Here is a 72089-nt window from a genome sequence, read left to right as displayed (position 1 = left end):
CCAACATGAATTAAATTCAAGATAAGTTGATTAAATTAACCATTCCAACAACATAAATATTCATAGATATGTTCATCATAACAACAAAAAAAATTAAAGAGATAGGGAACAAGAATCAAATCCAGTGTTTCACCGTGGCTTGACTAGTTTCCTTCGTCTTCGTTCTCTGTTGTCCTCGCCAATCAAGGCTGCTATGAACACTTCAATGTTGCTCAAAAATGACTGACGAATGTCCCTTTCCCAAGAGGAGAAATCGGCAAGAGAGCAAGGGACTTGGAATAGGAAATGAGAAGAGAAAGTGTGATAGGAGAGAAGAGATATGAATGAATGAGGGATGCCTTGAATGATCAGCCAAGGGGGATTTTTATAGCTGAATGTGGCAGCTAAAATTTGCTAAAAATATCAGCCAAAAAGCCCCCCCTTGGCCGGCCATCTATGTGGCAAAGTTGATGGCTTCAACTTTGTTAAATATGGCTTGGGGCAAATCTTTAGAGCCACCAATTGTGGAGGGGCTGAGTTGCAATTTGAACAAGTCATCAAGGGCTTCTTTGAAGCTCAAATAATCAGCTAATGAGCTAAATTGGGTCAGCACTTGGATGGTTTTGGGCTGTCCTCTTCTTGGCCGGTTATGTTTACTCGGTTCGGTTCAATTGGACCATTTTTTCATAATTAATTAATAATAATTTATTAACCCAAATTAACTTGGATATAAATTAAAATTAATTATATTATGAATTAATACATATAATTTTGGAACGTCTTAGGCTGGAAATTAATTCGCCTCGATACTTCAAATTGCTTCTCGATTTTGTGCTTCTAGTAGTGTCTGCCGAGCCAATTTTTTGCCCTTTGTAAAAATCTGTCGAAAATAACCAAAATTCATCAAAAATAATTATAAAATTAACTAAAATCCAACATGTTCATATTTTAAGTGCACTTTAATTATTTTATGCAAATTAATTATTTTTTGACAAGAATTTAACTAAATTCGCATGAATTTAAGTTAAAAAGGGTATGAAAAGTATGTAAATTTTTGTGTTTCCACACCCCCAAACTTAATTCATTGCTCGTCCCGAGTAATGCACGAATTTTGAAAATAATTTCTCAAAAATACCTTTGAAATATTCCTTCAGAACAACATTTTTCTCAAAGTTATGAATTTAATGTACTTATGCTCAAAAACAAGAAATTTGATAGTTATGCTGCTTAAGTATACATATCGTTCAAATTAATCTCAATCATTCTTATTATAGAAAAAATTAGACTAAATGCTTCCTAATAAAGTCATGTTAACCTTTACCAATTTAATTTTATTCCCTTATTCAAGACTAAGCTGCAGTCATTAAATTTATCTTATGCCTTCATATGTTGAACGTAGCAATTTCTCTCCATTAATGTAGGCAGCACTGGAACTTTGAATCAATAGGTTTTTAACAAGGTTGTAATGTGGCTGGGCTTAGGGATAGGTAAAAGATAGATAAATTTATGCTTTTAAACCCTAGACTCAGCTTCAATTGAACCTTTGGAATAATTTCCCTCAATACACCAACTTACTTTGCTTTCATATGGTCCTCTGTACATCTTATTTTAAGAACTCATGCTCTTTTTTTTTTAAGTTCGAGCATTTTATTGAATGTACCACAATTTTAGAGCATTTGATATTTCTTTACAACTCCCCCAAACTTATTTTTAAAGAATACTTTGAATAGCACTGAGTCTAGTGTTTGGGACAATTTTAAAATAGTTAAGAGAGAAGTGATGGCTAAATTTGCAATGGCTCAAACAAAATTAGGCCATATAGTCTCAAAGTTGGGTTTCAAAGGACAAAAATTTCATCATGGTTGGCTTGAAAGGCTGAAACGGTCCAAACAAATGTTGCCTAAATCATTTTCAATGTTCCATGCTTCCTAGGATTTCGCCTCAAGAAACTACTAAGTCAATTCTAAAGACTTAAACTTTCATGCAAGCCTAACTTTTGTAAAGAACTAAAAATTTATGGTACGATTTGCATGCTTTAAAAATACATTCATATCATTATTAAACTAACATAATAATTTATTGAAATAATAGAACTTTGTTTATACTGAAGTTTAGCATACTTAATAAATTTCCAATTATTGAACCAAATATATCCTAATCATAATTAAAAGAAAAAATTTATTCTAAGTGGAAATAATTCAATTTTTCAGTCCCCCTACTTAAGATGAACAATGTCCTCATTGTTAAAAGTGAATAGATACTACACACCAGGTAGGATTCTAGAAAAAAAGAGGTGAGTCAAATTGACTGCTTAAGTACCAAGCTCTCTCTAGATCCAATCCTAGACATGTATATACCTATTGCCACACTTTATACTTTACGACTTGTTCATTATTCATGATTTCCATCTCTTGCTTTGTTATGCAAAAATAAAAATTCCTAATTAAACTTAATCCTAAAATGACCTAAGAACAAAAATAAAATAAATTCAACATCCACCCTTTTATTTATTTGCAGAACCTTCTGAATTCGACTCATCTTTTGCTACATCATTATTGACTTTGCATGAATCACTTCGCTCCTTCTTCGATAATAGACGCCATGTGTAACGCCCCAAATTTCGGCCTAAAAGTATTGGGCCTTGAGTATGGGTCCGTAAGGAGGTTGTATATAATAATTTAATTGTGCAAGGAAATGACACAATTAAATGTCTACTTTGGTGGTTAATGGCCCTGAGAAGTGTTAGAGAAATCTTGGGTTCAAACCTAGGCTTTAGCAAAAATTTTGGTTTTAAGTGAATAAAACCCTGGGTGCTTGGATGAAGGCCTTTTAAATTATTGTGGTAAATAAGTGACACAATGAAGCATGTGGTCTAGTAGTTGTGGCGTCATTAAGGTTGCAAGGGAGCCTAGGTTTAAGTCTTAGCTCTTGCAATTTATTTTGGTTTTTCTTTTAAAGGAACCTAGACTTTGGCCTAGAGACCTTATATTTAATTGAGGCTAAAATGGTGACACAAAGAGCCTTGTGGTGTAGTGGCAAGGTGGCATGTTGTGTAACTGTGAGGTCTAAGGTTCAAGTCTTGGGATGCGCAATAGGGTATTTATTTTTCTGTTTGAGCTGTGTAGGAGGTGGAGTTGGATTGAAACTCTGTGGTTGAAGTGGTCATATAAAAATAAGGAATTTTCCTAATGGTTGAAAGTAATCCCATATCGGGAAGCTAACATGAACATTGGTGAGAAGCTGGCTTTAAATAGAGTGAACCAAATGTGTTGGTGAGGGGGAAAGTGATTAAGACTCAATGCAGGATGTGCCAAAGTTGGTGATCGTGGACTTCAGCGCGTTCTCATAAACAGGTGTGTATTCACGCCCTTCGTTGTTGGAAGTCAGCAAAAGCCGGAAAGTCAAAACCTCGACATTCGGGGCCTCACGAGCGTGCGAACGCACGAAGGGCAAATGAAGCCCACAAATCATGGGTGATAGACTGTAGAGGCCGCCACGAGCGTTCTCGTGAGCTGGGGCTATTCTGGGCCTCAATGGGCCCGATGGGCCCATGGGGCCACTTGTGTAAACTTCACTATTAAGTGGGATGTAGATAGACTTGTCATGTCGCGCACACGACTTAGGTAGTTCTGGCCACATTTGGCCTAGATGGGTGTGTAGGCCCCACACAGATTAAATATGCAATTTGTGATAATTATTGGAATGGACTATGTAGGTCACATAGCTATATCTAAATTTGGGCTAAATGAGCCACACTAGGGTGTGGGCCCACTTGGGCCAAGTAATGGGTCTTAGGCCCATTTGCACCGTTATGTCTGTTTAGATTACTTAAGCTGCTCGAGGCGACGGTGGACCTTCTGTTGGGTCGTTAAGACCTCGATTTGTAAAATTACTGAAATACCCTTATAGTGCAAAATGACCATAATATCCATGTATGGTAGAATAACGATTATGCCCTTACGTTCCGTATGACTGATGTGCCTATGATTTACATATATGATTGTACTGAGTATGACTTTGCATGCACGTAACATTTATGACATGACATATTGCATAGGGTTGGGTTATTATGGACGGAGGAAGTGTACGGCCTATAGCCGTTCTATATAAGGCTTTAGCCTTTCTACGATATTTATGGCTTATAGCCGTTCTGTTAACTGGTAGCGTTGTTGTGATATTTATGGCATTGAGCCGTCCTCTCTACGGCGTTGAGCTGTCCTCTTGACTTAGTGCTGCAACCGGTGGTAAGTTTGGTGTGTTGGCTGGGTGGGTCGATTTTATCCCCACATGGTATGTTGGTTGGTACGGGTGGTGTGTTGGTTGGACTGGGCTAGGAATCTGTTTGTATATCTGCATCTGGTACTGATTCTGTATTGGGTTTAGGCCCACCTGATTCTGTTAATGGGCTAGGCCCAACTGTTACTGATTTTGAGAATGGGCTAGGCCCAATTGATTCTGAAGAGGGCTGAGACCTAAGTGAAATTGTACTGGGTTTGGCACACACAAATTGTTCTGTTACTGTAATGGGCTCCAGCCCAAACTAATTCTGAATTCTGTCTGTTTACTAACTGTTTTAGTTGAGGAGGGGATTACACACTGTGTTTTCACAAACTCACCCCGTTTATTAACTGTGCAGGTAATCCCCAACATTAAGAGGATTAGTGCTGCGAGGGACTCAGAGGTGGCCACACAACTGCTATTGTTTTCGATTTTCTTTTAAGTTATCTATTTACAAGTACTTATATTTGATCTGGGTTGTAACAAGGCCTCTTTTAATTTTTGGTTCTAAATTTGGAATTTTATATACTGTTTTATAACTGCTGGAGTAGAACACGGTTTTCTTTTCCAAAATAATAATTGTATTTCAAAATATCACATTTCGGTAAAACTTTAAACTAAGCTTACACAGCAAATAAAGTTTTAAAGGTAATAAGGTTTTACAAGAGAATGACTTTTAATAAACCAATGGAAACTGAGGTTTTCACAAGTTTTAGAATGGCTAAACGTTTTAAATAGCAAGAAGGGTTTTCAATGAGAACATGGTTTTTGAAAAACACTTTAATGTGACACGCCAGATTTTAGCCATAGCATCTAGGCCGGATATAGGGTGTTACACGATGGTTCAAATATAAAATCTAGAAATTCAGGCACAAAAATAAATTGGTCATTTTAAATTTTCTTAAGAGCAATTCTCATCATGTCATCCCTTATTTTTTAGTATCTCTAGTATGCTTGTTTGCTGCCATTGCATATGTTGCATTATGTCCATCAACTTTGATAGCTCATCTCAAAGATTTGGCGTAGGCGATTGAGCTCTGAATATTGAAGTTTTGTCATTAGGTTCAACTTCTGGTTCCATTAGTTCCACCTTATCAAGGACTTGAGCTGATTGCATTGGCTCGATCTCTGTGGGATCTTCTTCCTCTTCTTTTAGATCCTCACTTTCTTCAATTCACTGCTGTAAAACAGAATCTTCAGCTATTCGGTAGAGGTCATTATGCCCTGGCTATAGCCTATCTTCTTTACGTTTGCAAGTCAAGCACAGAATTGTTATCATAAAGGGAAAGTAGGCTGGGCCAGAACGTCTAATGGCACAATTCTGCATTTCTCTCAGGATGATGTTTCCCACATCAATGGTTTTTCCAATTAAAATCGAGTATAATAAGACCATTCGCTCTAATGCAATTGTAGTCCCATGTGAGCTAAGCATAAGTCTAAAACAGATGAAATAGAACCATACCTTTGCGAGTGGTGTCAAATATTCTCTTCGACAAGTACGGATTCCTTGCTTTGACATAGTCCATTTAGAACCTGGAACTATAAGTTCCTTGAGAATTTCTTGCAAAATTTCAGGCTCTATATTGCTCATCAAGGAAGAATATTTGTCGTTTTCGAAATCAAGCAATTCTAACAACTCATTAATAGCGTTTGAAGTTATTGGTACCTTGATTCCATGAACTAAAACTTCCGTTAACTGGCTTGTGGTTAAATTCACATAGAATTCACGCACTAACTTCTAATCCACACTAGGTCTCTTCTCACAAAACAATTCCCAATTGAGGGCTTCAGCAACTTGACGAATACATGCCATAAAATCTTTGTAGTTGCTCTTTTTCAATGTAAAGCCTTTTTCTAGATGCATCTATTGATTTTTGAAGATATTCTTGTATCTTGCTTTGGCTTCTTCACAATGGAACTTGTTTTGTGTTTCATCAATTTAGGCGCAGGCACGAGTTCTCTTGCAAGGCATGATTAACCTGAACAAAAGATGGGAAATTTTTTTCTCAAAAATTTAATTAATAAAAATTATTAATGATTCAATAAATTGAAAAATTAAATATTAGAATAAAATTAAAATTTAAGAAAAAATACGGTCTTACCACTATTTTCGTAAAAATTTAAAAGCTTTTAAGGAAAATAATTATGAAACAAAAGTTGGCAAATAAGAATAGTTTGGAGGGTTTTTGGTTGAGGATGGGTGAAAGTGTGGTGTGAGTAATTAGGTTGATGCCACACGGATGTTGGGCAGCAATGGGCACGCGGTTTGGGGTTGGATATAGCGTGGGATGCGCGGTTCCTTGCAAGCAGGCCTGTCGAGCGCTGGACCTGAAGCTTGTGTGGTACCAAGGAGCTAGCCAGGCAATCTGCTGGTGCTGGAGGGTCGCACACCGTGTGCGTGAGCTATTGCTGGTTGCATGAGGCTGTTGGCTAGGGGCTTGCGGCACTTAAAGGTTTGGGCGTTTTGGGATTTCGAGTGATAAATGATAGATAAGGTTTGTGGTATTTATAATAAGGTTAACAGGAGTCGAAATAGAATTCTTAGAAAAATTTAATAATTAAAAATTCTAAGTTCTAATTCTACTTAGAGTTAACAACAATTAATAATTAATAAATTACATATTAAATTGTTAGTTGCTATTAATTTATTAAGATAAAAACTTATCAAATAATATATGATTGGGACCTCTACCGGCAACTGTACACAATCTAATGAACTAATCGACTATTGTGTTTACTCCATGGGCGCCAAAAACTTGGAACGACAAAAATGTGCAAGTGTACATAATCGCAACAAGTAATAAAGTGACAAGTAAATGTCGAGTTATCGTACCTACAGGGACTCTGAAAAGAATTATCTATGAATGCAAATTAAAACACTTTGGTGAAGAAAAATATTTTGTTTTGAAAAAGGATGATTAAGAAAAATAAAATTTTAAACTAAATAAAAATAAAAGTTCTAATGCACGATTTCAAAATATGATTTAATCAAGATGACACAATTGTGTTGGATTAATTACATTTCTTTAAATTAGAATTATTAAACTCATGTTTATGTTGTTACGAATAAGTTCACGGCAACTCGGTAATTTGCTAACTTATGAACATATTCACGTACACAAATCCCTTTGTAACACCCCTAACCCGTATCCATCACTGGACTAGGGTTAAAGGCATTACAAAACAAATCAGAACATTAACATTTATTTCATAAGAAAAGAAGCATTAAAGATCAATCATCAATATAGAGTCCCTTATATAGGTCATTGAGACCTAAAACATGCATTAGAAAGGATTCGGGACTAAACCGAACTCATAGAAGATTTTTCCAAAACTTAAACATTTTCAAAAAAGTACAGGTCACACGTCCGTGTGAACAAGCCGTGTACCTTACACGGCTTTAGACACGCTCGTGTGTCTAGACCGTGTCAGAACAGGGCATACATACTGACTTGCTCACACGGCCACAAGACACGCTCGTGTGCTTTGGCCGTGGTCGAATCTAACTTAGGCCACATGTTTAGCCACACACCCATGTGCCTTGGCCGTGCCTTAGCCTGGCTTACAATTGTAGGGTACCCCAGGGAACACACGGTCATGCAACATTGCCATGTGTCGTACACGGCTGAGACACACGCCCGTGTCTCTGCCCATGTGGACAAAAATAGGCCATTTGAATAGCCAACTTGCCACCCAATTGGGTCAAACCTACAAGCACCAAACTAAGCATATATACACAACAACTTCAACCAATTTCTATACCAAACCATACATCATTCATGCCATAACAATAACAACCATTTACATGCTCATAAACTCAACTCAATTGTGCCAAAACATAAGACCAAATCATATCAAACATATGGTTTCATAATCTCTAAACTCATGACCAAATCTCATACCAAATCTTGCCAAACTTACCATTTCTCTTAGCCATTCATGAACACATCAAATAGATCATCTTCCATCACATTTCATATACCAAAATAAAAAACATGAACACAACCATATCAAGCCATATCACATGGCTAAATATAAACATTACAAAACCTATCCAAAGTACTTCTAGCCTATACATGTCATACTTTACTATATAAAATTTCAAAAGGTACCAAAATGAGATTCGATAGTATGGTGACGATCCTTGATGATCCTCGAGCTCACAGCAGCTTCAATATCTATAAAACAATGCAAAAAAATACAAAGTAAGCTTTCAAAAGCATAGTAAGCTTGTACTAAATATCATCAACAACTTATAAAATATAAAACATCAACACATAAACACTTATTAGTTCTCGATTCATCTATCAATTCTATGCCAACATAATTCATATGTTTATATCAATCCAAAAAATTTATATACATAATATCATCTACCACATAGGTATCATACATACCTGAACCTTCCTATATTTATTCATTTTCTTTCACATCTCTCGTCCAGATATTTTAAAACTTTCCGAAGATTATTCATGCTTTAAATATCCGCATACTTAGTGCTTTAAGGTTTAGCTAAAGCTAGAATGATTTCCACACACTTAGTGCCATCTCAATTAATCGAAGCTATCTCGATATCGCATACTTAGTGCCTCATACAGCCGAAGCTATACCATTTAGCACACTTAGTGCTATTTATAGCCAAAGCTATTTTGAATTGCACACCTAGTGTCAAATGCAGTTGATTTATCGTCGTATTCAATCCATAATCAAATACATATACAATTTATGTATAATTAAAGCATCAAAAATATACTTGTAACATCATTTATCACGAACGAACTTACCTCGTACTCGGAATTGTCGATTTGAATCGTCTACTCGATTATCATTAACTTTCCTCGGTCTAAATCTAAATTCCTCTTTCCTTGATCTATATGTATTCAAAATTAACCCTTTTATTCACCAAGTCATTCAATTCAATCCACAATCATAATTTTAGGGCATTTTACAATTTAGCCCTCATATTTTCACATTTTGACACTTTAGTCCCTAATTCACAAAATCACAAAATACACATAATTTGCATATACTCATGCTTGGCTGAATTCTCTTAGTACTCATAATAGACCACACATTTCATTTATTTCACATTTTAGTCCTTCAATTTACAATTTTCACAAGTTAGCCCATTTTACTCAAATTCATCAAAAATCCAAAGACAAAACATGTTAACCCAAAACATATCTTCCATTTATCAACAACTAACTTCTCAAAACTCATAGTTTCATTAATGGCACATTTCAAAATCATCAACAAAATCAGAAATTGAGACATGTGCTTGATAGTATACAAAGCAACGATAATAAAAACATAGAAATTATCGAAAACTGATCAAAATACATACCTAAATCAAAGGAAACCAAGGCCGAACCCTAGGTAAGCTTTTCTCTTTTCTTTTTCTTGTGATTTTTGGCAATAAAGATGAATGATTCATCCATTAACATGTTTTGTTTTATTTAATATATGTTTAATATGATAATGACCAAAATACCCCTTTAATAAACCATTTTAAATTCACATATAATAAGGCCATTTATGTCCATTATCAATGTGAATGACATAATATCCACATAAGGACCTCTCATTAACAAAGACAAATCAAATAGACACTTTTAACATATAACAGGCAACTTCTACATTTTACGCGATTAGGTCCTTTTTGCAAATTAAGCACACAAATGATCAAATTTTCATACGAGACTTTCACATATGCTCATTAGCATATCAAAAACACGAAAAATAATATTTAAACATTTCTCTAACGTGGATTTGTGGTCCCAAAACCACTATTCTGACTAGGGTCAAAACCAGACTATTACAATTCTCCCTATTTAGGGATTTTCGTCCTCGAAAATCTTACTGTTAAACAGATTCGGATATTATCGTCTCATAGCATCTTCAGGCTCCCACATAGCTTCTTCAATACCGTGTCGATGCCACATCACTTTTACTAACAGAATTTTCTTATTTCGCAGTTCTTTAACCTCTCAAGCTAATATATGGATCGGCTTTTCTTCATAAGTCATATCAGGTTGAATTTCAATCTCAGACAGAGATATCACATGCGAAGGATTGGATCTGTATCGTCGTAGCATCGGTACATGAAACACATCATGAATCTTTTCTAGCTCTGGTGGCAACAATAATCTATATTCTACCAGCCTGATACGCTCGGTAATCTCATACTGCCGAATAAAACTCGGACTCAATTTGCCTTTTCTACCAAACCGAAGCACTTTCTTCCACAAGGATAGTTTCAAAAACACTTTGTCACCAACCTCAAACTCAATATCTTTTCTTTTCAAGTCTGCATAAGATTTTTGACAATTGGAAGTTGTTTTCAAACTATCTCTGATTACTTTCACTTTCTATTCATTTTCTTTTATCAAATCAACCCCGTGTATCTTATTTCTACTGAGCTCAGTCCAATACAAAGGTGTACGAAATTTACGACTATATAAATCCTCGTAAGGTGCCATTTTAATGCTGGAATGAAAACTGTTATTATAAGCGAATTCAATCAAAGGCAAATACTATTACCACGTACCTTCAAACTCAAGAATGCAACATCTCAACATATCCTCGAGTATCTGAATAATTCGCTCGGATTGACCATCTGGTTGCGAATGAAAAGCAGTACTAAAGTGCAATTTAGTACCCAGAACATCTTGTAATTTCTTCCAGAACCGTGATGTGAATCTCGGATCTCTGTCTGACACTATAGACAATGGCACACCATGCAATCTCACGATATCAGAAATGTATAACTTAGCTAATTTATCAAGGAATAATCAGATCACACCAAAATAAAATAAGCTGATTTCGTTAATCGATCAACTACAACCCAGATTGCATTTTTCTTTCTCAGAGACAGGGGTAAACCTGAAACAAAATCCATTGTTACTCGCTCCCATTTCCACTCCAAAACCATGATCGGTTGTAACAAACTAGATGACACCCGATGTTCAACTTTAACTTGCTAAAAAATTAAACATTTCGAAACAAAGTCAGAAATATCTCTTTTCATTCTGGACCAATCAATGAAGTATCACTGTATATCAAAAATTCTTTACCCGATTCAGGTTGTACCAATACTAGAGCTTCAGTCAACAAAGTTTTCAACTGATCAAAACTATTCTGACACTTTTTAGACCACACAAATATCACATCTTTCTGAAGCAGTTTTGTCAATGGAGTTGCAATCATTGAAAAACCTTTTATGAATCTTCTATAATAACCAGCAAGTCCCAGAAAACTATAGATTTCAGAGACGTTCCTTGAAGGTTTCCAATCCAAAAGAGCTGAAATTTTGCTCGAATCAACTCAGATACCAGAGACTGATACAATATGACCCAAAAAACCAACTTCTCGCAACCAGGATTCACATTTACTGAACCTCGCATACAACTGTTTATCTCACAAAATCTATAGCACTAATTTCATAGATATTTTCATCATAACAAAAACAAAAATTAAAGAGATAGGAAACAAGAATGAAATCTGGTATTTCTCCGTGGCTTGACTAGTTTGCTTCGCCTTCGTTATCTGTTGTCCTCACCGATCAAGGCTACTATGAACACTTCAATGTTGCTCCAAAATGGCTGATGAATGCCCCTTTTCCAAGAGGAGAAATGGGTAAGAGAGCAAGGGATTTTGGAAGGGAAAATGAAAGGAGAAAGTGAAAGAAAAGAGAAGAGATGTGAATGAATGAGGGATGCCTTAAACGATCAGCCAATGGGGGTTTTTTATAGCTGAATGTGGTAGTTAAATTTTGATAAAAATAGCAGCCAAAGAGCCACCCCTTGGCCGGCCATCTATGTGGCAAAGTTGATGGCCTCAACTTTGCTAAATATGGCTTGGGGCAAATATTCAAAGCCACCAATTGTGGAGGGGCTGAATTTCAATTTGAACAAGTCTTCAAGAGCTTCTTTGCAGCTTAAATAATTAGCTAATAAGCTGAATTGGGTCAGCACTTGGATGGTTTCGGGCGGTCCTTTTCTTGGCCAGTTCGATTCACTCGGTTTAGTTCAATCGGACTATTTTTTTCATAATTAATTAATAATAATTTATTAACCGAAATTAACTTGGATATAAATTAAAATTAATTAAATTATGAATTAATACACATAACTTTGGACCGTCTTATGCTGGAAATTAGTTTCCCTCGGTACTTCAAATTGCTTCTCGGTTTTTTGCTTCTAGCAGTGTCTGCCGAGCAATTTTTTGCCCTTTGTGCAATTCTGTCGAAAATAACCAAAATTCATCAAAAATAATTAAAAAATTAACTAAAATTAAACATGTTCATATTTTAAGTGCACTTTAATTATTTTATGAAAATTAATTATTTTTCGACAAGAATTTAACCGAATTTGCATGAATTTAAGTTAAAAAGGGTATAAAAAGTGTGTAAATTTTTGTGTTTCCACACCCCCAAACTTAATTCATTGCTCGTCCTGAGTAATGCACGAATTTTGAAAATAATTTCTCGAAAATACCTTTGAAATATTCCTTCAGAACAACATTTTTCTCAAAGTTATGAATTTAATATACTTATGCTCAAAGACAAGAAATTTGATAGTTATGCTACTTAAGTATACATATCGTTCAAATTAATCTCAATCATTCTTATTATAGAAAAAATTAGACTAAATGCTTCCTAATAAAGTCATGTTAACCTTTACCAATTTAATTTTATTCCCTTATTCAAGACTAAGCTGCAGTCATTAAATTTATCTTATGCCTTCATATGTTGAACGTAGCAATTTCTCTCCATTAATGTAGGCAGCACTGGAACTTTGAATCAATAGGTTTTTAACAAGGTTGTAATGTGGCTGGGCTTAGGGATAGGTAAAAGACAGATAAATTTATGCTTTTAAACCCTAGACTCAGCTTCAATTGAACCTTTGGAATAATTTTCCTCAATACACCAACTTACTTTGCTTTCATATGCTCTTTTGTACATCTTATTTTAAGAACTCATGCTCTTTTTTATTTTAAATTCGAGCATTTTTCTAAATGTACTACAATTTTAGAGCATTCGATACTTCTTTTCAACTCTCCCAAATTTATTTTTTAAAGAATACTTTGAATAGTACTGAGTCTAGTGTTTGGGACAATTTTAAGATAGTTAAGAGAGAAGTGGTGGCTAAATTTGCAAGGATTCAAATAAAATTAGGCCATATAGTCTCAAAGTTGGGTTTCAAAGGATAAAAATTTCATCATGGTTGGCTTGAAAGGCTTAAACGGTCCAAAGAAAAGCTGCCTAAATCAGTTCCAATATTTGATGCCTCCTAGGATTTTTCCTCAAGAAACTACTAAGTCAATTCTAAAAATTTAAACTTTCATGCATGCCTAACTTTCGTAAGGAACTAAAAATTTATGGTATGATTTGCTTGCTTTATTAAAAATACATTCATATCATTATTAAGCTAACATATTAATTTATTGAAATAATAGAACTTTATTTATACCAAAGTTTAGCATACTTAACAAAATTTCCAATTATTGAACACAATATATCTTAATCAAAATTAAAAGAAAATTTTTATTCTGAGTAGAAATAATTCAATTTTTTGGTCCCCCTACTTAAGATGAACAATGTCATCATTGTTTATTGTGAATGGATACTATACACTAGGTAGGATTCTAAAAAGGAAGAGGTGAGTCAAATTGACTGCTGAAGTACCAAGCTCTCTCTAGATCCATTCCTAGACATGTATATACCTATTGCTACACTTTATACTTTGCGACTTGTTCATTATTCATGATTTCCATCTCTTGCTTTATTATACAAAAATAAAAATTCCTATTTAAACTTAATCCTAAAATGACCTAAGAATAGAAATAAAATAAAGTCAATATCATCCCTTTTATTTATTTGCAGATCCTTCCGAATTCCACTCATCTTTTGCTTCATCATTATTGCCTTTGAATGAATCACTTCGCTCCTTCTTAGATAATGCACTCCATGGTTCAAATATAAAATCCAGAAATTCAGGCACAAAAATAAATGGGTCATTGTAAATTTTCTTAAGAGCACTTCTCATTGAGTCATCCCTTATTCTTGAGTATCCAGTAAGCTTGTTGTTGCCATTGCATATGTTGCATTATGTCCATCAATTTTGACAGTTCATCTCGATGATCTGGGCTAGGTGGTTGAGCTCGAAATATTGAAGTTTCATCATCAGGTTCAACTTCCGGTTCCATTGGTTCCACCTTATCAAGGACTTCATCCGATTGCATTGGCTCGATCTCTGTGGGATCTTTTTCCTCTTCTTCGGGATCCTCACTTTCTTCAATTCACTGCTGTAGAACAAAATCTCCAGCTATTCGATAGAGGTCCCAATCTGTGATTGTGCCATGGCTATAGCCTGTGTTCTTTACGTTTGCAAGAATTTTAGCTTTCAAGCGCAGAACTGTTATCATAAAGGGAAAGTAGGCTGGGCCAGAATGTCTAACGGCACAAGTCTGCGTTTCTTTCAGGATGACTTTTCCTACATCAATGGTCTTTCCAGTTAAAATCGAGTATAATAAGACCATTCGCTCTAATGAAATTGTAGTCCCATATGAGCTAGGCATAATGCTGAAATGGATGAAATAGAACCATATCTTTGCGAGTGGTGTCAAATATTCTCTTTGACAAGTGTGGATTCCTTGCTTTGACACAGCCCACTTAGAACCTAGAACTGTAAGTTTCTTGAAAATTTCTTGCAAATTTTTAGGCTTGATATTGCTCATCAAAGAAGAATATTCATCATTTTTGAAATCAAGTAATTCAAAGAACTCATCAATAGCATTTGAATTTATTGGTACCTTGATTTCACGAACTGGAACTTCCGTCAACTCGCTTGTGGTTAAATTCGCATAGAACTCGCGAACTAGTTCCTCATCCACACTAGGTCTCTTCTCACAAAACAATTCCCAATCGAAGGCTTCAGCAACTTGACGAATACGTGCCATAAAGTCTTTGTAGTTGCTCTCTTTCAATGTAAAGCCTTTCTCTAGATGCATCTGTTGATTTTTGAAGATAATCTCATATCTTGCTTTGGCTTCTTCACAATAGAACTTGTTTTGTGTTTCATCAATTTGGGTGCAGGCACGAGTTCTCTTGCGAGGCATGATTAACCTTAACAAAAGATGGGAAAATTTATTTTCTCAGAAATTTAATTAACAAAAATTATTAATGATTCAATAATTTGAAAAATTAATTATTAGAATAAAATTAAATTTTAAGAGAAAATTTGGTCTTACCACCTTTTTCGTAAAAATTAAAAGCTCCTAAGGAAAATAATTCTGAAACAAAAGTTGGCAAATAAGAATATATTGGGGGGTTTTTGGCTGAGGATGGGTGAAAAGGTGGTGTGAGTAATTGGGTTGATGCCGCACGGATGTTGGGCAGTAAGTGGATGCGTCGAGTAAGGCTAATGAGCAACACAACCTAGTGTGAGTGGCTACAGGGCAACAAGCAGTAATAGAGCGTACGAGTTGGGGCTGGACATTGTATGGGATGTGCGTATCCTTGCAAGCAGGCCTGTTGAGCGCTAGAGCTAGAGCTAGTGTGGAGCCAAGGAGCAAGTCAGGCGATCTGCTGGTGCTGGACGGTCGCACACTGTGTGCGTGAGCTGCTTGCCAAATGAAGCTGTCGGCTAGTGGCTTGCGGCACTTAAGGGGTTTGATGTTTTGGGGTTTTGAGCGATGAATGATGGAGAAGGTTAGGGGTATTTATAATGAGGGAAATAAGAGTTGGAATAGAATACTTATAAAATTTTAAAAATTCTAAGTTCTAATTCTACTTAAAGTTAACAACAATTAATAATTAATAAAATACATATTAAATTATTAATTACTATTAATTTATTAAGATAAAAAATTATCAAATAAAGTTGATAATAATTAATATATATTATAATGGATATAATTATATATAATTATATATTAATAATTATCATCTTTTTTATTAAACTAAAAACATTTATTCTAGAAGCCTTTCGAAAATATTTACAAAAAGAGGCATATAATTTTTATTATTTACAAAAAGAGCAACCAAATTTTAAAAATAATTCAATTAAGTCCCTAGACTTAATGAAAATTTGAAACTGAGTTGCAATTTAAAACTCGGATCAAAATTGACCCTTTTATTTGAAAAACCAAAAAATTAATTTTCTATTTAGGGAATAATTTCTCGAAAATTTATGTTAAAATCAATTCCTAGGAAAGATTGAAGGGGTCACAAACGGTTCTGTTTAAGTTCCAATTTCCTAGACAGAATTTATTTAAATATACTAATCCCGAAAATATACACTAAATCATTTAATAAAAAGGAAAATAAGAAAATTTAAACATCTGATAAGATGAACGAAATTTGATTCCCTTCAATCTTATCTCCAGAGTAATGTTTCAGACGCTGAGCATTAACTTGAAAATTACCTCCCTTACCTTAGAGTTCAACAACTTTGTATGGATAGATGCGATGAATCGTAAATAGATAGGACCAACATGATTTTAGTTTACCTGGAAATAACCTTAATCTGGAATTAATTAACAAGACTTGCTGACCTGCTTCAAATTCTTGAACTCGAATGTGCTTGTCACCATTTTTTAAATCTCTCCTTAAGTAATTTGGCATTTTCGTATGAAAACATTCGGAATTACTCTAGCTCATTGAGTTGGAGCATCAATTTCTCTTTAACAAGCTTAAGATCCACGTTGAGTTGTCGAAGGGCCTAGTAAGCTTTGTGCTCTAAGTCCAAGGGCAAATGACAGGCTTTCCTAAAGACCAACTTGTAGGGTGACATCCCTAAAGGTGTCTTGGATTCTGTTCTGTAAGCCTATAAAGCATCATCCAATCTTTTGGACCAATCTCGTCGGTTCGGGCAAACTACCTTCTCAAGTATGCCTTTGATCTCCTTGTTTGCCAGTTCAGCTTGCCCATACGTTTATGAATGGTAAGCTGTAGCGACCTTGTGTTTCACTCCATGTTTATCTAATAACCATTTCAACCACTTGTTCACAAAATGGGACCCTTCATCACTGATGATGGCTCTTGGGGTTCCAAACCTTGTGAACATATATTTCTACAAAAACTTCATCACTACCCTAGCATCATTTGTCGGATAAGCTTTAGCTTCGACTCACTTAGACACATAGTCTACTGCTACCAATATATACTTTGTGACCAAATGACAGTGGGGAAGGACTAAGAAAGTAAATACCCCATACATCGAACAATTCTACCTCAATGAAATTTGTTCGAGGCATCTCATTTCTGTTGGTGACATTTCCAACCCTTTGACATTGATCACAACTCTTTACGTAAGCATATGTGTCCTTGAACAATGTTGGCCAAAAGAATCTGGCTTGCAACACTTTGGCTGTAGTACGAGTACCTCTGAAGTGTCCCTCACTTGGAGCTCAGTGACAATAATATAGAATCTTATGTACTTCATCTTCTGGCACACATCTCCTGATCATTTGATCTGCACACTTCTTAAACAAGTACGACTCTTCCCAGAAATAGTACTTCACATCGTGAAGAAACTTTTTCTTTTGATGATGTGTCTTATCAATCAACATCAAACCACAAGCTAAGTAGTTAGCAATATTAGAAAACCAAGGGGTATTATAGACATGATTTACCTTTAGTATGTGTTCATCTGAAACATCTCTTGGATTGGTATTAGAGGTGAGTTCCCTTCTTGCGGGTCCAATCTAGACAAGTGGTTTGCTAGTTGATTTTCTACTCCCTTTTGATCTTGAATTTCTAGATTGAATCTTGAAGTAGAAGTACCCATCAGATCAACCTCGACTTAGCGTCTTTTTTGGAAAGTAAGTACTTAATTGTCAAGTGGTCCATATAAACAGTCACTTTGGTACCTACAAGATAAGATCGAAACTTGTCAAAAGCAAACACAATAGCAAGTAACTCTTTTTCTGTTACCATGTAATTCAGTTGAGCTCCTGTCAGAGTTCAACTTGCGCAGTAGATGGGATGAAAAACTTTGTTCCTTCGCTGACCCATGACAGCTCCTATCGTGAAGTCACTTGCGTCACACATCAGTTCAAATGGCAAATCCCAATCTGGTGTGACGATTATGGGTTCCAAAACTAGTTGACTCTTCAAATTGTTGAAAGCTCTTAAGCACCCTTCATCAAATTTGAATGTCGTGTCCTTCTCCAATAATTTTCATAAGGGTTTAGCAATTTTGGAGAAGTCCTTGATGAATCTTCGATAGAAACCGGTGTGGTCCAAAAAGCTCCTAATACCCTTTTTAGATGTTGGAGGTGGGAGTTTCTCAATAACATCTACCTTTGCTTTATCAACTATTCCATGTCTTGTTATCCGATGCCCTAGAACAATCCCTTCTCGTACCATGAAATGGCACTTTTCCTGATTGAGTACTAGGTTTGTTTCTTCGCATCACCTTAGTACCTTGGCTAGATTGGCTAGGCAATCATCATATGTATCTTTGAATACTAAAAAATCATCCTTAAAAACTTCCAAAGACTTCTCAACCATGTCAGTAAAAATAGACATCACACATCTTTGAAATATAGCAGGTGCATTACATAAACCAAATGGCATGCGTCTAAATGCAAATGTATCGTACGGGTAGGTGAATGTTGTCTTGTATTGATCTTTTAGTGCTACTGTCATTTGATTATACCTCGATTATCTATCAAGAAAATAGTAATAGTCTCACCCTGCAAGTCTATCCAGCATCTAGTCCAAAAACGGCAAAGGAAAGTGATCTTTCTTAATCTCCTTGTTCAGCTTCCGGTAATTGGTGCAAATTCTGCATCCCGTAACCGTTCTAGTCGGTATCAACTCGTTATTCTCATTTTCAACAATAGTGATACCTCCTTTCTTTGGCATGCACTAGACCGGACTTACCCATGAACTGTCTAAGATGGGGTAAATTATACATGTATCTAACCACTTGATGATTTCTTTCTTGACTACGTCCTTCATGATAGGGTTCAGTCTTCGTTGTCCATCAATCGACCCTTTCTGGCCATCTTCTAGTATAATCTTGTGCATGTATACGGATGGACTAATACCGTAAATATTAGCTATGGTCCATCTGATAGCCTTCTTGAATTGTTCCAACACCAGGATCAGTTTCTCTTCTAGCTCACTAGTTAATTCTACTGAAACAATCATAGGCAAAGTAGAAGCGTTACCTAAATAAACATATTTTAAATGTGAAGGTAGTATCTTGAGTTCTAATTTAGGTGGCTCCTCGATTAACGCTTTTGGTTGGGCATAATCCATTTTCTCTAATTTCAAAGATTCAAAACAGAATTGTGGATTAAATCCCTTTCGATTAGCTTCTAACAACACTAAGTATTCATCATTCTCTTCATTATTCAGAGGATCTGATGTCAAAATTTATTCCAACGGATCCTCAACATAGTTGAGCTCCTTCTCCACCATTAAATCCTCTAAATCGAATACTGCAGAACAATTATCAATTGTATCAGGAAATCACATAGACTTAAAAACATTAAATGTTACCTGATCATCCTGAACATGCATAGTAAGCTCGCCCTTCTGCACATCAATAAAGGTTCTTCCAGTTGCTAAGAATGGTCTTCCTAAGATAATCGACACTTCTTTGTCTACTTCAAAGTCTAGAATAACAAAATCAATAGGGAAAATAAATTTATCTACACATACTAATACATCATCGATTTTTCCTTCTGGATGTGCTAAGGATCGATCTGCTAATTGAAGTGTAAACGTAGTAGGTCTAACTTCACCTATCCCCAACTTTCTAAATATTGACATAGGCTTCAAGTTAATACTCGCACCTAAGTCACATAATGCCTTACCACAATATGTTACCCTAATGTTGCAAGGTATGGTAAAACATTCAGGATCCTTTAACTTTGGGGGTAATTTGTCTTGAAGATATGCACACATTCCTTCGTTAAAGTTACCATCTCAAATTCTCCAAGTCTTCGTTTTTTTGGACAGGAAATCCTTCATGAATTTGACGTAGTTCGGTATTTTCTCAAGTGCTTCAACCAACGAGATGTTGATATGAAGTTGATTGAGTATGTCTAGGAACTTCTTGAATTAAATCTCCTACTTCTGCTTTTGAAGTTTTTGAGGGTAGGGTGGTGGTGGTTTCTTTACTGGAACTGGTTGATTCGTCTTCTGTGGCAATTCTGCATCTAATGGAGTTGTTAGTTTATCAGAATTAGCTAGTTCTAAAATTACCTTAACAGGTTTTGCAAATTCTGGTTCTTGTGAAACTGGAATTTCAACACTCAATTGAACTTCCTCTAAATCTTAACCGTCAGCTTACTCCTTTTTAGCTTCGATGGTGTTGGGGCTCTATTGTCTTTCCGCTCCTCAATGTCAATGCTTTACAATGCTCCTTCCCTGGATTCCTCAGATTCTCCGTAGCACTAGGTAAAACACCTTGTGGTCGATTTCTGAGTTCAATTGCAAGCTGGCCCATTTGGTTTTCCAGGTTTTTCAATGTAGCTACTTGGCTTTGGATTAAGGCATCATTCTTGGCCATGTATACCTTTAACAAATTTTTTAAGCCATTGGATGGTGCAGCTTGGGTTGGTTTCTGAACTTGTTAGGGAAAACTAGGTGGCTGGGTCGATCTAGATTGGGCGTAAGTATTACTAGCTCCAACCCCTTGGTTACTCTGGGAAAAATTCAGGTGGTTTCGCCATGATGGGTTATAAAAATTGGATTGCAGTCCTTGCCTTCCTCGATTTTGGTTCTGGTTACCTCTGTAGTACATGGATTCTGGGTTTGATGGACATTCTTCAAACAAATGTCCTTCCTTACAATAAACACAGGATATACTTTCAAATTGAGTTGGTGGCTGTGCTGCAAAACTGTTAGACCCATTAGTAGTAAGAGTTTTTTAACATTGAGGATATTGATGATACTTGAGATGTGAGTGAAGTAAGAGCATCTACTTCATGTATTCCAGCAACTCGTCTTCCTAGCGCTGCTCAATTGGTTGGCCATTGGTAATTGTTGTTGGCAATCCTCCCAATGATTTCATAAGCCTCATTATAAAACTTAGAAAGGAGAGCACCGTTAGCACAAGCATCCACTACCATCCTCGTGTGAGCATTGAGACCATTATAAAATGTCTCAAGCTAGATGAAATGTGGGATTCCGTGATGAGGGCACTTCTGTAATAATTCTTTGTACCTTTCCCATGCCTCATACAAGGAATTATCATCCATTTATTGGAAAGTAGTGATCTCGTTCCTCAACTTAGCATTCTTGCTAGGCGGGAAATACTTCATAAGGAATCTTTCTGCTAACTTTTTCCATGTGGAAATTTAATTTGGTGGCAACGAGTTCAACCAGGCTCGAGCTCTGTCCCTTAGTGAATATGGGAACAGCTTCAATCGTAATGTATCTTCGGGTACTCCAGCTAACTTGAAAGAATCGCTCACCTCCATAAATAGTCTTAAGTGTAGGTGAGGATCTTCGGTAGGCATTCCACTGAATTGTTCCATTGTCTAAAGCATTTGGAACATGACTGGCTTCAGCTCGAACTATTGTGCCTCAATTTCGGGTTTCCTAATACCCGGATTAAGATCATTAAATACTGGCACGACATACTGTCTTAAAGCTCTATCCCTATCATCAGTAGTAAGGATAGGATTTTGAGCAGGGTCTGCTCTGTTTCCTTGATTCGGATTTTCAAAGTTCATTTCTTCGATCCTTCTCTAATTTGCTTGTCTTCTTCTCTTTCGAAAAGATCGTTCAATCTCAGGGTCTATAGGGAGTAGGTCAATAATTCGGTCAATACTCATAAACACCTTAAATAATCATAGAAAAATTAATTAAGTTAAAATTTGAATAGAAAATAAACCAAAATGCAAAACTAACAAATTCACAAATAATTACTCTTAAAACAGTCCCCGGCAACGGCGCCAAAAACTTGGAACAACGGAAATGTGCAAGTGTACGCAATCGCAACAAGTAATAAAGTGACAAGTAAATGTCGAGTTATTGTACCCACAGGGACTGTGAAAAGAATTATTTATGAATGCTATTTAAAAAAATTTGGTGAAGAAAAATATTTTGTTTGAAGAGGGTGATTAAAAACTAAGATTTTAAACTAAGTAAACTAAAGAAATAAATCTCAAATGCACAATTACAAAATACGATTTAATCAAGATGACATAATTGTGTTGGATTAATTAAATTTCTTTAACTTAGAATTATTAAACTTATGTTTATGTTGTTACGAATAAATTCACGGCAACTCAAAAATTTGCTAACTTATGAACATACTCACCTACACAAATCCATTCATCTCTTAACATATCCCTATGTTAATTCAAATAATTAAACAAATTTTAATAAGCAAACATGTTATGGCACATACATACTCATTAAATTCAACTAATCTCTTGCATATCCCTATGTCAATTCAAACAATTAATTAAATCTAATAAGCACATAAAATAATATGTGAGGTAACAAGGTATCCTTACCTTGAAACAGTTTAATCACAATAATCTTGCAAGTTATGCAAGGCAAGTGTATCGCCAGATCCATTGCTAATTTAACCTTCAGCTACCTTAGAAGAATAAACATGCAGTGATTAAGAATTGTGTCAATTAATTATAATTTCAAACCGTTTAAATAATTAATTCATTAGCTACCTGATAACTTAGGCATGATTTTACTTAATCAAGCATTTTACCGAGGCCTATAACAGCATAAACACAATTTTAATAATTTAAGCAGATGAAATGCAATTAAACCAACAAGACTTAAATTCAACCTAAGCTGATTAAATTAACCATTCCAACAACATAAATATTCATAGATATGTTCATCATAACAACAACAAAAATTAAAGAGATAGGGAACAAGAATCAAATCCGGTGTTTCTCCGTGGCTTGACTAGTTTGCTCCATCTTTGTTCTCTGTTGTCCTCGTTGATCAAGTCTACTATGAACACTTCATTATTGCTCCAAAATTACTGATGAATGCCCCTTTCCCAAGAGGAGAAATCAACAAGAGAGCAAAGGACTTGGAATGGGAAAATGAGAGGAGAAAGTGAGAGATGAGAGAAGAGATGTGAATGAATGAGGGATGTCTTGAATGATCAGCCAAGGGGGGTTCTATAGCTGAATGTGGCAGCTAAAATTTGCTAAAAATAGCAGCCAAAGAGCCACCCCTTGGCCGGCCATCTATGTGGAAAAGTTTATGGCTTCAACTTTGCTAAATATGGCTTGGGGCAAATCTTCAGAGCCACTAATTGTGGAGGGGTTGAGTTGCAATTTGAACAAGTCTTCAAGGGCTTTTTTGCAGCTTAAATAATCAGCTAATGAGCTGAATTGGGTCAGTACTTGGACGATTTTGGGCTGTCCTCTTCTTGGTTGGTTCGATTCACTTGGTTCGGCTCAATTGGACCATTTTTTCATAATTAATTAATAATAATTTATTAACCCAAATTAACTTAGATATAAATTAAAATTAATTATATTATGAATTAATACATATAATTTTGGACCGTCTTAGGCTGGAAATTAATTCGCCTTGATACTTCAAATTGCTTCTCGGTTTTGTGCTTCTAGCAGTGTCTGCAGAGCTAATTTTTTGCCTTTTGTGCAAATCTGTCGAAAATAACCAAAATTCATCAAAAATAATTATAAAATTAACTAAAATTCAACATGTTAATATTTTAAGTGCACTTTAATTATTTTATAAAAATTAATTATTTTTCGACAAGAATTTAACTGAATTTGCATGAATTTAAGTTAAAAAGGGTATGAAAAAGTGTGTAAATTTTTGTGTTTCCAGCTCCCACATGTCGTCCGATTCTAATTTACCAATTACCTGAAACGTCAGAAATAAAATAAATGGGTGAGCTATTGAGCTCAGTGTCTAACTTAAACTCAAATTCAGATTACACACATTACGATATTGAAAACAGAAAATTTCATAACAATTAGTCAAACAGAATTGAGTATGCATGACTAAGCCAATACGGTACTTTTCATAAAATCATAATGCGGTTTTTTCTCAAGACGTCCTACCCAACTCCGCTACACACCAAAATAGAATTCTCCCAAGAACTCATCCATCCATAACACACCAATAAAGTCATCTCGGGTTGCCCGACAACTTTGACACGCCACCCTGAATTTCTTGAAAACGATGGCTTATCAATATGCAGTTAAATTGCCAAATCAAATATATGTGGTCAAGCCACTGTATTGCAGCCCAACTGTCAAAACAAGAAATATGTGGTCGGACCACTAAATACGCAGATCATTAAACTACGAGTACAGAATCTTCCTCCTTTAACATTATCCCAAACCCTATGCAATGTGCCATGGCATGCATGTACAAAATCAAAATGGTGAGCATGTAGGACATGCTGACATACAACAACAGAAACAGATGGCATGGAAGTCCATGCTATACAAAACAGATTTATTAAACCTTTAAGAAACACAACAATTTTGCCATAAAATCACATCCATGGTTACATAACAGATCCAGAAATACAAATTAACAAAATCATACATTATACAAACTTATACAGGCATAGCGAACTAGAACATACCATTAGAACTACCAGTATCATAACATGCAAATATATATATTACAAATACTCTCAACACATCAACACAGGATCATATTCATTGATACATTGTGTTCAAGTCTTAATTAAGCAATACGGACTCTACGAAGAGGCTAAATACAGTTCATGAAACATAACAAGCCAAATTGGGAATTTTCAGAAAATGGACCCACACGACCTCATACATGTCCGTGTGGCCTACATAGCCCAAATAGCCCTAACCATGTCACACACACACGGTTTAGCACACAGCCTATCACACGGTCCTGTGTCACACACGACCTAGTCGACAGTCCCACTTTCAACTTTCGTCGATCGCTAATTTCTTGGGTTTTCATTACACACCCTGATATTTTCTAACAGGGATTCCAAAAACAAGTATACTAGTACCTAAATCGACAGTACACACTAATTAATTAACCCGAAAACCCAATTTGAAACGTTAATTCAACAACCAATGTCAACAGTCAAACTTAAATTACGAAAAAAATTAACCTCCACACTGGCGAATAAACACTTACCGTTCCAAAAATATCAGCCAACAACAATCAATTTCTCGAAGGACACGGTAATCCACACTCCTCACCCAACTGAAATTGTGAAACATCCATTAACCGCAGCAATTTAACAATAGAAACATTCAAATAAGCTTACGAAAAACTCACCCATGAAAACTTTCAAACTTACACCGAAATACTTACCACACACAATCGATACGAATTAATTAGCAAAGAATTGACAAAACAAATAGAGAATACAAGAAAGATGAAACCAAAAAGAAATAAGGAGGAAAAAAAATTGACATAAGAAGAAAAGAGAATAAACCTTCTGTAACTAAAAATAAAAAATAAAATAAAAATTGAGAATAATGGAGAAAGAGAAGTATACGGTACTAGTGGGGAGAATTTTAAGGAATTACCTATTATTATTTTCATTTATTTAATAATATTATTTTTTATCATTATTTTTTAAAACAAAACTAACCACTAAACCCTCTATTTGATAACCTAATACATTTATAGAATTCAGTTTTAACACAACCACATCCACTTATTACATCCACTTATTCAGTACAAAATTAGTTCCCATTTGCACACACAGGGATTCAAACACATGATCAAAAGGTAAACTGAAGCCTTACCACTAAACTAACAGACTCATTTTATTATTAATGGCTCGAAAATTATATTTAACTCTTATATCCAAAGTCAGGGGTTGGAAAAATAATAACAAATAATTCAAGTGAAAATTTTTTAACACGACTTTAAACACACATACCTAACACTTAGCCACTACAACAAATTAATTTCTTAACACAATTTCACACTTTTTAACACAAAAACAAAGCGTAGCCACTCTCATGTTTTACTAGTTAAATTTCTGCTAACCTGATTTTTGGGATGTAACATGATATGTCATGTTATTATTGATGACCTAAAAAATGATTTTTTAATATCATCCTAATACAAGTTGAACTTAAAAAAATAAAAAATTACTTCCTCGTGAAGTTGGAATCTTAACATTTGTAATCGATTTTTTATCTAAAATTATATGACTTTTTTTTTATTCTTTACATTTATTTTACCATCCATATTCTGAATTCATTGTTGCCTATCCTAAAAATTTCATCTTCAGGATTCAAACTTGCATTCTTATATTAAGAGTGCAATGTGCCTTGTTATTGTATCCAAATTAAATTACTTTTTATCTATAAAAAATATTAATAATTCGAATAAAAATAAAGAAGTAATAGCTAGCTAGCTACTAGAAATTTTATACTAAAGGAAGCAGACACGTTAGCTACGGGTAAGTAATGAATAACATGAGGGGTAGAGTTGGTCAGTAGAGGCAATAAGTAAAGACGTGAAGTTGGGTGAGCAGCCATTAAAGATGGGATCCATTTCTATTGCATAGCAGCATTTGCATGGTCCCAGTTTTGTCAGTGGCGATGTAATCATTTCACTGCCTTCATACTCGTGCCAATTTGTATGCCCATTTCGTGTTTCTTTTCTTAAAAAAAATATTAAATTAATGAATTAGTTGAATAATAATTAAAATATTATTGTTCTATATTATTTGAAAGTTATTTTTATATTATTTATATTGAAAATAAAAATGCACACACATGATTTTAAACTTAAAGCCTTATGATTTTCAACACTATACTTTTAATATTTCAATCGAAATCTTATTTTTTATTAATTTTTTAAAATATATTTTTTACATATTTTTACTCAAAATGTGCGATAATATAATAATAATGATTAGTATTATATATATTATAATAGAAATAAATCTCAAAATTACATATGAACTTTAATCCAGCGTGTAATTTGACATAAAATTTTTATTTTTGATGTAATTATACATATGGAACTCTAATTGTTATTCAAATATATACGTGAAAATTTGATTGTAATTCAACTATACACATTTAAAGAAATAAATATATCATTTTCTTTTCATATTAAATAAAATATATTTGTTACATATGAAAACGTAAAATGATATGTTATATTAATAATTGTGAACATTGAGTTAACTCAAATTTTCAATATAAAATTGTATAAAATCATAATTCATATATAACCTTACATATTTAACTAAAGTTTATGTAAAATTTTAGTATTTATTCCTTAATAATATTATTTATTTGTATTATATTATGTTTGGTGTCATATTATATTTTATAAAATTATATTGTATCTAATATTAGAATATCTGCAAACTGAGTACAGTGGTTCCATTCGTTTAAGTGCTTTCTAGTCTGCCCCTTGTTGAATGCATATGTAGGTAAAATCACACGGTGCGAAGAGGCACAAATTATGTAGAATGAAAAATAATAATAAAAGAGATGAAATAGCTCACGAGAAATAACTTTTCAAGACTAAAAAATCAATGGAAGATACATGAATGATATAAATAATGTAGGCCAGTATCAATACCAAATTGTAAGTTAAATCAAATGAAAGGAATATAAAAATTAGATAAGTTTTATTTGTCTTCCTACGAAGGAGATTAATTATACTTGCTGACACACACACATATACTAGGGTGAAAAAATAAAAATGATATAAAAAAAAGTGAGTGAAAGAATAAAGATAATGCAAAGCAGAAGTTAACTAATGATTGTCTTTTAAAAAAAAGGGTGATTATTAATAATAAAATAAATATGCAAATGATTTTTAATAAGAAAAAAACTGCTTGAGAAACCGAGAAAAAAATGTATAAGGAATTAATAAAGAGCGGAAAAATTAATTAGTTGTTATTATTATTTTAAAAAAGAAGTTAATTAAAACATAAAAAAGGAAATATGATGAAAAAAATAAGTCATTCCAAAGTTAATATATGTAAATAATTTAAATTTAAATATTAGCATGTATTTCTGTAAAAATATTTAAAGAAACAAAAAAAAATTAGACAATAATTTTATAAAAGTATACTTACAACATTGAAGATTTAGCTTAATAATAAAACCAAGACCCTACGAATTTTAAGATCCCAGATTTCAGATTTACTTTATGTACATCATGGATGAATTCCTAATCTATATTTATTTTAGTTAATGTCTTTCCTTTTGTATGCTTTGTATAGACTTATTTTGACGTATTCTTTTGAATTAGTACTTCAAAAAATACTTATATATATTAATTAAAAATTACATTACATTTAGGATATGATTATATTTTACAATTTTATTTATTTTAATAATAATTAACATATTTTAGAAGTAATTGAATTTTTATTATTTTTAATTAAAAATATTGAATATAAAAATGAAATAATAAAAATAAATAAAGCAATAAAAGATGAAGTTATATTTTTATTTAAAATAAATAAATATCAGGATTTAATATACAGGAAGAGTGAAAGTTTTATTAAACATTTCTAAGATTTGTCCAAAAATAAGTTCATTAAAAGGTCTTAAATTAAGGTTTCTAAAAGGTCATAGATTAAGGTTTCTAAAGGACATGATGGTTTTAATGCGGGCGGTGGGAATGATATCGATTAGCATTAAATTCATTTAAAGCCAACAACTGCCATGCAAAGTTATGTACTTAAAGATTGTCTTTAAAAGGACGGATCTAATGGCAACACAGAACAGCCTATCCCTGTGAGAGAGGTAACTGAAAAGAAAAAGAGAGAGATGGCCAAGTGTTTTATGATTCTTGCACTTACTTTTGCAGTCATTCACTGCAGTACGGCAGCAAGGAATGTGCCTGCTGGCACTGGTCTTGATGACCAAAAGAACTTCGTTGCATTTGGTGGTGTTGGTGGCTTTGCAGGAACCGGTCTTGGAGGTGGAGGTGGAGGTGGAGTTGGTGGTGGCCTTGGCGGCCTTGGGGGCGGAATTGGTGGACTTGGCGGACTTGGTGATTCCCCTGGTTTAGGCGGCCTGGGCGGTGCCACTGGAGGTCTCGGAGGTTTAGGAGGTGGAATTGGTGGTCTTGGCAGTGGCATTGGTGGAAGTGGTGATTGCCCCGATGGTGGTGCGGGTTCCTTGCTTCATCCTTGAGTTATCTAAGGATCTTATATCAGTCACTACATTTGCGACTTTATATATTTTATATTTATGTGTCTAGCAAGCAATCGTCGTGTAATATTTAATTTAGAGATCGTAGTAATCGTTTTCGTTTTGCTATATAATTTAGAGATGGATAAATTAATTAATTAATTAATATATTCTAAATATGAAATAAAATAATTAAACTTTGTAACATTTCTTTCATTTCTATAAGTTTATCTGGTTAATTTGTTTTAAAGAGGAACTCACTGAAAATTGTTGTCATGCATGAGCCGTGCAGGAGGACATCATGATGAAATTCGCCTCTAATCTAATTAATTAACCGTCAGCAACGTTGGTAGGGTTTTATACACTGTGTTAATTAATCTGCCAAGGCTTAATAATTAATATGTATATTTTCTCTTTTACAAAGAACTAGAAGGGAACAGATAAGACAAAGGCACTAAGACATCAATGGTTATATATATATATAAAACAGCCGCAACAACAATAGTAAAATATATTTTTTTAACCTGATATCATTAAAAAAAACGAAAAAATTAATTTTTATTTACAATAAAACGGATCTTTGAAGACTTTTTCGATATATTTTTATAATTTCAGGCTTATGAAGTTGAGTTTCAGTAGCGGAAATATGGCAATTTCAAGCCGGGCCTTAGAAATTAAGATGAAACATCGATCTTTTCCACACCAAAGACCGGAAACAGAGATACAATTTGTTCCCTACACGAGTCGGTCTGAATTTATTATTTATTTAATATTTAAAAATACTTTTATTAATTTTATATATTTTATTACTAGAACGATCTGATTGTCCAGCCTTTGGTCGGCTTTGGACACGTATGGTAAGTATCTCTTCGTAAGTGGCATTTCCCAATTAATCTATCTGAAATGAAATGCTTATGAATCAATCAATTAAAAGTTAATGCTCCAAATAGGTATGATTAAACCGATAGGCAAAGTTAAAAATTTTGTATAAAAAATGTTGAAATTAAATTATTAATTTTTTAAAATGATTAAAATTATACTTTTTTATTTAATTAAACTTTAAAAATGATTAAATTGAATTTTTTAATTTTGGAGATGAACTATAAAGTAATTTTCTCATTGAGCAAGCGGGCAAGGCTGTTACTTGTCTCTCTTTGGCTATGCCCTTGGTTAATACATTAATGGAATAATTTTTTTTTGTGACACCCCAACTTAACGTACCTATCAAGTTCAAATGCGTGACGTCACATTAAGCTGTCGAAGTAACTCACACTATCTCAACTTATTTATTAAGTAATTAATGAATAATTACACCATAACTCATTAATTCAAGAATTTTATATTCAAACACACGCAATAGATGTACATTAACCTTATTTAAGATGTTTGGGGTTATACTGGGCCAAACTCAGAGTTAGGATTTGAATCCAAACTTGATTATTAAAATTCAACTCGTTGTCCCAAGACTTGGCACCAAGTCTCGAGACATGGCCCCTTGATTCAGACCTCTAGCTTCAATGTTTTCTTGTCTCAAGACAACTAACCTCATGTCTCCAGACCAAGCAAACCATGTCTCAAGACATGTTTGTCATGTCTCGAGACCATTATCCAGAAATGCACAAGTTAATCATTTTTGTTCTCTATGTCTCGAGACGAAATCATAAATTTACCAACTATGCAAACTTTCAAAATGAATTTCATCGCTAAATGTCACCTAACTTATACCAATACCATACTACATCAACGCACACTCAATTAACATTCAAAAGCTTATTTATATAACTTAAAATCATAGCATTCAATACTTTATATCCTAATACAAATGATGCAACATATAAAACAAGCTAAAACATGTCGTTAACCATTATAAGTCTAACCATCAAATTCAATATTAGAACCATTATAAGTCTAAGGTGTGCCAACACCTACCAAAAGATCCAAAATGACATTTAATCACCAAACTCAACCTATGTACATGTCATTAATCATTTACAAACAAAAGAAGACAAACTTGATCAGAGTTTAGCTGCTGAGACTTGGATGCTTCACAAATCCTAACTATCAAAATACCTATCCGTCACCTGCATATAAAAACAAACACATTTGTACGTTGAATATAAAGAATTCAATGGTGCTAACATAAATTGAATAAAAAAGAAAAATATAATAAATAATTAAATTTACTATTAAACCATAATAGTATATCATTCAGTTGAGTTTATAATAGAACCAATATCTCATGACATCATTTCCTTGAGCTTTCATGTAAGTATCATCTATTGAGATACGTTCACGGACACCCAATGCTCTAAAGCTACTAATATGTTCTCATGGACACCCAGAGCTTTAGAGAAATTATTGTATGCTCACGGATGCCCAGTGCTCATGGGCAAGTGACATGTTCCCACAGACCTTCGGTGCTCTAAGGAAACTATTGATACATTCTCATGGACACTCAATGCTTTAGAGAACTATAACACCCCTTACTCGACTCGATCATTGGGTCCGAACTACATGATGCTACATCTGTTGTCGGATCAACTTTCATCAAAATACAGTAAATATATCGAACAAACAAACATTTATGACTTAAACAAATTCATAATATGGTTCACAACTAAATTCAAGCCTTAATTGAGTTTACAAAAGCTCTTTTGTTGACCTAAGCATGAAATAGAACCAAATTGCAAAGTTTTGAAAATCCAGGGCCGACGTTGTAACACCACCTTCTCCACATCATGAAGTCGCCAAAACAACATCTTTGGCAAAAGGAAACACCACGTAGCATAAACTTGAATTGACTGCAAGAATCGCATTGATAAGAATCACATATTCAAACTCTCCAATTTCTTCCAAAATCTGTCCACATAAAGCAAAAGTCTCGTTTTTTATTCTTTCCCACAATCAGAGGCAATCCCAGATATTTTTCTGGGTTCATGTGATTGTTTCGCATCAAATATTTCTCACCATCATCGACATTTTCCCCAAAATATATAAGCGATTTATCAAAATTCACTTTCTGTAGAAGCGTTCTCATACTCAATAATTACTTGGTGGACACTCTCAGCTTTTTCCCTCAATGCATCACCAAAAAGGATATAATCATTAGCAAAAAATAAATGATTAATAGTCAGTCTTCCTCTATCAATTCGGACCCTCTTATTAAATATGATTCCCTTGCTTTATCCAAAATAGTGGAAAAACCTTCAACACACAACAAAAAATAGATAGGGACTTAGTGGATCGCCTTGATGTAATCCTTTTGACAAAACGAATCTCGCACTATTCCCCTATTAATGCCAACCGTGTAAGAAACCGATACAACATACCTCATGATTAATGTCACCCAGTCAACATGAAATCCCAATCGTATCAGTATCCCAGCCAAAAAATCTAATTCCCCCCTGTCGTACACTTTGCTCATATCAAGTTTGAGAGTAAAATTCCCTCTCTTACCCCATCATTTTATTTTTATTGAATAAAATATCTCATATGCAACTAATACATTGTTAGATATGTGTCTTTTTGTTATGGAAGCCTCTTGAGCCTCATTGACACAACAATTCAGAAAATCACTCATTCTGTTCACTCACACCTTGGCAATAATTTTATATAAAACATTACATAAGCTAATAGGTCTAAATTGTGTAAGAATCTTCGGCTTACTAACTTTTGGAATCAAAACGATGTATGTCTTATTAATATCTTCCATTGCTATCTCACCTCTAACCACAGTAAGGAAATATGATGTGACATCCTTTCCTAAAATATGCTAGAAATTCTAGTAAAACAAAGTCGAAAAACTGGAGCTCTAAGAGGAGCCATATCTGTGACAACAGCCCAGATTTTTTCCTCTCTAAATGGTTGCATCAAATTTTCATTCATCTCATTTAAAATCCTCTTTTGAACATTCCTATATATTCTCAACGCATTTTCGGCTTTTGAAGTCGTAAATAAATTACAGAAATAGCATGTGGCCATTCTCTTGATCTCGTCTTCTTAAAAAACCCAACACTATTCATTATCCTTAAAGCCTCTAATACTATTACATTGTTTTCTCCCTGTAGCCACCTTATGGAAACAAGTAGTATTTTGATCACCATTAGTAAGCCAATTGATGTGTGATCTTTGTTTCCAAAAAAATTCCTGTTTGTCTACCTCTAGATTCAATCCAAGTTGGATTCCTGTCATTTCAGCAAGAACATTATCATTCGAAACTTACACATATAACTCTTTCATTTTTTCCTCGAGTTTTCTTTTACGGGCCTCTCACTCTCTCTTTATCGTACAACTCCAAAGTTGTAACTTCTTTCCCAATCCCTCAAGTTTTACTGGAAAATTTTCTGTTACTGATGCCCAATAATCTCATATTTCATTCTCACATGACCCTTCTAGAGACCAGTCTGCATCAAATCTAAAATTGATTTTTCCTTTCCCATGCCTTAAATTACTACGTCCTTTCATATCCACCAAAATAGCGCAATGATCAAAAAAGGAATTTTTCAAATAGGCAACAGAAAATTCTGGAAACTTACTCCACCATATCGAATTTACAACACCCTATCAAATCTTTCCCAAATATTGTTGGATACTAATCTTGTGACAGCCCAAAATTGACCCTAGTCGGGAAGTGGTTTCGGGACCGCTAAACCGAGTCATAAAAATAATTAACCGTCATAATTGATGCTCATTATATGTACATGTGCATGTGTGAAAATTTTGTGTTTGAATTTTGTTTAATTGTAGGTGAATTTTTGTAAATAGGACTTATGTGAGAAAATTTTGAAATGTGATAGGTCAAAGCATAAGGACCTATTAGTGCATGAGATAAAAAGGGGGGACTTGCATGTCAAATTCCCCCCCTAAATAGTAGTGGCCGGCCATGACAAGGTGGATAGACAAATTGTGATGGGTAAAACATATTATGAAAAGTTTATGACAACATGTTGTGTTAAGAACAATAAAATATGAGGGGAGTGGGAGGAGAAACCAAAGTTGTTTCATCCTTGCTCCCCCATTTTGCCGAAACTAGAAGAAAAAAAAAAGGCTTCATCCTCTTTGTTTTCTTGACCAAAAAATCAAAGGAAGAAGAAAGAGCTCTCTTGCTTTATGTTCGGTTTGGATGAGGATTAAGAAGAGGTAAGTATCTTGAAATTCTTGGAAAAATTTTGTATAAAGAAGGTGGTTAGTTCAAGTTCTAATCATTCCATGGCTTAAGTTTGATTGTTAGGAGGTTTGATAGTTGGCCAAGTAGTTTGAAGCTCTTAGCACATATATTTTTTCTTCTTCTTTCTTGAAGGTTGAAATTTGGGTTGTTATTATGGAGGTGCCGAATGTGGTCCTTGAAGGGCCTTGAGGAACAATATATGTGGCTTGGGTTATAACATTCGGCCATGGTAGTTTGAGGATTAAGGATTTTATTTCTTGTTAAAATTGGATGAGTCTTAGTGTGCGAAGTGTTTGAACTAACTAAGGATCAAATAGATGCATGGGTACAAAGTAGGAAGAATCGGCTACTATGGTTGACACTAATGCCGAATGTAAAAATGTTATAGTAAATAATGTATGTGATTTGAGTTAATAATATGAAAAAGAATATTTAGATGTATTATAATTGATTAAGTATTAAATCAAAAGTTGCTAAAATTTCCATTTCTTTAGCTGAATATGTGTTTGATCAATGAAGAATTTGTTGAAGAATATAGGTGAACTTGGTAAGAGTATTCGGCTTAGTGTATAAATGATATAAAGATTTTAGAAATTATTTTGGTTAGGTGTGTGTATGATTAAGTATATTCGGCAATATACTTAAAGTGAGTACATGATATTATTGAGCTTAAGTATATGGATATGTGTATATGTGGTCATATAATGACATTTTGGGTTGAAAATTTAATGATATGTGATTGCCGAATGTGATAAATAAATTCATATTATTGGTTTAAATATTGAATACTCCTATTTGTATTCTTTAAGCTCAAGATCAAAGGGGAACTAAATCCGACAAAGGGAAGGAAAAAGTAATTGAATAGCCATTAAAGTTGTTCGACAACATCCGAGGTAAGTCTTCGAGTAATGACCCTACTTGAATTATATTGAAATGATTAGTCATACTATGACGGATAGCCGAATGTGCATAGAGCCTATGTTATAAAGCCAATTGAAATCATGCTCCTTGTGTGTGGCTATAGAGCCGACATTGGAAAGATTAAATAAATGCTTTGTGTTTGAGACTTAGTAACGAAAATGAAATATGGATGTGTCATGATTGTTGATATATGTGTGCATGAGCATTTGAATGATATCCGGGCTAAGTCCCGAAGGCAATTGTGTGACAGCCCAAAATTGACCCTAGTCGGGAAGTGGTTTCGGGACCGCTAAACCGAGTCGTAAAAATAATTAACCGTCATAATTGATGCTCATTATATGTACATGTGCATGTGTGAAAATTTCGTGTTGAATTTTGTTAATTGTAAGTGAATTTCATCAAATAGGACTTATGTGAGAAAATTTTAAAATGTGATAGGTCAATGCGTAAGGACCTATTAGTGCATGTGGAAAAAGGGGGAACTTGCATGTCAAATTCCCCCCTAATGAGTAGTGGCCGGCCATGACAAGCATGGTAGACCAAGTGTGATGGGCAAGACATGTCATAGACATGTTGTGTTAGTGCATCATGAGTGGAAACATGTCACAAACATGTTATGTTAGTGAGGTATGTTAGGAGAAATAAAATAAGGGGCATGGGCATAAAATAATGAAAAGGAGTATGATGAATACAAAAAAAAATGTGTGTAGTTGTTTCCCCCCCCATTGCCGTGAGTTAAAGAAAAGAAAGGAGAAAATTTTGTTCATCCTTTTTCATCTTCATTTGGCTGAAAATTTTAAGGAGGAAGGAAGAAGAAAGGTTGAAGAGGTTCGGCCATGCATGTGACTAGGCTAAGGTATGTTTGGTGATGTTCCATGAGATGCATGCATATTTTAGTTGTTAGCTTGAGTTCTACCTAGCCCATGGTCTAAATCTTGCTATGTGATGGAAATAACACTCGGCCATGGATGCATCATTCTTGGTTGATGTTTGATGTTGTGGTTATGAGGCATGAAGATGAGTTAAGTTTCGGCTAAGGTGGATTTGTGTTGATGTCATTTGCATGCTAAGTGTAAAGCTTTGTAATGATGCATGTGATGGTGGATTGATGATTCTTGAATCTTCTTTTTAGCATTTTTGAGTGAGCACATATGTGCATTGGTTGCTAAATGGAGAAGAATCGGCTAGCAAGTTGTGTGCTAAGGCCGAATATAATTTTTGTATATTAATGAGTAATGCATGTGTTAAATTGATGGAAAGGGAGAGGATGCTTTACTAGTGTATATATGTGTGTATTAGCCAAGTTTTGAACTTGAAACAAAAGGGTGTTTAGTCAATACAAGTGACCATACTTGTAGAATGTATTAAGTGTTGAAATCGGCCCCAAAATAGACATGCATATTCGGCCAAGGGGGAAAAATTAGCTAAAATGTTGAGTTTGATTCATGATTCCGTACATATGTGACTTTAATGTCTAATGTATAAATATGGGCTAAGTGCCTTGTGTTCCTCTTTTCGATGCTCAAATGATTAAATCAATTTATTTGTTTAATTAAGCTCAAGAGAAAAGGGGAACTAAATCCAATAAAGGGAAGGAAAAAGTGGTTGAATAGCTATCGGAATCGTTCGACAACACCCGAGGTAAGTTCTTGAGTAAGAGAGCTTAAATTAAGATTTGATTAGATCATGTTTTAAGCAAATCAAAATCATGCTCTTTGTGTGTGGCTATTGAGCAGAAATCACAAGAATGATAAGTGTCTTGTGTTTGAGTTTTGCTAACGAAAATGAAATACGAATGTGCCATGATTTATTGTTAAATGTGCATGGTTATTTGAATGATGTCCGGGCTAAGTCCCGAAGGCTTTGTGCTAAGTGACCATATCCGGACTAAGATCCGAAGGCATTTGTGCGAGATACTAATTCCGGGCTAAGCCCGAAGGCATTGGTGCGAGTTACTAAATCCGGGTTAAGTCCCGAAGGCATTTGTGCGAGTTACAAAATCCGAGTTAAGTCCCGAAGGCATTTGTGCGAGTTACTATAACCGGGATATGTCCCGAAGGCATTTGAACGACGAGCTATATCCGGTTAAATTCCGAAGGTACGTGATTTGGGAATGAATGATCTTGCTGTAAAAATTTCAGTTAATGCTCTAGAAACATCCCAACATTGAGGTATGTTTCGTATGTGCTTGAATTTAGTTGAGCCCTTACAAATAAGTATTCGCTCAGTTGATAAACGAGCTACCGGCCTTTGGCTAAGTTGATCTTTTGTGTATGTACATAAGGGTTGGTAATGTGAAGCAAGTATGATATCGAAAATTTGTGCATATGAAATCATCCGTTTAGCTATATGAATGCTATACTTTTGTTGTGCTGGAATTCCTTGCTCAAAACTTACTAAGCATAAATTGCTTACTCCGTTTCATTGCTCCTCTGTTTTATAGATTTGGTTCTCCAGCTATCGGAATCGGGATTTTGAAGTCAAAGTCGCCCACACTATCAAAGCCCCCTTTTGGTACAATTTTGGTTGAACTTCGAAATGGCATGTATAGGACTACCTGTTTGTTGTGGGTCATGGACCCTTTGGACTTGTATAATTTTGGATAGCCATGCGAAAATGGCTTCTATGTGTTTGAGTATAATGTTATAATCATTTGGTGTGGATATGCTTGACAAGGATTGGCCATGGGAATGGTTAATCACTATCATAAATTGTGCTATTTATGCAAAAAGGGCTAGTTTAATCATGGAAACCATGAAATAGGTACAGTCTACCTTAAAGGCAGATGCTGACAGCAGCAGTGATGTAGATTTGGAAAATCACTAAAAATAGTAGGAATGGAATTAAATAGTGAATAAATTATGTAAACGAACCTTGATGAATCTATTTTCATAGGAAAGTAACGAAACAATTATACGGACAGTATGTTAAGAGATATTCAGGTTCTCGTGAGACAGGGCCAGAACAGTTTCTGGATTTCCTGTTCCGACTTTGGAAATTCATTACAAATTAACCAGAGACAATTAGGAGTCAAGCCATATATTTATAGATTCCTCTCTGAGTCTAGTTTCTATAGAAACAAACGGCATCAGTATTGAAGCCCTGTACAGGGAGATATCCAAGTCGTAATGCGCAAAGGTCAGTGTAGTCGATCCCTGTAACATGGGAGACTTTGACTAATAAACTGTACTAATTGGCCCAACCAAAAATTCTAGACAAAATATGTAGATGGGTATATGAGTCTAGTTTCAAGGAAAATTTACAGAACTGGATTCCGAGTTCCTGAACTCAAGATATGATTTTTAAAGCGACTAGTATGCAGATTGGCAATGTCTGGGAAATTATTTTTAAAGTCTGTTAACACCTCGTGTTCGACTCCGGTGACGGTCTCGGGTTCGGGGTGTTACATTTGATTGGTATCAGAGCTACGGTTTAGTCGATTCTAGGACTACCGTAATGCGTTGGGTCTAGCTATACATGCCATTTTATGTGATTATTTGATAGTGTGGTGATTTCTGACATTTGCAAATGTGTTTATTTATAGTAATGGATCCCGATCCTGACCGAGCGGTAGCTGATGATATTGAGAGTGTAGCGCCTGCTCCCGCGCAAAGGACAGCACCGGTAAACTCTCAACCTAATGCTAGTAACCCGAATGATGAAGCTAGACAAGCTTTCTATAGCGTGATGAATGATTGGTTCAACCAATACATTCGAACTAATACGACTGTTCCACAACCTCCATTCCCGACAAATACCACCCCCGCACCTACAATACCTCCGGTAACTGACCAAAGAACGTCAAATAAGCCCCCAGTTGACAGAATCCGAAAACATTGGGCTACTGAATTTAAGGCTACGGATAGCGACGATGCCGAGCAAGCTGAATTTTGGTTGGACAACACTATCCGGGTACTCGATGAGCTATCTTGTACACCCGATGAATGCCTAAAGTGTACTATCTCCTTGCTACGCGATTCTGCCTACTATTGGTGGAGTACTCTGACTTCTGTTGTGCCCCGAGAGCAAGTAACTTGGGAGTTTTTCCAAACTGAGTTTCGAAAAAAGTATATCAGTCAGAGATTTGTTGATCAAAAACGGAAGGAATTTCTTGAGCTTAAGCAAGGTTCTATGTCAGTTACTGATTACGAGCGAAAATTTGTTAGACTTAGTAGATACGCTCGGGAATGTGTTTCGTCCGAGGCTATTATGTGTAAACGCTTCGAGGATGGGCTGAATGAAGATATAAAAATGTTCGTTGGCGTTCTTGAAATACGAGAGTTCGTAGTACTTGTCGAGCGAGCTTGTAAAGCCGAAGAGCTTAGAAAAGAAAAACAAAAAGTTGATGTGGGAACTGGAGAGTTTCGTAAAAGATCTTCGGGAAAGTCTCTTCAACAGGCATCGAAGAAATTTCGAGATGATGTGGGCTGGTCGAGAGGCACTTCGGGCCTTTTTAGACGAGATCGTGATCGACCCCCTGTGGGTACACGAGGCACTTCGGTCGCCAGTGTTGGGAATGAACGTCGAGACAGAACGAAATGTCGATATTGCGGTAAATGGCATTCGGGGAGTTGTAGGTTCCCTGACCGCTCTTGTTACAACTGCGGATCAGTTGACCACTTCATTAAAGATTGCCCGAGGTTGTCTGAACAGAATGTAAATCAGAGTGGGAAACCGGGTGCTACCACTGCTCGAGGTAGACTATCTGGAAATACGGGCAATGCTAGTGGTGGTCAGAGAGGATCTAGAGATGCTACGACCAGATCCGAGGCTCGTGCGCCTGCTAGAGCTTATGCTATACGTGCCCGCGAGGATGCTTCTTCGCCTGATGTTATTACCGATACTTTTACTCTATTTGATACTAATCTAATTTCTTTGATTGACCCCGGTTCTACTCATTCTTACATATGTGAAACCTTAGCATCCAGTAAGACTTTACCTATTGAGTCTACTGAGTTCGTAATTCGGGTGTCAAATCCCTTGGGTCGTTACGTGCTTGTCGACAAAGTGTGTAAGAAATGTCCCCTAGTAATTCGAGGTTCCTGTTTTCCGGCGGACTTGATGCTTTTGCCGTTTAATGAATTTGATGTTATTCTTGGTTTGGATTGGTTGACCGCGCATTATGCAGTTGTGAATTGCAAAAGCAAGACTATTGATTTGAGGTGCGCAAATAACAAAGTAATCTGAGTTGAGTCTACGGACTTGGAGGGGATGCCAGCTGTAATATCAGCAATGTTGGCCCAGAAATATGTAAGAAAAGGGTGCGACGCATACCTTGCGTATGTACTTGATGACAAAGAATTAGAAAAGAAACCCGAATCTGTGCCGGTGGTTTGTGAATACCCGGATGTTTTTCCTGAAGAATTACTGGGTTTACCACCTGTTCGGGAGATAGAGTTTGGTATTGAGCTTGTACCTGGGACTACGCCGATTTCGATGGCTCCATATCGTATGGCACCAACCGAGTTAAAAGAGTTAAAAGCTCAGTTGCAAGAATTGACGGATAGAGGTTTTGCTCGACCAAGTTTCTCACCTTGGGGTGCACCAGTATTGTTCGTGAAAAAGAAGGACGGAACCATGAGGTTGTGCATTGACTATCGTCAACTGAATAAAGTGACGATAAAGAACAAATATCCGTTACCGCGTATCGATGATTTGTTCGACCAACTGAAGGGAGCCTCAATGTTCTCAAAAATAGATTTGAGATCGGGCTATTATCAGTTGCGAATTCGAGAATCGGACATACCCAAAACTGCCTTCAGAACGAGATATGGTCACTACGAATTCTTAGTGATGCCGTTTGGGCTCACTAATGCCCCTGCGGTATTTATGGATTTGATGAATCGGATCTTCAGACCATATTTGGATCGGTTCGTAGTTGTGTTCATTGATGACATCTTGGTCTATTCAAGAGATGAGACCGAACATGCTGAGCATCTGAGGCTAGTGTTGCAAATTTTGCGGGATAAGCAGTTATATGCTAAGTTCAGTAAGTGTGAGTTCTGGTTAAGAGAGGTTAGCTTCTTGGGTCATGTAGTATCCGCATCGGGTATTCGAGTTGACCCGAACAAAATTTCAGCCATACTTAACTGGAAACCTCCGAGAAATATTACTAAGGTTCGGAGCTTTTTGGGGCTCGCCGGTTATTACCGACGATTTGTCAAAAGTTTCTCGATGATAGCCACACCAATGACGAAGCTACTTCAAAAGGATGTTAAGTTCGAATGGACAGAGAAATGTCAGAAAAGTTTCGATCAACTGAAAACTCATTTGACCGAAGCTCCAATTTTAGTGCAACCCGAATCAGGCAAAGAGTTTGTCATTTATAGTGACGCATCCATACTTGGGTTGGGTTGCGTATTGATGCAAGAAGGTCGAGTTGTGGCCTATGCGTCGAGACAATTGAAGCCACACGAGAGAAATTATCCGACCCATGATCTCGAACTATCTGCCATCGTATTTGCTCTGAAAATATGGCGACATTATTTGTTTAATGCGAAGTGCCATGTATTTTCGGATCACAAAAGTCTCAAATATTTGATGACTCAGCGAGACTTGAATCTGCGACAAAGGCGTTGGCTTGAGTTGTTGAAAGATTACGAGCTTGTCATTGATTACCACCCGGGAAAGGCTAATGTGGTTGCGGACTCCTTAAGCCAGAAATCATTGTTTGCTTTATGAGCGATGAATGTGCACTTGTCTGTTCTACCCGACAATGTGTTAGTAGCTGAATTAAAAGCCAGACCATTATTGATTCATCAAATTCGTGAAGCTCAGAAAGTTGATGATGAATTGGTTGCAAAACGGGCTGAGTGTGTTCCGAACAAGGAATCGGAGTTTCAAATTGATGATGATGATTGTTTGAGGTTCAGAAGTCGTTTGTGTGTTCCAAGGAATTCGGAACTCATTTCGATGATTCTGAACGAAGCCCATTGTAGCCGAATGTCAATTCACCCGGGGAGTACGAAAATGTACAACGATTTGAAACGTTGGTTTTGGTGGCATGGTATGAAACGAGACATCTCCGACTTTGTTTCGAGATGTTTAATATGTCAACAAGTGAAAGCGGAACATCAAGTGCCTTCAGGATTACTTCAGCCGATCATGATACCCGAGTGGAAATGGGATCGAGTCACAATGGACTTTATGTCCGGACTGCCATTGTCAGCAAGTAAGAAGGATGCGATTTGGGTTGTTGTTGTTAGACTGACTAAGTCGGCTCACTTTATCCCCGTGCGTACAGATTTTTCATTGGATAAACTAGCCGAATTGTATGTTTCTCAGATTGTGAGATTACACGGGGTACCTATTTCTATCGTGTCGGATAGAGATCCGAGATTCACCTCGCGATTTTGGAGGAAATTGCAAGAAGCTTTGGGTACCAAGCTGCATTTTAGCACTGCTTTTCATCCCCAAACCGATGGTCAATCTGAGCGGATAATTTAGATACTTGAGGATATGTTGAGATGTTGCATCCTCGAGTTCAGTAGTTCATGGGAACGGTATTTACCTTTGATTGAATTCGCTTACAACAATAGTTTTCAATCAAGTATTAAGATGGCACCTTACGAGGCTTTGTACGGTCGTAAATGCCGTACACCATTGTTTTGGACCGAGCTCGGTGAAAGTAAAATTTTCGGAGTTGATTTGATTAAAGATGCCGAACAGAAAGTAAAGGTAATCCGTGAAAGTCTGAAGGTAGCCACAGATCGTCAGAAATCGTATGCGGATTTGAAACGAAAGGACATTGAATATCAGGTGGGAGATAAAGTGTTCCTTAAAGTTTCGCCTTGGAAAAAGGTACTCAGGTTTGGCCGTAAGGGCAAGTTGAGCCCGAGATTCATTGGGCCGTACGAAATCTCCGAACAAAGTTGGTCCGGTTGCGTATAGATTGATTTTGCCCCCTAAGCTTGAAAAGATTTACGACGTCTTTCATGTTTCGAAGCTTCGACGCTATCGATCTGATCCATCGCACATAATTAGCCCATCAGAGGTTGAAATTCAAGTCGATATGAGTTATGAAGAAGAACCGATGCGTATCCTAGCTCGTGAAGTGAAGGAGTTGCGAAACAAAAGGGTTCCGTTAGTGAAGGTGTTATGGCTCAAACACGGGATCGAGGAAGCTACTTGGGAAACCGAGAGCTCGATGAAAGAACGATACCCAAACCTATTTACCGGTAAGCTTTTCGGGGACGAAAATTTCTTAAGTGGGGGAGAGTTGTGACAGCCCAAAATTGACCCTAGTCGGGAAGTGATTTCGGGACCGCTAAACCGAGTCGTAAAAATAATTAACCGTCATAATTGATGCTCATTATATGTACATGTGCATGTGTGAAAATTTCGTGTTGAATTTTGTTAATTGTAAGTGAATTTCATCAAATAGGACTTATGTGAGAAAATTTTAAAATGTGATAGGTCAATGCGTAAGGACCTATTAGTGCATGTGGAAAAAGGGGGACTTGCATGTCAAATTCCCCCCCTAATGAGTAGTGGCCGGCCATGACAAGCATGGTAGACCAAGTGTGATGGGCAAGACATGTCATAGACATGTTGTGTTAGTGCATCATGAGTGGAAACATGTCACAAACATGTTGTGTTAGTGAGGTATTTTAGGAGAAATAAAATAAGGGGCATGGGCATAAAATAATGAAAAGCAGTATGATGAATACAAAAAAAAAAATGTGTGTAGTTGTTTCCCTCCCCCCTATTGCCGTGAGTTAAAGAAAAGAAAGGAGAAAATTTTGTTCATCCTTTTTCATCTTCATTTGGCTGAAAATTTTAAGGAGGAAGGAAGAAGAAAGGTTGAAGAGGTTCGGCCATGCATGTGACTAGGCTAAGGTATGTTTGGTGATGTTCCATGAGATGCATGCATATTTTAGTTGTTAGCTTGACTTCGACCTAGCCCATGGTCTAAATCTTGCTATGTGATGGAAATGACACTCGGCCATGGATGCATCATTCTTGGTTGATGTTTGATGTTGTGGTGATGAGGCATGAAGATGAGTTAAGTTTCGGCTAAGGTGGATTTGTGTTGATGTCATTTGCATGCTAAGTGTAAAGCTTTGTAATGATGCATGTGATGGTGGATTGATGATTCTTGAATCTTCTTTTTAGCATTTTTGAGTGAGCACATATGTGCATTGGTTGCTAAATGAAGAAGAATCGGCTAGCAAGTTGTGTGCTAAGGCCGAATATAATTTTTGTATATTAATGAGTAATGCATGTGTTAAATTGATGGAAAGGGAGAGGATGCTTTACTAGTGTATATATGTGTGTATTAGCCAAGTTTTGAACTTGAAACAAAAGGGTGTTTAGTCAATACAAGTGACCATACTTGTAGAATGTACTAAGTGTTGAAATCGGCCCCAAAATAGACATGCATATTCGGCCAAGGGGGAAAAATTAGCTAAAATGTTGAGTTTGATTCATGATTCCATACATATGTGACTTTAATGTCTAATGTATAAATATGGGCTAAGTGCCTTGTGTTCCTCTTTTCGATGCTCAAATGATTAAATCAATTTATTTGTTTAATTAAGCTCAAGAGCAAAGGGGAACTAAATCCGATAAAGGGAAGGAAAAAGTGGTCGAATAGCTATCGGAATCGTTCGACAACACCCGAGGTAAGTTCTTGAGTAAGAGAGCTTAAATTAAGATTTGATTAGATCATGTTTTAAGCAAATCAAAATCATGCTCTTTGTGTGTGGCTATTGAGCCGAAATCACAAGAATTTTAAGTGTCTTGTGTTTGAGTTTTGCTAACGAAAATGAAATACGAATGTGCCATGATTTATTGTTAAATGTGCATGGTTATTTGAATGGTGTCCGGGCTAAGTCCCGAAGGCTTTGTGCTAAGTGACCATATCCGGACTAAGACCCGAAGGCATTTGTGCGAGATACTAATTCCGGGCTAAGCCCGAAGGCATTGGTGCGAGTTACTAAATCCGGGTTAAGTCCCGAAGGCATTTGTGCGAGTTACAAAATCCGGGTTAAGTCCCGAAGGCATTTGTGCGAGTTACTATAACCGGGCTATGTCCCGAAGGCATTTGAACGAGGAGCTATATCCGGTTAAATTCCGAAGGTACGTGATTTGGGAATGAATGATCTTGCTGTAAAAATTTCAGTTAATGCTCTAGAAACATCCCAACATTGAGGTATGTTTCGTATGTGCTTGAATTTAGTTGAGCCCTTACAAATAAGTATTCGCTCAGTTGATAAACGAGCTACCGGCCTTTGGCTAAGTTGATCTTTTGTGTATGTACATAAGGGTTGGTAATGTGAAGCAAGTATGATATCGAAAATTTGTGCATATGAAATCATCCGTTTAGCTATATGAATGCTATACTTTTGTTGTGCTGGAATTCCTTGCTCAAAACTTACTAAGCATAAATTGCTTACTCCGTTTCATTGCTCCTCTGTTTTATAGATTTGGTTCTCCAGCTATCGGACTCGGGATTTTGAAGTCGAAGTCGCCCACACTATCAAAGCCCCCTTTTGGTACAATTTTGGTTGAACTTCGAAATGGCATGTATAGGACTACCTGTTTGTTGTGGGTCATGGACCCTTCGGACTTGTATAATTTTGGATAGTCATGCGAAAATGGCTTATATGTGTTTGAGTATAATGTTATAATCATTTGGTGTGGATATGCTTGACAAGGATTGGCCATGGGAATGGTTAATCACTATCATTAATTGTGCTATTTATGCAAAAAGGGCTAGTTGAATCATGGAAACCATGAAATAGGTAAAGTCTACCTTAAAGGCAGATGCTGACAGCAGCAGTGATGTAGATTTGGAAAATCACTAAAAATAGTAGGAATGGAATTAAATAGTTAATAAATTATGTAAACGAACCTTGATGAATCTATTTTCATAGGAAAGTAACAAAACAATCATACGGACAGTATGTTAAGAGATATTCAGGTTCTCGTGAGACAGGGCCAGAACGGTTTCTGGATTTCCTGTTCGGACTTTGGAAATTCATTACAAATTAACCAGAGACAATTAGGAGTCAAGCCATATATTTATAGATTCCTCTCTGAGTCTAGTTTCTATAGAAACAAACGGCATCAGTATTGAAGCCCTGTACAGGGAGATATCCAAGTCGTAATGCGCAAAGGTCAGTGTAGTCGATCCCTGTAACATGGGAGACTTTGACTAATAAACTGTACTAATTGGCCCAACCAAAAATTCTAGAAGAAAATATGTAGATGGGAATATGAGTATAGTTTCAGGGAAAATTTACGGAACTGGATTCCGAGTTCCTGAACTCAAGATATGATTTTTAAAGCGACTAGTATGCAGATTAGCAGTGTCTGGGAAATTATTTTTAAAGTCTGTTAACACCTCGTGTTCGACTCCGGTGACGGTCTCGGGTTCGGGGTGTTACAAATTGTGCTAGTGATTTTATCCGGGCTAAGACCCGAAGGCATTTGTGTGAGTTGCTATACCCGGGTTAAGACCCGAAGGCAATTGTGCTAGTGATTTTATCCGGACTAAGATCCGAAGGCTTTTGTGCGAGTTACTAAATCCAGGCTAAGACCCGAAGGCATTTGTGCTTGTGGTTATATCCGGCTAAATTCCGAAGAAACTTGGGTTCGAAGGTGAGCGTGTTGTGCTGTAATAAATTCAATTAAAACGCTCGAAAAACCCAAATGATAAGGTATGTGTTTGTATGCATCGGAAAAGTCGATTCGTTTTTAATAGTATTCGTTCAATCGACTAACGAACTTTCGACTTTTAGATAGGTTAATACCTTGTGTGTATATGTTGATGAAGTGTGAAGTAAGTATGTGTATGAGAATGTGTATTAATAAAGTGATCCATTTAGCTATGTGAATGGAATACTTTAGTCACAGCCAATTTCATTACTTGAAACTTACTAAACTTTAAAATGCTTACCTCGTTGCTTTGGCTCTCTGTTTTATAGATTTGGTTCTCCAGCTATCGGACTCGGGATTTTGAAGTCGAAGTCGCCCACACAATCAAAGCCCCCCCCCCTTTTTGGTACAATTTTGGTTGAACTTCGAAATGGCATGTATAGGACTACCCGTTCGTTGTGGATCATGGACCCTTTGGACTTGTATAATTTTGGATAGCCATGCGAAAATGGCTTATATATGTTTGAGTATAATGTTATAATCATTTGGTATGGGTATGGTTATTGAGAGGTGTGGATATGCTTGACAAGGATTGGCCATGGGAATGGTTAATCACTATCATAAATTGTGCTATTTATGCTAAAAGGGCTAGTTGAATCATGGAAACTATGAAATAGGTAAAGTCTACCTTAAAGGCAGATGCTGACAGCAGCAGTGATGTAGATTTGGAAATTCACTAAAAATATTAGGAATGGAATTAAATAGTGAATAAATTATGTAAACAATCATACGGACAGTATGTTATGAGATATTCAGGTTCTTGTGAGACAGGTCCAGAACGGTTTCTGGATTTCCTATTCTGACTTTGGAAATTCATTATAAATTAACCAGAGACAATTAGGAGTCAAGCCATATATTTATAGATTCCTCTCTGAGTCTAGTTTCTATAGAAACAAACGGCATCAGTATTGAAGCCCTGTACAGGGAGATATCCAAGTCGTAATGCGCAAAGGTCAGTGTAGTCGATCCCTGTAACATGGGAGAATTTGACTAATAAACTGTACTAATTGGTCCAACCAAAAATTCTAGAAAAAAATATGTAGATGGGAATATGAGTCTATTTTCATGGAAAATTTACGGAACTGGATTCCGAGCTTCTGAACTCAAGATATGATTTTTAGAGCGACTAGTACGCAGATTGGCAGTGTCTGGGAAATTTTTTTTAAAAGTCTGTTAACACCTCGTGTTCGACTCCGGTGACGGTCTCGGGTTCGGGGTGTTACAAATCTGCCTCTCTCCCATGTGAACCATCTTCCCATAAAGCCCAAATCATTGAGGTCACAATTAAGTAGGACAGTACCAAAAGCTTCCATATTTTTCTCTGCACAGATACAACCACCTTTCTTCTTAAACGAGAAAGCAATCTCATTAGAGTCCCCGACAACTAACCACAGGAGAGTTTGATCTTGACCCATTTGCCATAATAGCTCTCAAGTGTTACTCTTGAATCTTTCATCCAAATACTCATAAGACCCGTAAAACACCACATCAACCCATCTTATTCTTCATGAATCACCACATCTATATGGTGTTACGAGTAAGTCCTTAAACTGACCACATTATGTTGCCTCCATCCTAATGATAAACCACCTTTAGAGCCCCCAACTCCCGAATCGATACCATTATGAAAACCATATTTCCTCCTAACACCTTCTATCCTTCTTGCACTAATTTTTGTTTCCATCAGAAAAAAAAGCTGGGATGAACTACTTTCAGTTTATTTATGAGGCGATTAACTGCTTGTGACTTCCTTCACCCACAGACTTTCCAGCTAATGGCATCCATTGTGGTCGACTGCCCTGCCTAGCGGAGCCAACCGATGTCTCTTCATTGCCATTTGACACTCTGATTTCTCCTACAAGCGAAGCAATGGATGTGCTTCCTGTTAAACCAAGCTTTATTTCATAAAATATTTTGATATAATAAATTGAAGTGTTTTTGAATATAAGTTAAAATTGACAAAATGATTTTTAAATTTGAAGTCTAAGAAATAAACTTTGAATAATTACATTAAACTTTTAGAAAATTTTGAAACAATTTTAAAATCAAGTGAAAATTATTTTAACGAAGTCAAAATGATTTCAATCAAGTTAAAATCATTTTAACACATCAAACAAGTCAGAATTGCTCCAAGCCAAAAAGTACCAAAACCATTTGGCCAAGTATCAATATTTTTGGAATTATCGATACCCTTTAAATAATCGAGACCAAACATACATTTTGTTTTTAGAAACCTTAAAAATTATTGATACCATTTTTTTGGTATCGATACTTTTTGAGAATAACCGATACCTTTCTTAAAAATGATACCAAAATAACATTCTATTTCTTATAAAACCTACAAAGTATCGATTCAGTATTGATACAGTATTGATACCTATTTCAAAAAGTATCGATAAAACATTTTTTGGTATCGATTAATAAATCCCCACTGCCATTGAATCAGTATTTATTACAAAAATTACAAATACCCTTTTATTTGGTATCAATACTCGCAGTTGCAAGTAAAATAAATGCTCTAGTTTTACATCCCCAACAATCATGTTCACTACATCGACAACTTCAGCAGTGGGAAATCTATTAGGGAGTATAACTACCATATTCCAAAGACCTACAACAATAGGAAAATCACTTTCAAACAAAAATCATCAATCAAACAACCTTAGAGCTTAATACTTTCACATTCTTCTTACGTACACTTGTGAGCTTTATCTTTATTCTCTTTCTCAAGTGTATTTTATTGTATTTGAGCTTCATTTTGCAAACAAATTAATCTTGTAAGGATTATTTCTTTGTCTGATTAATTGTATCTCTTTGAAAGGGTTTGTAACTTAAGATTTGGGGTGGAAATCTTAAGGAGTTGTAAGGTTAAACCTTATCCTCAGTGGTTGAACAAATTAGTGAATTTGGTAAAATCCTTAATGGTGGAAAGCTAAGGTAAAGGAGTAGACAATTGGGGTCGAACCACTCTAAATTATTTGTGTTCATTGTTTATTTTTTTTTTGTCTTTTCTTTCACCATAATTTTTAAAGGCCAGTTCACCCTCTCTTGGCATTTTCGGTTTGTTCCATCGAGCTAACTATTGGTATCTATACTAGAACTCTAAAGACAATTTTACCACCAAGAGAGAATATCCTCAAGATATCCAAGATGGAAGTCACAAGTCAAGAAATTTACTTCATGGCATTGGAGCAAAATTCCACCATATTAGGCAAAAGGCATTCCACCATAAGGCCTCATTTATTCAATAGCACCAACAACTCATATTGGAGAATAAGAATGAAGCTATTCATACAAGCTAACAACTATGAAGTTTGGAAGATAATTACTAATGGGTCATTCCAATAAAGACAGTTGAAGGTGTTATTGTCCCAAAGGAAAAGAGTGAATGGTATGATAATGATATCAAAAAGGTGCAATTAAATACAAAAGCTATGTGCACTCTATTTTGTGTTCTCTATTCAAGTGAGTACAATAGAGTCTCTTTGTGTGACAATGCAAAAGAAATATAGAACAAGCTTGAAGTCACCCATGAAGGGACAAGTAGAGTTAAGGAGTCTAAGATAAGTCTTCTCACCCTTGATTATGAGTTGTTTAAGGAAAAATTGGAAGAAGGAATCAATGATATGTCCGATCGCTTCACCCTTATCATCAATGGTCTCAAAGCCCTTGGGAAGACCTATTCTAACAAAGAGATAGTAAATAAAAATGTTGAATAGTCTCCCAACATCTTGGGAAGCTAAAGTGACAGTAATAGAAGAATCAAAGGATCTCAACTCACTCTCTCTTAATGAACTCATCAATTCTTTATTAGCATATGAAATGAAGATCAACCACAATGCACAAAAAATCAAAGAAGCTCAAAAGAAAGTGGGAATTTACTTCAAATCAACAACTTGTGAGAAGGATGAAGACTCTGGTAATTATAATGATGAAGAAGAGATGGCAACATTTGCAAGAAGATTCAAGAAGTTCATGAGGTCCAACAAAGGAAGACAATTCCAAAAGAAAGAAAGACAATTCCAAAATTAAGACAATTCCAAAATTGAATCAACAAAGGGGAAAGATCCCATCATTTATTATGAGTACAAGAAATTGGGGCACATCAAGTTTGATTATCCTCAATGGAAGAAAAATGAGTGTAGCAAACAAAAACACAAGGCCAATATTGCTACTTGGAGTGATGAGGACTCATTCGATGAAGAAACTCAAGAAGTATCCAACTTGTGTCTCATGGTTATCGATGATTCTAAGGTAACTTCTAACTTATCTATTTCAAACTCTTATTCTTTTGATAAGTTGTAAGATGCCTATGATGAATTGAGTTTGAAATTTGAAGTCATGAATTCAAAACATAAGAAAAATATTTCAAATTTGAAAAATGAAATGACTTGCTTTCCAAAACCAATCATGAACTTGAGGAGAAGGTAAACAAGAAGCAAGAAATAATTAATGAGCTTGAGAAGAAGAATTTAGTCTTGCATAATTTACTTTTTAAAGTTCATGATAATCATGAAAAGCAACTTGAGTTTGCTTAAGAGTGAAAAAGCTCACTCTAACAAAAATCTAGGAAAAAAGAGAAAATTCAAAACAAAACTTTGTTAAAAATAACTTTAATTTCTATAAACATAGAGGTCCCGAAAACTTTTATAAGAGAAAAATCATTAAAATTATATTGGTCCCTGAAGGACTCATAACTTCACAAGATAAAAACTTGATTTCAAAATAGATACCTAAAGGGACTAAAATTATAGGAACTAATGCTTATGGACCTAAAAGAATTTGGGTACCAAATATCAAAATTTAATTCTATGTTTGTAGGAAAATGATCATTGATTTGGGGTGGATTATTCAAGGAAAAATTTATGGTACCTCGATAGTGGATGCTTAAGACACATGACCAGTGGAAAAAGTCACTTTATCAAGTTAATGCCAAATTTTGGAAGAGAAGTTACATTTGGTGACAACTCTACAAAACAAATTGAAGGAATAGGCTCTATTGGTAAAAGCTCTTCAATTATTATTGAAAAAGTCTTATATGTCAACGGACTTAAGCATAATCTTTTAAGTATTAGTCAACTATGTGATAAAGGTTTCAATATCATCTTTGAATCTAAAGGTTGTAAAGTTATTGACATTGTTTCTAATAAGATTGTGCTTGTAGGAAATAGGATAGAATATATATATATATGGTGTATTAAGATGATATGCATAACTTTATGCTAAAAATGAGAATAGCTCTTTGCTATGGCATATAAAACTAGGATATGCTAGCATAAGCATATTGCATAAATTAGTTAAAAATAACTTAGTAAGAGAATTATATAGAATTGATTTTGATGAGGATAAAATTTGTGATGCATATATTAAGGGTAAACATAAAATAGTTTCTTTTAAACCTATTAATGATGTATCAACTAGTAGAGCTCTTCAACTAATTCACATAGACTTGTTTGGTCCAATTAGGACAACTAGCTTGGGTGGAAAACAATATGCTTTTGTTCTTGTTGATGACTATTCTAGATTTACTTTGGTTCTTTTCTTACGTACTAAAGATGAATTTTTAAAAAAATTCATCACATTTTCAAAAATAAATCAAGATGAAAAAGGTTACTCTATTATTAGTGTTAGAAGTGGCCATGGAACTGAATTTCAAATTCTTGGTTTTAAATTTTTTTGCAACTCAAATAGAATTAGCCATAATATTTCTGCACCTAGAACCCCTTAACAAAATAGAGTTGTTGAAAGGAAAAATAGAACTTTAGAAGAAATGGCTAGAACCATACTTTGTGAAAATAATTTACCAAAATATTTTTGGGTGGAAGCTAGAAACACTACTTGTTATGTTGTTAATAAAGTGATGATTAAGCATATTTTAAAGAAAAATCCATATGAACTTTTCGAAAATAAAAAGCCTAACATTAGCTATTTTCATCCCTTTGGATGCAAATGTTTTGTTTTAAACATTAACAAAGATAATCTTGGTAAATTTGATGCAAAAGTGATGAATGAATTTTTCTTGGTTATTCTTTAAATTCTAAAGCTTATCGAGTTTTTAACAAAAGAACTTTAGTAGTAGAGAGTCTATACATATTATTTTTGATAACTCTAACCTTCCTCCTAAAAAGAATTCTTGTGTTGATGATGATAATGCAAAATTTTTTAACAATGATAAAGAGGATCAATCATCAAATGAAAAAAATTCAAAAACAAACACTAGATGTTGTAGAAGAACTTTCAATTGAGGAAAGGGAATTCACTCATCCAAGAGAGTTCAACTATGTAAAGGATGGTATGATTTTGGGAGATCCATTCTAAGGGGTAATTACTATATCTTCTCTTAGAAATACTTGTAAGTATGTTGCATTTATCTCATGCATTGGGCCTAAAAATATCAAAGAAGTATTAAATGATGAATATTGGATATTGGCCATGCAAGAAGAGTTAAATCAATTTGAGAGAAATAAAGTATGGACCCTAGTTGATAGACCTAGTGATAAATCTACTATAGGTACTAAATTGGTTTTTAGGAGCAAGCTAGATAAGAGTGGTAACATAGTAAGGAACAAGACTAGACTTGTTGCTCAAGGTTACACTCAAGAGGAAGGAATAGATTATGATGAAACTTATGCTCTCGTAGCTAGGATGGAAGCTATTAGAATGCTTTTAGCTTTTGCATGCTTTAATGATTTCAAATTATATCAAGTGGATGTAAAAAATGCTTTTTCTAAATGGTTTTATTAATGAAGAAGTGTATGTTGAACAACCACCCAATTTTGAAGATCCAAAATTTCCAAACCATGTTTTCAAACTTTCAAAAACTTTTTGAAACAAGATCCTAGAGCTTGGTATGAAATATTATCAAAATTTCTTATTGACAAAGGTTTTTATAAAATGAAGGCCGACACAACACTTTTTATTAAAAGAAAAGACAAAGATTTATTGGAAGTTCAAATTTATGTTGATGATATTATTTTTGGTTCTACTAATGATCTTCTTTGTCAAGAATTTTCTAAGCTAATGTAAGGTGAGTTTGAGATGAACGTGATGGGAGAACTAAATTTCTTTTTAGGACTCCAAATCAAGCAAAGAAAGGATGGCATTTTCATAAATCAAGCTAAATACACAAAGGAAATGCTCAAGAAGTTTGGGATGAACACTTGTAGTCCTATGAGCCATTCTACAAAGCTTGATAAAGATGAGAAAGGTAAATTTGTTGATTTAAAATTATATCGATCAATGATTGGTTCTTTGTTTTATCTTATCGCAAGTAGGCTCGACATTATGGTTAGTGTATGCTTGTGTACTCGATATCAATCTTATCTTGAGGAATCACATTTACAAGCCTTTAAGAGAATCTTTAGATACCTTAGAGACACTTCAAATTGAGGTTTTTGATATTCTAGAGGCTCATCCTTTAGTGTGCATGCTTTCTCAGATACAGATTTTGGAGGTTGTAAATTAGATAGGAAAAGCCCCTCGTGTACTTGTCAATTTCTAGACATCATGCTAATTTTATGGTTTTCAAAGAAACAAAAAAGTGTTGCATTATCCACCACCGAAGCGGAATATATTTTTGGCGCAGTTGTTGTGTTCAAGTTTTATGGATGAAACAACAACTTAAGGACTATAGAACTGATGTAGATACTGTTCCTATCAAGTGTGACAATACTAGTGCTGTTTGTCTCACTAAAAATCCTATCCAACATTTTAAATCTAAAGACATTGAAATTAGACATCATTTCATTAGAGATCATGTTAAAAAAGGTGAAATTGTTCTAGAATATGTAGACACCTTAAATCAATTAGTTGATATTTTTACACAACCTTTATATAAGGAAAGATTTTGGACACTTAGGAGAGAACTAGGCTTGGCCACCTTGCTTTAACTTTGTGTTAACTTTTTTTCATGTACTTTATCTGTTTTTTTTTTTGCAAAAAGCTATGAAGAGTTTTATATAAGAAGTTGTGTAACACCCCACACCCGTACCCTACACCGGGATGGAATACGAGGCGTTTCCTACTTGAACACATACATTCCTACGTTTCTGAATCATCAAGATCTAGTCAAATTTAAAACTTTGTCTAAACCTCTTCAATATGGCCTGCGAGACTTCAAACATTTATTTAAAAACCAATAGGAACCAATTCGGGTCCTTCAACAAACTCTAAAAAATAACACTAGACATAGGAGCACACACCCGTGTGGAAGGGGCAACAAGCCGGTGTGACCAATTCGATATCGTGCTGTTGGCCCGTGTGGCTCACACGACCTAAGCATACAGGGACATGCCTATGTCCTTTACCCGTGTGAAATTAATTTTAATTTCGAACCTACATGGGTTTTTAGACGGCCCGGCACACGCCCGTGTCCTTGGCCGGTGTCCCTCACACAGCCATGACACACCTGTGTCTTAGCCCGTGTGCAAAAATCTGGACATTCTATTTCTGACGTCGGCAATTCTTAAGGGTCACACGGCTAAGGCACACGCCTATGTGCTAGGCCATGTCCTTCACACGGTTGAGACACACAGCCGTGTCTCTGCCCGTGTGTTTACTATTATGCATACTGACTTACAAATTTTACGTGTAGGGGACACACGGCCGAATCGCACGCCCGTGGGGCATACCGTGTGTCATACACGGCCTAGACACACTCCCGTGTGTCTACCTGTGTGTGCAAAAATAAGGCTATCTACCAAGCCTCTTTGTCTTACTCACATAACCTACACAAAATCAATTACCACCAATACAAAAATGATCCACATAACTAAAACAGCCACAATAGACAACACTTCTCATATGCAATATACTCATCCATGAAAATAGCATATTTTATGTATATATAACAAAATGAATATTAGCCCTTATTCAAGGATTCATACAAAATAAAGGGTTTTAGCCCAAGCCAACACATTTGGCCAATTCCTAATGACACAAAACATTTAAAGCCTAAACCATATACATGCCATACTCAAAACAAGTAATCTAACTATACCAAGTGCTTCGGCTGATAGTGTGATCGTTGGCTCCGACGTCCGTTAGTCCTCGAGCTATTTAGGCGGCACTATAAAAAAATGAAAAGGAGAGGAAGTAAGCATAAGGCTTAGTAAGTTACATGCAAATAAATATAACAACAATTTTACCATTCATCATCATGCTCATAATATAAGAAAAGGCATAAGCACAACTTACTCATCACTATCCATTACTAATCATATAGCATATTTTGAGCTCACTTCTCATACATACTAAATCGGTACCTGTACCTCTCAGAATAAGGTTATACTTCTCTCATTTACTTAAACTATAACTCTCATCGTTGAACCATTTGGAACATTACAGGATAATCAATAAGCCTAAAACATGGGGTAGAATGCCGATGCCATGTCCTGGACATGGTCTTATACTGGCTCATATCTCAAGTCAATGCCATGTCCCAGACATGGTCTTACACTGACTATCGTCATCGAGGCTGATGCCATGTCCCAAGCATGGTCTTACACTAGCTCTCACATATCTGTGCCGCTGCCATGTCCCAGACATGGTCTTACACTAACACATCTCGTAGCCAATGCATGTCCTAGACATGTCTTACACTAGCTTACGTCTCGAGGCCAATACATGTCCTAGACATGTCTTACACTAGCTCTCGTCTCAATATCGATGTCATGTCCCAAACATGGTCTTACATTGGCTCATAATAACCCATGCGTCATGGCATGAATATTCGGAGATTCTACTGTCTCAATTATCATCATACATTCTCAAATTCACAATCAGGCAATTCATGCTATAGCAGTTCAAAAACATATAATAACAATGTAGTTGTATTATTTATGTACAACTTACCTCGGATTACAAAATATGACGATTAGTCGGTCTAATTTCCTTGCTTGGCCTTCCCCCGGTCTAGGTTTAGATTTTGAATTTCTTGATCTATAATAATAAAATTTGCTCATTTTGTAAGCTCCTTAATCTAGACACTCGAAAATTCAATATTGGGCAAAATAATCATTTTGCCCTTAGACTTTCACAACATGACCATTTTACCCCTATACTCGAAAATCGATTTTTATCGAATTTCTTCATATCATAAGCCTAGCTGAACCCTTTCTACTCTTATAGAAATCCAAAATTTCCACTATTTCACACATTTATCACTTATTTTACAACTTATGCAAAATGATCCTTAGAAAACTACATGAACACTCTCATGGAAAAACCCTAAACTTTCAACCATTTCGCAAAATGGTCCCCTCATTTGAAAACTCATGCTTCAAGGGGTCCAAAAATGTAAAAATCAATAAGAAAACTATCAAAATCACTTACTTGAAAGAGAGATAAGTTGCTGAAACTTTCAAGCTTCCCAAGCCCCTCTAATGGCTGATATTTCGATGGGAACAAAGAAAGAGTAAGGAGGATGAAGGTAAATTTTTATTTTATTCAATCTATTCACTTAAGTCACCAACCCATCTAATTTCTTTGACTTTTCTATTTCCTTGTCCCTATTGCCGGTCATGCTATTCTAAAGGGTATAATTGCCTGTTAAAGACCTCCAATAAGGTTCTCTAGCTATTTGACACCCTTAGCTATCAAAATAGGACTTTTGCACTTTATGCGATTTAGTCCTTTTTCGTAATTAAGCTCATAAACGCTAAAATTTCTTCACCAAATTTTTCATGCACTAATATAAATATGTTATAATATTAAAATAATAATAAAATAATTTCTCTGACCTTAGATTAGTGGTCTCAAAACCACTGTTCCGACTAGGCCTAAAATTGGGTTGTTACAAGTTGAACTATTTTAACCTTATTTATCTAGCTTAAATTGCTTTTATGTTTTTTTTGCACTCATTGAATTATAAATTATATGCATTATGCTAGTATATTGTACTTTAATGCATATGAAACAAATAGGGATGCCTTTAAAGTCATTTTAGGACCCTTAGAACTCCTAAAAACTCAAAACTATTGATTTTACATTTTTCACTGCACTTGGAAACAAAATTGCAGATTGGTACCGATACCATTTTGAAAATATTGATACTTTTATAAAAATATCGATACTCATGAAAAAAATCGATAGAATGGGTTGTTTTTAGGTACCTGCACTAGTTTTCTTACACATTCAAAACCTAAAAAAATTTCCCCTACCAAATTCCTCTCAAATCCTCTCCAAATTTTTTAAAATTTTCTTCATTTTTTTTTGACAAATATTGGTCTTTTAACATCTTCAAACATCATTTCCTCAAGAATTGTTTAAAATTGCTTGAAAATTTTGCCTATTTCAACATTTTTGAGGTAAAAACCTAACACTTTCAATTTGTTAAATTTATAAAATGTAAGTTGAAATAGTGCTTCTTGATGGATTATTGAGTTGTTTTGGACTCCAAATATCGTGTTTTCTTTTTTTCCAGAAGGTCATCTATTCTTAAAGGTTTTCCTTTTTTTTTTTACCCAAAACTCTTACCCACCAAGCGTTTGTTAAAATTCCCTAAAGAATTTTCCATTGAGTTTTAGTGCTTCTAAGTGTCTTTTTAGCTAGTATGACCCCTAAGAAATGACTTAGAACCGGTACATCATCCTCTCATACATATAAAGAGTTGGAGTCTTCCTTTAGCAAATGTTCTCAAAACTCAAACTCTCTATCTCGTTTTAACTCACATTTTGCTTCAAAAACGGTTTAGGAGTTTAGGAAAGTGGATTTAGCCATGTTAGAGGCTATTAATTTTGTTTATTTCCCTACTTTACAAAATTGGGATTGGACGGAATTTTTAAATATTTCTTCACTGACTTACCTTAATCTTGTTCGTGATTTCTTTTCAAATGCCAAACTCGAACATGATGAGTTTGGCGATACCGTTTTAGCCATCACCTCATTTTTAATGAACACCTTTATACGTCTTACTGTTGAAGAGTTTGGTGATTATTTTCATTTGCCTCTCGGATGTAACTCCGCTGAAAAAGGTCATTTTAATCTTGCACTTTTTATTCAGTCTGGATTGGCATCCAAACTTAATCTTCATGATCGTGTCCTCCATTTAATTCTCACTTGGAACTTTAAACCTATCAAAAAACATGCGAAGATTCGAAACACCGATTATTGGTGGCTCGATTGCTTTAAATTCGATAGGCGTCCCGACCTTACCCTAATAATTTTTAATGACATTACCAAAGCTATTAGAAGGGGGTTGAATACAAATGTCACTCTTCCTCCATGGCACGTATTTGTCATTCCTTTTTAGGCAATTAGGTATTAGTACCCATAGAGACTCCCCCGTTACCTTAAACCAAACAAGTAGTTATGGGGCCCTTCATCATGCGGGATATCATTTCGATGCCAACACCAATATGTGGATTAAGAGCAATCATCCAAAAAATAATGAAGATGACAACATCGACGCTACTTTTGAAGATGTTCTAGCACTTGAGCCCACTCATCCACCAGCTTCCTCTTCACATGCTGCTCAACCCTCTTCTGAGGTTAATAGCACCATACTCGATGCTATCCATTTTTTCAGAAATGATGTTTAAGGTCTTCAAGAAGAGGTTCGATCTCATAGGGATGACATTAACTCTAGGCTACCTACTTTTGAGTCTCAAATGGCGTCTCTCCTTGCACGTTTTCCTTGAATGCCTACTTTCTCCCCTCCTCTTGATGATTAGAGTTGCTCTAGGACTTACATTTTATTTTCATACCATTTGCACCTTCATTTCTGTGTTTATGCCTATGTCCATTTTTATTGCAATTTATTGGTTTCTTTTTATTTTGAGATACAATTTTTTTTAGTTCATTGCTCATTCAATTTTATCTATCTCGTGTGATGAACTAACTTCTTTTCTTTTTAATCTTTATTTGATGTTTGATATAACAAAAAGGCACTACAAGAAAATAGACTTTTAGCGGTGCTTTTTTTAGCCTTTAGCGGTGCTTTTAAGCGCCACTAAAACTTTTTGCGGCACTTTTGAAAACGCCGCAAAAAACACCGCTATAGGCAGCGCCGCAAAAAATAGGTGGTGTTTATTTAAATAAACGCCGCTAAAAGCCATAACTTTTAGCGGCGTTTGTAAAAAAAGCGCCGCTAAAAGTAATGAATTTTAGCTACGTTTGTAAAAAAGCACCGCTAAAAGTCATGGCTTTTAGCGGTGTTTGTGCAAAAAGTGCCGATAAAAGCCATGACTTTTAGTGACGTTTTTTAGCGGCGTTTTTCCCACAAACGTCACTAATTTTGGCAGATTTGCAATGCATTTTTTTCACCAATATCCAGCCCTTCCTGCATTAAAATCCAACCAAATACAACAAATATAGCATAAAATGTAGCCAAAAATAGCAAATTTAGCATAAAAAATACAACCAAAAATATTAATTCTAAATGATACTTCAAATTTAACGAAAGATATATGATGTAATTAAAAAATAAAGTATAATTTAAAATATTCTTACAATAATGTTAAACATGACAAAGTTAAAAACATTTTTACAACGAGAAAACTAATGTCTAAGATGGCGGCTTTTGTGACAGCTGAAACATCTGCATCATCTGCTGAAGTTGTAGCTAGAGGTCATCGTACTTTTTGCTCTGCTCTGCTGCCATCGCTGCTGCCTCTGCCTCCCTCACTACTACCATTGCCTCCCTCTCTACTGCCTCCGCTCTAAGTTGTTGCTGGAGTTTTTCATATTTTCGTTGAACCTCGGCAATTTGCTCAACCATGTTGGCTTGCATCTGAGCTATCTGGTCTCTTAACCTCTGAACTTCAGGTTGAGCTTGACTTCCGGAAGGCATGTATTGCTGGGAGCCGGATCCAAAATATTGGGTCGAGGTAACACCAGATCCTTGAAATCGAACCCGACCGTACTTTTCAGGACCCAAAACTTCAGTGATAATTCTGTTATCAATGTTCTCAAGATTAACAGAACTATCAGTCGAAGCAATCGCTTCATATTCCGCCTTCTTCTCCTTTAGTTTCTCCTAAAAAATCAATTAAACAGTTAGAAATGAAATATATAATAAAAAGGAATGCAACATAACTTAACATTATTTAAAACTACTAATGATGAATTGAATTAAACAATTATAAATAAAAATTATAAATATTTAGAATAAATCAAATATTATTAAGTAAATATACCATAATTTCTCCAGCTTCGGATGTCATAGGAGATCCATCTTTATTGCTATGCGTAATCTCAAAAAGGTGAAGGCGTCCAACTTTTTGTGCAGATTTGACTTCCTACAATATAGTAGTAAAAATATTATTTAATAGTACAAAGTTATTAATATTTGAAAGAATTAATAAATTCATAATACCTCGACCTCAACTACAGAAGCAAAAGTTCTCGACGCTACCGTGTGCGTGAATTTTTGTTTTTGCCTACTGCTTGTTCCAACTCGATCATGATCCTACATAATGAAATTATTATTACGTATATAGTAAACACTATATATAAGAGTTTGGAAATACGCAATACCTCTCTTTTCTTTGAATTCCAGAATCTAACCGCATTTCCCATTGGTACCTCAGCATTCTCGGCGGGACATTTCTCAATTTTTCCTTGAGGCTTATGTCTTTCTTAAAATATTGTTTTTTTAAAGTGCTTTTATTGTCTTTCCATTTTTTACCTAATGCCTTCTTGATATAATCATCGGAGACCTCTAAAGAAAATCTCTCTTAAAAAAACACAAGTTTAGAATGTAAATATAAATAAAACTTAAACCAAAGTATTATAAATTACATTCACATTTTGTTACCTTAATATTAGCGAGAGCCTGATTTTTGTTGCTATCAGGCATGTGATGCCATGATTCGTAGTTGATGGGCAACATATTGGCATTTTGTACTAAAATACCCAAATAGCCTGCTAAAAGTCGAGCTTCAAATCCAACAGGCTGACCATGAGTATTTCTACTTAGTTTGACACGCTCGACAGGATCTAAATCGTATAAATCTCTAAGCAGCATACGTCCTCGAACTCTGCGAGTCCCACCACTTTCAGCTGAAAAATGATATACTATTATTATATTAAAATTGACAAATAAATCAATAATAAAAGTCAACACATGTAAAATGAACTTAACATTACTTTGAAATTCTTCAGGCTCGTCAAGTGTCTCCGGCACATTCGAAGATCCAACAACTGTCTGCTGTTCACTATTTGCTTCTTCCGAATTTAGAGTATTCTGGACAATACTTAAATCTTGTAATCTTCTTCTATGCATTTTTCCTACAATACACATAAAATAGTTAAAGTTTTAGTAACAAATTACAACAATAATAGTACATATAAAATAGTTAAATTATATAACATGACCAAGATTAAAATTATAATATTACATATAATTAAAAAATCATAAAATCTTACTACATCATTATTCGTAAATATCTTCATCCACATCATGTTGAACCCATTGATGTTGTGTACTAGTACTAGGGATATTTTCATCTAAGTTTTGTTCTGGAAAATGTAATGTTTCTGATCTTTCGACGATGTCATCTCTACTTCCATTACCCATGTCAAACAAGTCTCTAGGGGTGTTCCGGAGTACTACATACCAACCCTCATCAGTTGGATCTTTCGAATAAAAAACTTGTTTCACTTGAGAGGAAAATACATATGGCTCGTCCATCAATTGTTGTCCAGTGTGAATCAAGCGAGAGAAATTCACCATTGTGAAACCAAATTGATCTTTTTTAATTCCTCGAGCAGTATTAACATCAGCGCAATCACACCGAAATAAGAAAACTTTCCATCTGCCATAGTAATCCAACTCAATAATGTCGATAAGAAGTCTGTAATACTCCACATTACCCTCAACCGGATTACTGTCCCTAGCACTAGCATAACTTGTAATTGAAGAATTAACAAAAACTCCCCAATTTTGAGTTCTCCTCATTCTCTCGTGATACTTTGTATGAAATCTGTATCCATTGATAAGGAAGGCACTATATCTTTTTATTACTCTGTTCGGACCTTGGGAAAGCCATTTAACTTCGTCATTGGCGTCCCTCCTACTCCAAACCTATTGAATTGAAAGTAAATTGAATAATTATAAATGTATTATGTAAAAAAATTCTTATTTGATTAACTAAATTTCGCGATTATATGTAACTTATTAACATTAGTTACATACCGTTTGGCTTAACCATTCATGAAAAGATTCTGTGAATAACTTATTAATCTCTCGATGTTGTAATCTTCGAGAGCGTGCACGAGATCTCAAAATTTATTTGTACTCACTATGTTAAAAACAATTTTAATTGGTTAGAAGATAAACAAATTAAAACAACGAATATGTGAGGAAATTTTAGAACTTACTTGCGTAACGGTTCAACTAAATCGTGGTGAAAAAGTACATATCGATGTGCTTGTATCCACTATATATCATTTAATTTTGCAATTTCAACTTTGTCGATTGGTTCTCCATAACTTTGGAATAAATAAGTTTCGGCCAAGTTATGATGTTGAGCCCAGCATTTCTAGTTGGTCTATTCAATCGTGTTTCAACATCTTCTAAATATCTAGAACAGAATGTCATACACTCCTCTGCCAAGTAGCCTTCAGCAATTGATCCTTCTGGATAATGCTTATTGCGACAATAAGATTTCAATTTGCTTAGGAACCTAAACACGATATACAATATTTATCAAAAGTTGTAACTAAATGTATAAAGGCGAATGAATAAATATTGACAAATAAATTAGCACCTTTCTATAGGATACATCCATCGATAAAAAATCGGTCCACCAAGTATTGCTTCGTGAGGGAGATGGATTACCAAGTGCACCATAACAGTGAAGAAGGAAGGTGGAAAGATCTTCTCCAAATTGCATAAAGTCAAAGCAGCTCGATCCTGTACTTTCTTAAGTTCTTCAACATCCAAAACTTTGCCACAAATAGCTTTCATTATATTAGATAGTTCAATTATACAGGACGTCACATTTTTTGACATGCAGCAACGTAAAGCAACTAGGAGTAAATCTTGCATCAAGATGTGGTAAACATGTGATTTTAATGAATATAATCTTTGATCTTTAAGACTCACACATCGAGATATATTTGACGCATATGCATCTGGGACCTTTATATCCTTCAACACCATGCAAAACACCTCTTTCTCTTTCTTTGACATTGAAAAAATAGAAGGCGGCAACCAATATTTCCCATTTGGAAGTACTTGAGGATGAAGATCATGCCGAATTCTCATGTCAACTAAATCAAGTCGACTCTAAAGATTGTCTTTTAATTTTCCATCGACATTTAAAATTGTCCCAATTATGTTCTCGCAGACATTCTTCTCAATATGCATGACATCAAGATTGTGGCGTAAAATGTTGTGCTCCCAATAAGGCAACTAAAAAAAATTCTCCTTTTTTTCCACAAGTCCGCCTCATTAGGATCATCCTCTTCGTCATATTCATCATCAGATTCATCCCTCGATCTTCTTCGTGTTTGCGTGATAGGTGGTTGATTCATCTTCCTGTAACTAAAGTTGATATCTTTTAACATAAACAAGATTTCAGATCTAACGGTCTGCTCAGGAGCTCCTCTGTACTCTTCAGTGCCGTCAAATAGAGTCCTCTGAAATCTAAATTTATGATTTCCATCTAACCACCGATGATGACCCATGTAAGAGAACTTCTTCCCATTATACAACCACTTCGAACAAGTTTGTGCAGCACAACAAGGACAGGCATAACGTCCTTTAGTACTCCAACCCGATAAATTAGCATAAGCCAGGAAATCATTAATTGTCTACAATAAAGCTGCACGTAAACTAAAGTTCTCCTTTCTTAATACATCATATGTCTCAACACCCGACCATAACTATTTTAACTCTTCAATAAGTGGATGCAAATAGATGTCAATATCATTTCCGGGACCTTTCTCTCCAAGGATAATCATTGATAAAAAAATGAAGATTGCTTCATGTAAATCCATGGAGGCAAATTGTAAGGAACAAGCACTATAGGCCAAGTACTGTACGAAGTACTCATGATTTTAAAAGGATTAAAGCCATCAGCTACTAGCCCAAGCCTCACATTTCGAGGATCACTTACAAAGCTTGGAAATTTACTGTCAAATAATTTCCAAGCTAAAGAATCAGCAAGATGCCTTAATAATCCATCATCGGTTCGTTGATCATTATGCCACCTCATAGAATCGACCATCTTTGATGACATGAAAAGCCTTTGAAGTCTTGGTATTAAGGGAAAATATCGCATAACCATGACTGGCTTCTTTCTTAAATATGCCCCACCTTCATCCTCATTCACATCTTCTGTATTCCCATTCATCCAACGAGACTTACCGCAAACATGACAAGACTGTTGGTTCTTCTGATCACCCCAGTACAACATGCAGTCATTTGGGCAACTATGAATTTTATCGTACCCAAGGCTCAAATCTTTTATTAGTCTCTTCATATGTTGACAAGACTGGGGGATTTTTGCAAACGGAAACATCTCTCTCAGAAACTCTGGCAACATTGTAAAAACGTTTCCGGTCCACCCTCCCAAACATTTTAAGTGAAATAGACGAATACAGAAGGACAATTTCGAATATTTTGATCCCTCGTAAAGTACTTCGTTCATTTCGTTAAGTAAATTGTAGAACTTGGCCGCTTCTTCATTTGGCTCCTCATCAGGTGTACTTGTTCCCGTTTCGCAAAAAACATTTCCACCAATATTACAATCGTCGGATACAATAAAGTTAGATGGAAACGATTGCTCACCATGACAGTGCATATTAAATGCATCCCGTAACATACCTTCCATGTCATCTTGTCTAACATACTGGTGGTAATCAGTATGAGGATAAGTCGGATTAATCGTTGAAGAAGTTCCACTAGATGTACACTCTCCATGGAAAATCCATTTTTTATACCCCCGAATAAAGCCATCAACAATTAGATGCTCGTAGACTACTTCACGAAAATGCCAATTGATGTTGCCACACTTCTTACACGGGTAAAGAATCATATTCTCTTGCCTTGCATTTTGAAATGAAAAATTTAGAAAAGTTTGTACTCCATTTCGATAGGCATTACTTACCCTTGACAATTTCATCCGACTCCTATCCATTTCGTAGTTCTTGAAATCTAAAGTTGACAATAAAAGGGATTATCTTATGTAAATTACGTAAGATATGATATATATTTATGTATTATGTAGGTTATGTAAATTATGTAAGTTATTTATCTTATGTAAATTATGTAAGATATGATATATATTTATGTATTGTGATTGTGTTGATGGGAAAACACAAGAGAAGTGAAGAATTGGTTATTGGATTAAATTTACAAGTTTAGGGTTAATTATTTATTTTGAATTAAGTTCATCATGTGTGGTCAATAATGATTATTTAATTAGGTAATTTAAAAATAAAATAAAAGTAGAAAAAATATTTTTCGTGATTAAAATAAAATAAAATAAAATTTTAAATACAATTTAATTTAATTAGGTAATTTAAAAATAAAATAAATGTAGACAAAATATTTTTCCTGGTTAAAATAAAATAAAATTTTAAATACAATTTAATTTAATTAGGTAATTTAAAATTAAAATAAAAGTAGACAAAATATTTATCGTGATTAAACTAAAATAAAATAATATCTTCAAAATAAAACTTTAATTACAATTTAATTTAATTAATAGGTATTTTAAAAATAAAAAAATATATTTAAAATAAGGTTGGAGAAAAAGTCGGCCATTATTGTTATTATCCAATTAGGTAATCTAAACTACCACCATCATTGTATATGTTTAAATGACTAAACTAGCAAAGAAGTTTATTTTATGACTAAACTGGCCCAGTATAATAACAGAAATAAAGCCATAGTTTTGACCAATCTCATTTCTTCCATTCTTATTATTGTTATTATTATTATTAATTCAACCATTTTTGGTGGCCACATATTTTGTTTTAAATAAACTTTTCTTGCTTTAATGTAAAATTAGAATTCTAAATTTTATAAAAAGTTTCAAAAATTTAATTGAGTCACATCTTTAATTTAATGGGACTTCAAAGTTTTTCGAGTAACTTAAATTTTGGTGCTTACTAGAATACTAACAAATATTCAATTGAACAAATACTAACAAATGTCATTTCAACCCAACTTGTAGTCGTAATCCATAATAAATACTATTAAAGTTATTGCCGAATCTATATGTGTTGGATTCCATGGAATAAATTTTATATTCATATTACCATCTTCTTTTTATATATTTTAATTTTGATCCATCTCACGAAAACTTCTATTAATAACAAAATGTAAAGAAGCAGTTTTGAATCCCAGCTGACAAAATAAACTCCAACTCCAGAATTTGCACCACTCATGTATGGCAAAACAGTGAAGATGGGGCTGGACATGCAGTTTCCAAACATCACAGTCATATTCATATTTATCACCCTTAACCATATTTTTGGCGCCTTTCAATGCTTCATTAAACTGGCAAAGAATTTTGAACTAAAACGTACCTTAATAATTTCAATAAGCTGGTCTACTCCACTCTCACCAGGAAACAGAGGCTGGAGTCAGAAAAATAGTATTTTTTAAGTAATTTAAAGGGAAAATGCATAGAAATAAGTTAAGAAATTTAGAAACGAAACATGTACCTAGAACATATGTCAATGGCTGTGGTGTATTTATTTGCAACAACTATTAATTTAGGTGTTCAATAGTACCTAGAACAGATGTAAGAAAAAAACAAAAATTGCTTTATGTATTCGGATATTTTCATAAGTTCTAAGAATTAAAGGCTCAAAAAGAATCCATAGATTCACAATAATATAGCTAAACATCATGTACCAAACAACTGAATGACAGACTGAAAGATGAAGCATATGATTAAGTTCCTAAACTTATTGATGCCCACTTGGAGTATCATTGGCTTATTGATTCTTTTTTAAGAAGATTTCTAGAAGATCTTGTATTTTGAAGTAGTAAAACCACAAAGTGCAACTGACAGCCAGAAACCAAAGCATAAATAGTAAAGATGGCATAATAACCAAGAACAGAAACAACATACCTGCATTTAAATGCTAACTAACGGTTCAAACTTTCTAGTAATATAAATGCAGAAAAGCACATAGCAATGCTGAATAGACAATTAAGAAGCTATGCTATTTAGACTCAAGTGTAAGTATCAGATGCATACTCAACTTTTTCCTAAATTTTTTACCAGCAAAATTTGGGTTTGAAAAAAAAATTATTATATTTATGTTTTATTTGAAAATTTCAGTCTTGATTTCATTGTTAGCTAGCAGTTAAACGCACGGATTTATTAATGAAGTCTTCGTAATGTGGGTAAAAATTAAAGTTTTGAATTTACATAAGAAAATATATATTAAATTTTCCATTACCACCTCAAAGATTAAAATATTAAATATATTTATATTTATACAAATAAATCTGACATATCAATCATTCTGGTAATATTTCAAAGTATTGATTATGGTAAGCCTTTTATACATAGTAAGCTTAATAAGGTTCATGTGTATAAGAAAGTTTTACACAACTATGTAGTTACAAGCAGTAAAGGATGTGCAAGGCAAGGCTACTATGTCCGTGCATTGGGCTGTGTCGGTAGAATTGATGACAGTCATCTACATATTTACAATTTTTGAATTGTACTAAATTATCTAAATTCAATAATTCAATTTATTATTTAAAGATTAAAAAATATATAGTTAAGCATGAACTAAACTTGAAAATAGTTATTGGGTTCGTTTTACATTTCATGTTTAATGTTTGTAATTATCTATTTTAACAATATATACTAAATTTAAATATTAAATATATATAATAATAAGCGAAATCCATCACACTTGAATATAAAATTATTTAATTTTACAATATTAAAATTTATAAATTTCAATTCAAGCACACCTAACTTTGATAGTATGGTTAAATCCAAGCAGTGGGCATAGACATCAAATCACACTGCGACTGCCATTGAAAAACTTGTTTGAATTAGGGAGTCAAATAATAGAGACAGAAAATTAGTCAATTACAAATTAAAAGGTAGAAACGAATGCAGAATTTTTAATGTTATATTAAAAGACATTAATTGTTGGGTTTTAAAAATTATTGTTTAAAGACATTAATTTTCTACTCGTTCTAGGGGCCATGTCTGGTCATACTGGTTGGGTTTGCCCAAATTTAAAAGTAATCAAGTTCACCATCAAATTGAAAAGTGAAAACAGGTTAAAATTACAGGGCAATTGATAGCATTGGATCCTCGAAATTCAATTTGAATGTTAGGGCAAACTTTTCCCCCAAATTTAAAAAAATCCAAATCCACCGTAAAATTGAAAGGAAGAAGGTGGATTCATATTGCTAAGAATTAGATAATTGAAATTACCTTTGATGAAATACTCGGAAGAAGGCCAACCTCGTACGGTGGTGGTGGACAATGACTCCTCCGGGGTTAAAGGATTAGCCAATTTCTCAACAATCTGAGCAAAGCCGTATGATTGCGACGTGGGATGAGGATTTTCCGAAAGAGTAATTCTTCAAAAGAAAATTACAAGCACAATTAGTGTTGGATGTCATTCATTCTATCCATAGAAAATAAGGAAGCACCCAATTCCAAGAAGACACGCACCTTTGAGGAAACACTTAAAAAATCCCACACTTCATGTTGTTCAGCCACATTGGGTATAGACAACAGATCCTGTAAAGAGGTGGCTTAGTTGAAAGAACAGGTTCAAAAGTAACCATCCTAAAAAAATGAAAGACTAGGACATAAATTACTTGCAGATATTTGTCAAGATGAACGCACCGTTGATGAACAAAAGCATCCTCTCTGCTTGATGAAAATATCCTTTTGGGGGGCAACTATAATGAATAATTGGGAATTTCTTTCAGATGTCAATGCAACCATTCAAAATTTCTGTATCTACAGTTTAAAAAGAGAGAGAGAAGATTAACTATTAAAGAAGAAAAAATCAAATTCTCAGAGCTTCATTTTGTTCTCTTGAGATCAATACATTGCGGTTTAAACTTTAGCACATAACAGGGACACTATCCAGCAAAATAGCTTTGGCACATAAAATATCTTAAATATGCAAACATTTCGACCTTTTTCTTTTTTTCCGAAACCTACTTAAACATACACTAAACACACCTAATGAAAAAATGTAAAGCCTTTGCCAATCAACAAAACTAATAAATAAACATATGATAGAGAGAAAGCACCTACTGATTCAAAATAAACAAACCTTAAACATGCATATCATATGTCTATATTTATTGTTTCACTCAACTAAATCTCAATCATTTTTATTAACAGGTATGGATTTGAACCAATAGAAAAAGAGCAACTATGTTTTCAATGGAAATTGAAAGGTAACCATGGGTTTTGGAATTAGATGCTCCACTCAAAGTTGGGGACAAATAGTGATATTCCAATAGAAGGATACCACATGTTTATTCCTTTTTGAAGCTAAGAAATTCTAACCGGAACTACTCCACATTAAAATTAGGCACAAACCTCCCTAGCAATTTTTGAATTAGTACGCATGTTCCGAAATAGGAAACACGAGCGACTCAATTCAGTAAAACTAATGTTCCTACTATATTAGTTTATTAGTATAAAAATTTTGGGTAAAATAAATAATTCATAAAATTCACAAACTTCAGAATTTATGTATCTAGAATTATGTATTTATATCAACACAAAAACAATTCATATAAGTTCAATCATGAAGACGACACCTAAACCTGACTAAGTTATAGAACACACACATGGATAAATATATATATATACAACTCCTATTAAGCTTTCCATCAACAAGATTCAAATTTTCAAATTCCAGTTTTCCAGCAGGAGCTATTAAAAGAAAATACAGCTCCACTTAGTACAAAACTGAATCAAGCAACACAAATCCAGATAAGAAACTTGAATGAACTTAGAATATAACATAGCAAATAACGAAAATAACCAGTCAAATTGAAATCTGAAGCAGAAAAGAAATATGCTTTTCCTTTGAACCCAAAATTATCGAGGAGATGAGCAGAGAAGAACTTACAGGTATAAATGAAAAAGGAAAAGGGGATAGTTAGAAACCTAAGTCCAACGCCTACAGGACACCTGACACTTCGAATACCGATCATTAATATAGAACAAAGAAACTTTGAAAATCATTAATTGTTGAACTGTTTTCTTACCTTGAACTGTTTTCTTCAACCCCGAAGCCAACGTCTGAAACCTTTCCTTTCTTAATCCAATTTTCTATAGATGGGAAATCAATGGCCAGTGGGAAGGGTGAATTTTAGGGATTTCAAACTGGGGAAGAGGGGGTTATTTTCGGATGTCGAATTGGGGAAAAACAAGTGATAATTCTTTAGGGATTTGGGACTAAGGAAAAGAGGGGAAATGAACTGGGGAGACTTTGACAAAATTTCTAAGTGTTATCATGTGTAAAAATGAAGACAACAAAACGACGATGTTTTGACAAACATAATTTAACATTTGCAGCGGTTTTGCAATAGCGCCGCTAAAATGGTAAGCTATTGCAGCGTTTCAAATAAACGCCACTAATAAACTAACAAAACAACGACGCTTTGATCTGAACAAAATAATATTAGCAGCGTTTATACACTAACGCCACTAAATCCAAACCTATTGCGTCGCTTCACAAAAAATGCCACTAATAAATCCTACAAAACGGCGCCATTTTTTTTAAAACATGATGCTCTTTTACGGCATTTTTATAAAAAAACGCCGCTATTGTATTCCTTTTGCGACATTTTTTATAAACACCGCTAATTCCTTTAAAAATTAAAATTATTTAATATATAATTTAAAAACAATATAAATTAAAAAAATCACTTATATACCCAAAAAACTTTAAAATTATTTTAAATAATAGTATTTTAATTTTTTATTTAAGTAAATAATTTTTTAAAATTTAACTAATAGTTAAAAGAATTAGATAAAATTTAAAATCTTGAAAATTATTGAAAATTTGA

The 72089-nt window shown here is 34.8% G+C and overlaps 1 protein-coding gene and 1 non-coding gene across 2 annotated transcripts; both read left to right on the top strand.

Moving 5' to 3' along the window:
* Positions 1-21403: 21403 nt before the first annotated feature.
* Positions 21404-21510, top strand: LOC121204172 (small nucleolar RNA R71). The gene has a single exon (XR_005899101.1). It is a non-coding gene; the product is annotated as a small nucleolar RNA R71 (small nucleolar RNA).
* A 7387-nt stretch (positions 21511-28897) lies between these two features.
* LOC107952880 (glycine-rich protein 5) lies at positions 28898-29568 on the top strand. The gene has a single exon (XM_016888080.2). It carries the CDS (start codon positions 28996-28998, stop codon positions 29362-29364), a length of 369 nt encoding a protein of 122 aa, XP_016743569.1. The 5' UTR covers positions 28898-28995; the 3' UTR covers positions 29365-29568.
* The last annotated feature ends 42521 nt before the right edge of the window (positions 29569-72089 follow it).

Source organism: Gossypium hirsutum, chromosome A07 (assembly GCF_007990345.1).
Source record: "Gossypium hirsutum isolate 1008001.06 chromosome A07, Gossypium_hirsutum_v2.1, whole genome shotgun sequence".
NCBI lineage: Eukaryota > Viridiplantae > Streptophyta > Magnoliopsida > Malvales > Malvaceae > Gossypium > Gossypium hirsutum.
Note: the sequence above shows the minus strand (reverse complement) of the source record. Positions and strands in the feature narration are given on the sequence as shown.

Bases quoted from the DNA above. Each gene is read 5' to 3' on its own strand.
- LOC107952880 (XM_016888080.2), top strand. From the start codon at position 28,996: ATGGCCAAGTGTTTTATGATTCTTGCACTTACTTTTGCAGTCATTCAC.